Source organism: Dreissena polymorpha, chromosome 1, assembly GCF_020536995.1.
Source record: "Dreissena polymorpha isolate Duluth1 chromosome 1, UMN_Dpol_1.0, whole genome shotgun sequence".
NCBI lineage: Eukaryota > Metazoa > Mollusca > Bivalvia > Myida > Dreissenidae > Dreissena > Dreissena polymorpha.
The window spans coordinates 167,423,069-167,495,157 of NC_068355.1; the positions used below are offsets into that span (position 1 = coordinate 167,423,069).

The 72,089-nt window shown below is 35.2% G+C and overlaps 1 protein-coding gene and 2 pseudogenes across 1 annotated transcript; 1 reads left to right on the forward strand and 2 right to left on the reverse strand.

Moving 5' to 3' along the window:
* Positions 1-9,407: 9,407 nt before the first annotated feature.
* On the reverse strand, positions 9,408-9,626 carry LOC127865377 (small nucleolar RNA snR44; annotated as a pseudogene).
* Positions 9,598-9,708, forward strand: LOC127865376 (small nucleolar RNA snR44; annotated as a pseudogene).
* Positions 9,709-22,568: 12,860 nt separating this feature from the next.
* Positions 22,569-53,210, reverse strand: LOC127860070 (U6 snRNA-associated Sm-like protein LSm3). Its single transcript, XM_052397865.1, has 4 exons — positions 53,161-53,210; positions 35,015-35,125; positions 31,217-31,312; positions 22,569-23,033 (listed from the first exon to the last, which is right to left on the reverse strand). The coding sequence occupies exons 1-4, from the start codon at positions 53,179-53,181 to the stop codon at positions 22,950-22,952; spliced, it is 312 nt and encodes a 103-aa protein (XP_052253825.1). The 5' UTR covers positions 53,182-53,210; the 3' UTR covers positions 22,569-22,949.
* Positions 53,211-72,089: the final 18,879 nt, after the last annotated feature.

Consider the following 72,089-nt stretch of genomic DNA (forward strand, 5'->3'; position numbering starts at 1 on the left):
TGACCCTTGACGCAGACCATAATGTGGGTCATCTGTCAAAAAGTTGTAAGTGTAAAATCATTATGTATCTGACTTTTATATATATATATATATATATATATATATATATATATATATTTAAAAATAATATTAAAAATAGTTATTTTTGTTCAAAATTTGTGAAAATTTACCTGTTTATATCGCATTTTAACGATCGATAGCTACGGTCGTCTGGTTTGTAAACAAACGCATCGGTACACACAGATTGATGACGCGTACACGCTCGCGCATGCGCGATAAACGGAAAATAGAAAAAGGTTCGAAAGCTGGTGGGGTGCGAAAGCCGGTAACTGTACGATAAATCGCTCGATCGGGCTTACAAGCTTAAAAAAAGTGCATAGTTTTCACCCTTTTACATGGTACACTTATTTGCTAATTCACATAGTCTTCAAGTTCAGATAATTATGTTTTGGTAGACTTGGCGAAAGCTCTGAAAAAATAACTGACAGTTGGTCTGACAAGATCCAAAAATCTGTCAGACCGAGCATTTTTATATTATATATTAGAGGATGGGTAATGGGGTCATGGATAGTTGGGAGCGATCCTGTCATAAGAAATGTTCAGTTTCAATTTGAAGTTAACCGGTTAATAAATGAAGAAATTATGTTAAAACATAATTTTGGGTGTGTGTGGCCTATGTGAGCGGGGCAATTATTTCCAGTTTGGTCCTTTAGTAACAGTACAATGTACCCCAGCTTTGAATTTCATGCCCAACCGATTTTATGCATGGGCAAGGGCTACATTTCCCTCTCCGCTATGACATCAACATTCATTTTCCTTGTAATTGATTAAATGCATACAATGAATCAAAAAAATGTGATAAGGTATACCTTTTTCGCTTAAAATATGTAATGATGTATACTTTTTGATGATTTCAAATACCGGTATACGGGTTGGGTAACAGATATACCAGCCGCTCCACCCTATAGAAAAATCGGTTGAGTGACCCTCTTCAGATTTTTTTCCCACTTTTTGGGAAGATAGCCCATGGCTTTGGCATTGGGCATTTTATCTGCATTTTCATGAAATTGGGAAAATAAATTCATTAGCCTTTTTTCCACACGAAAAGTCCACTGATTAGGGAAATACTAAATTTGACATAACTCTTTATAATCATTCAAATTAAAAGAACAAAATCATATAATACTTTGTTAGATGTAATTGAAATAAAATTGAGATAAAATACGCATTAGACACTTCTTTAAAAAAAATAATTTAGGGGGGGGGGGAATTGGGAATTTTTTGCCACATTTTGGGAAAAAAGTATACTTTTTGGGATTGGGAACATAGCCGAATTTCGGCTAGAAATTGGGCCAAAAAACCCTGCTCTGAGCCTGGAAACCATCATTTTGCACAATATCTTTACCTTTAAATAATTATAATGTATGTTTTCGATTGTAGGAATGCAGAAGAACAAAGTGTTGCTAGGCCAGATGTCCAGAGTGGTGGAGTTGGCAGACCTAAGTACCTTGTTTCACGTGACCAGCTAGAGACACTGCTCGAGATGAATTTCTCAAACAAAGACATTGCTTCAATGATTGGCATCAGTGTGTCTAGTGTTAAAAGGAGATTGCAGTAAGTGCAAATTGATTATGTTGAAGTATTGATTGTTACTATTGTATACAGGCTTCCTGAAAAGGCCGGACCGCCGGTCTTGTCCGGCACAATTCTATACGGTCCGGCGCAGTTTCTAATATCGTCGGTCATTGTGACAGGCCAAAAAAATATGACTAAATACCGGAAAGTCTAATACTTGCCATAGGAACGAAAACACCTCATTAGAATCACTCTTTTCGTGAATTTCGAGTCTTTTCGTCATTAAGACCACTAACGAGTCACTAGTTCTTAATAGTGCTCTCCCTTTGTTGTTTAGTCCCGCATTCAAGCCGCGACTAGGTTAGCACGATAGGAAGCCGATGTGAGTTCAGCGTGCACCTAGGTCGCTTCCGTGGGAAAACTCTTGTTTGTCCGCAAGGGGGCCTTAAAGGAGCATGCCCACTCTTAATACAAATAGCGCATTATACGCTAAAAAGGCTATATGTGACGCCGACCCTTATTAAAACCCCGGGCCGAAATTAGATCAGTCCGAAATTTAGCCGACGGGAGGTCAGCAATCACTAGGTCGCTTCCGGGATATAACTCTTGGTTGTCTAAAAGGGGCTCTTAAAGTTGCATACAAACTCGTTGTGGAAATGGCTTGTCAATAGCTTGCTGAACAGGCTGTATATTTTATCCTATTCAATTTTTGTTAATGCTAAATAGGTTGAGCATTACTTATGATGCTATTTAGCCTAATAAGGCTTACTCTTATATATGTTTCAACCTATTTAATAAACTGCGTAAAAGGAGTATTAAAGCGAATAGGCTTCTTATAAGGCTAAATGATTATGTTTCAACCTATTGAATTAATTCCCTAAGTAGACTGAATAGGCTGCTCAATAGGCTTAAAGTGAATAATAGGATGTTTGTCTCCACCTATTTAATAAGAGTTCTTTAAAGCTAAATAAACTGAATAGGTTTTCTAAATAGCATAAATATGATGTATGTGTCAACCTATTCAATATAATTGTTAAATAGACTAAATTAGCAGAAACGGCTGCTTATAGGCTAAAGAGGCTAAAAAATTCTTGCAACATTGGCTTAATAGGCGGAAAATACTGCTAAATATGCTAATTAGAACGTATTTTCGGCATATGTACCCAACTTGCTAAATAGGCTAAATAGGCTGGAAAGGCTGCTTAATATGCTAAGTATGATGTATTTTTAAACCTATGTACTGAACTTGTTAAATATGCTAAAAAGGCTGAAAAGGGCCCTAAATAGTTTATATAGGCTGAATAGGATGCATGTTTTAACTTATTTACTAGACTTGTTAAATAAGCATATAGGCTTTATAGACTAAATATGATGCAAGTGTCAATCTTTGTACTTAACTTGCTAAATAAGCTCAAAATGCTGAAAAGGGCACTACATAGGCTAAGTAAGATGCATGTTTCAACTAACCGGTATGTACTAAACTTGTAAAATAGGCTATATAGACTGTAAAGGGTAAATAGGACGCCTGTGTCAACCTATGTACTATTTGTTGTAAGGACTAAATAGGCAGAAAATGGTGCTAAATAGGCTAAACAGGCTAAATAGGATGCATGTTTAACCCTATGTAATAGACTTGTAAAAGGGCTAAGTAGGCAGAAAAGACTGCTAAATATGCTAAATAGCCTATATAGGATGCATTTATAAACCTATGTAATAAACCTGTTAAATAGACTAAATAGGCTGCACAAGGTGCTAAATACCCTAGAAAGGCTAAATAGGATGCATGTGTCAACCTATGTACTAAACTTGATAAACGTGCTGAAGAGGGTGCTAAATAGGCTAAATAGGATGCATGTCTCAAACTATGTACATGACTTGTTAAATATGCTAAAAGGCTGAAGAGGGTGCTAAATAGGCTTAATTGGCCCAATATGATGTATGTTTTAGCATATGTACTAAATTTGCTAAATAGGTTTAAAAGGCTAAATAGGTTGCATGTCTCAACCTATGTACTTAACTTGTTAATTAGGGTAAATAGGCTAAAAAGTGTGTTTAATAGCCTAAATAGGCTAAATAGGATGAAAGTTTTAACCTATGTACTAAACTTGCTAATAAGGCTAAATAGGCTAACTTCACACACGTAAATTAGAGTAAGATAATTTACATTAAAAGATATATTTATTGTTCGCGATTATTCTATTATCATTTTTTTCGCTACACTTAACGTTGGTTTCGAGATTTGAATGTCGAATCGACAGGACATTTTGCATTTGACGTTCATTTTTTCAAGTTTGACGCTAAATGTTGCAAAATTTCCTTGGGCGTAATGTCGCATATATAACGTTTAGCGTCGCAACAAAGGTCGGGCCGATATATGTCATAACATCAACGGCCAATGCCCTTTCATCCTTTATAATAAGTTAATCTCAGTCAAACTTCCCAATGGCCGACTTATATCAGAATAGTGATCCACATGATACGCCCTTACTGGTCTAGTCGTACGTTCTGTGCAATTTAGATATATCGGTTTTAACCATTTAGACTTGAATCAGTTGAATTAATTATAGTCCCACACAAAGTATGGGTTTGTGGCTCAAGGATTGTATTTGTCTGTCCGTCTGTACGTATGTAAGTACGTCCAAACGTACATTCGTCAAACATTTTGTGTGTACGAAACTCCTCTTTAAAAGCTGCGTAAATGTCGTTGAAATCTTTATTATTGAATTATCTAAATGTGCAGGTGATTATGAAGCGAGAAACTTTGGCTTCAATCAGTTTTAACATTATTATGATCGTTTGTTTTTAACAAAAGAGAATATAATTACGATTTCCGCACTCTTGTGTACTCGAGTACTCTTTGATGGATTTTGATTTAAATAACTTTTATTGCTTAATAATGTACAGTTTGAATTAATATTACATTGTGTGCTTCGAAAATTGGACCCTTTGTCGATAGTTTTCCAATATCTATAATTACTAAGAGCTGTATCCTGCCATTTCCTACCACTAAAAATTTAGTCTAAAAGTGTTGACTTACACTCAAACTAAATAAAAATATATGTATTGCAAAACACAATCGGAAGCCGGGCAAATTGCATACAATAAACGTTTTATGTATAAACCACAATGATAGCAAATATTCGTTTTAAAGGATTGTCGACAATACATTTATTGAGATTACAAGATCAATAAAACGGACTTGTAAATTGCAATTTATTTGCAGAGAGGCGTAATTGCACTCATCACGGTAGTTTTAAAAATTAGTGAATTATTTATGTGTTAAATATTGTTTCCACATATAGCCGAATCTCGTGATTGCGAGAGAATTTGCTGAAATTTTGAATGTTTTATTTATAGAAAAAAGAACGCGGTAGTTGCACGACAACTTATGAATAATCGATAAGAATAGAAATACCAATAACAGTAGTCAAAGTAGTTTTAGTGTACATAGGTATAATTTGATAATAATTTAAATAATGGTTTCCAAAAAAATACTGGTTTTCTTTTTAATTATTTTGTAATGTATTTTCTGCTTAAATCAACCATTTCCCATCTGCTCTGTGTGCACGTTAAAGCCATATTATTTACGAAGATTTAAAGGGGCCTTTTCACAGATTTTGGCATTTTTTAACTTATTCATTAAAAGCTTTATATCGATAAATGTAAACATTGGATCGTAAAAGCTCCAGTAAAAAATCAAGAATAAAATTTAAAAAAGGAAAAGAACATTGCCCGGACCAGGTTTCGAACCAGTGACCCCTGGAGTCCTGCCAGAGTCCTGAAGTAAAAACGCTTTAGCCTACTGAGCTATTCCGCCGAGTACACATTTTTGATGTATTTTATACCTTATATAAGCAATCTTCGTAGTTTCACAAAATTTAACGACAAAAACAGAACTCTCCAAATTATTCAATCGTTTCGCGTTGCAACGCTTTATAATTTTTAGGTTTTAAAATCGTCAAAACATGCATATAATTGCTATATTAGACCATGGTTAATGTTCAGCATTACTGTTTCCTCACAAATATCATAACTAAAACGAAAATTTGCGAATCTGAAACAACTTTTTTCAATTTTGTCAATTTACCAAAGCGTGAAAAGATCCCTTTAATAAGACTTTATTTGAATTAATTTTAAACCACCATCATAATATTCTTCGCTTCAAATGTATACATCTTGTGTCCATTTAATATGAAGTTAGAGTAAAACGGGGGTTTAATGGTTAATTACACATTGGGTGTATTTGAGGTGTCAAAAACAGTTTTACGAATAAATCAAAAACGTTTTTATTATTCGTACTTAGAATATGATACTGAGCCAGAATTCCAACGTGTGCGATACTCTTTTGTTTGGTAAGCATATTACTATAAATTAGTTTTTGGATCTTTTGTGAACCAACATGAACATGTTTACCTAATATATGAAACTTTTGCTGGTTCCTTTTGTTGTCTTAATGTTCTCTGAGAAAACGTTTTTCCCGATCCGTACATGTTTGGTTTTGACAAAACCCATTTTTATTCCAGAAACGGGAAAAATACATACTCTAATAATAATATTTTTTATCAATTCATCTTATCCATCAATATATAATTGTTGTATCATAAACAAATTGTGTATGTAAATGTAACAAGAAAGACTGTCTGATGGGAGACAGAAAACAGTTAACCACATTAAATGTTGCTGATTTTGCATAAAGAAGGTCAAACTAACGTTTTAATTTAGGTCCACAGTTAATACATGAAATTTTTTATGCAAAAAGACCAACAAATTAAAGTCTTGTCCATCGTTAATTAGTAGTAGCAGACCAGGAATATCCAGTTCTTTTGTGATGGCATGATAGAAAAAAATTCGAGTAGTATGTCCAATTAAGCATCCTTTGATGAAACCAATACTGCCTTAACGTATAAGAGCATTCATGCACACACGCATACTGTTTGCAATAACATATGTGCGTACTTTATAATCGTTATGGAGAAGATTATTTGGTCTCCAATTTGTAATAAGTAAAGTCTTGATTTATCGCCCTCTGTGATACTTGCAATGCTTCATTGTGTTTAAATAATGGTTGAATTCCTACGTACAGAAGAACCATTAAAATATCTTTGAACAAACGATAGTCCCAATTCTATTGCGGAACATGAAAACAACTGCAGGCAGCAGGCAGTTAATGGAGGACATGCTTGCGATACAAGTTATATTAAATACAAGAACTTGAGCTATGATGTCGCATGGTGTTAGAAAATTAAAATTGTCAAACATTTAGAAAAATCACAATCTATGAATTCAATCAATTTAGAAAGGGGGTGTTAATGGAAGGATGTACTAACATTACAAACTCTTTTTGATTAGTTAAAAATGCACCATATTTATCTTGCAGTTTTAAGTAGTTTTTCTGGTATATCATTTCTAAAGTTAAAACATACTTCTCGCATCAAAAATTATTTACGTTTCTGATAACTGCAATATGTCTTTGGTTTTTCCGCATTTCTAATTTTAATTTCTGTCTTAAATTTTGTGCATGTTTAAACTTCGATGGTGTTCATGTACTTCTTAAACAGCTTCGCGCCTTAAAACTGGTACAAATCTTTCGACGAATCCTTTTCAAGTCTGAAAAACAACAGACGAATAACACATTTTAACAAAGCAAAAATATGAATATTGATATTAAAAACAGACAAGTTAATAGGAAGAAAATCTTAAGTCCCAAAAATAATGTTTGTTAAAAAAGAAAAAAGATAAAACTTCAACCGTATGGTTTATTTAATATGTTCAGTTTAAAATAAATACGTCAGAACAATGTCAATAATACCCTCAAAGGGAGTTAGACAAGATAGATTAGATAGATAGATCAGACAGACAGACAGAGACAGACAGACAGAGACAGACAGACAGAGACAGACAGACAGAAACAGACAGAGACAGACAGACAGAGACAGACAGAGACAGACAGACAGACAGAGACAGACAGACAGACAGAGACAGACAGACAGACAGACAGACAGACAGAGACAGACAGACACAGACAGACAGACACAGACAGACAAACAGACAGACAGAGACAGACAGACAGACAGACAGAGACAGACAGACAGACAGACAGAGACAGACAGACAGACAGACAGACAGACAGAGACAGACAGACAGACAGACAGACAGACAGAGACAGACAGACAGACAGAGACAGACAGACAGACAGAGACAGACATACAGACAGACAGAGACAGACAGACAGACAGACAGACAGACAAACAGAGACAGACAGACAGACAGACAGACTGACAGACAGACAGACAGACAGACAGAGACAGACAGACATACAGAGACAGACAGACAGACAGAAACAGACAGACAGAGACAGACAGACAGACAGAGACAGACAGAGACAGACAGACAGAGACAGACAGACAGAGCCAGACAGGCAGAGACAGACAGACAGAGACAGACAGACAGAGACAGTAAGACAGAGACAGACAGACAGAGACAGACAGACAGAGACAGACAGAAGACAGAGACAGACAGACAGAGACAGACAGACAGAGACAGACAGACAGACAGATAGAGACAGACAGACAAACAGAGACAGACAGACAGACAGAGACAGACAGACATACAGACAGAGACAGACAGACAGACAGAGACAGACAGACAGAGACAGACAGACAGACAGACAGAGACAGACAGACAGAGACAGACAGACAGAGCCAGACAGACAGACAGAGTCAGACAGACAGAGACAGTAAGACAGAGACAGACAGACAGAGACAGACAGACAGACAGAGACAGACAGACAGACAGAAAGAGACAGACATACAGAGACAGACAGACAGAGACAGACAGACAGAGACAGACAGACAAACAGAGACAGACATACAGACAGAGACAGACATACAGAGACAGACAGACAGAGACAGACATACAGAGACAGACAGACAGAGACAGACAGACAGACAGACAGACAGACAGATACAGACAGACACAGACAGACACAGACAGACAGAGACAGACAGACAAAGACAGACAGACAGAGACAGACATACAGACAGAGACAGACAGACATACAGAGACAGACAGACAGACAGAGACAGACAGACAGAGACAGACAGACAGACACAGACAGACAGACAGAGACAGACAGACAGACAGACAGAGACAGACAGACAGACAGAGACAGACAGTATTATAAATAATCGGCCCGAACCTGTAGTTCTTGAAGCAATCTCAACCCGTTCTCAGTGTAGTGTCCTAGATTAAACTACGTCTGATTTGCGACGTTTTTTTCCAACAAGTTATACAATCAAAAGTATAAGTGACAGGAAAGCGAGAGCATGTGACTCATGTGCCGAAAAGGAGAACTGTTGTGATGTCCCCGCGAATGTTATTCGAAAATGTTTCGCTGACAATCCAAACCCAGTGTGATACGTTGTAACTCCATGCGACTAGAAAGCGAGATGCGAAGTTATTGAGAAAATTCGCGACATATTTGAACCTATCTGGCTTTGCCGTTCGCAAATATGCAGCTTGCATTCGCAACCCAGTGTGACACCGCCCTATTTATATTTACTGTCTGCATCCTACCGGCCTGGCCCGAGCCATGACCGTTAATTTCCTATGGCCATCCCTGAGTAGGTCTGAGATAAACTGTAAAAGAAGAAATTCGTTACCAATGTCAGACATACTTTGTGGGCAATTACATTTATTTCGAGTACTTAATATATTCATTTTTAACTCTGGCTTTTTTGGCGGCAATGATTGATTGAATATTTTTAAAATCATGTTTTGTCCGAGAAAAATAGCGTCGCTCGAGATGACAACGATATTACATTACGCTCGTAAAACTTCTAAAGTAAAGCAATATTGTAAGGAGTGTTCTGATTGGTTGATATAAATAATACCGTATCGGACGGTTTAAACTGTCCCGGACAGTTTACTAAACTGTCCCGGACAGTTTAAACCGTCCCGGACGGTTTATGCGCACGAACGGTCCAAAACTTTCATAAACCGTCCCGGACAGTTTGTAAACTGTCCGGGACAGTTTAGTAAACTGTCCGGGACAGTTTACAAACCGTCCCGGACGGTTTATAAACTGTCCCGGACAGTTAAGAATAGTTTTTGACCAGTTCGTACACCATATTTTACTGCTATTGTCAAGTTTGATGGGGGTTATTATCTGATTAATGGCTCCTTTATGATATTGAGCAATACATTAAGTAACATGGGGACAAACTGTCAGGACGATCAATAATTATAATGATTATTAGGGCCGCTATTTTTTTTAATCAAAACCATGGGGCTGGCAAAAGCATTTAATTTCTCCACAAAACAAATAAAAACTTGTTTCAACAAAGTATGTGTGAGCGTTTCTGTTTAATAGTTTCATTGTTTTAAGGTCCTGGGATGGATATAATTTGATTAAGATACCAACAATTTCTGAAATAAAAAGAATAATTCACTCGATGTTTTATATTTCGGATATGTTTAAATTCAGACATTTAAAGATAGGGACATGTATGTGTTGGTTCGTTGTTGATAGTTTGTAAAAATATGTTTTATGTTCGTTCAGGCAACTAGAATGGTTGGTGGTAATTATCTGGGCCTTTCTGTCAGGAAATAGGCGTGCAAAAACATTCATTTAATTGAACCTGTAAATCATCCACCACTAACAGGAAACGTTTTAACAACAGAAGCTGATGTATATATCATGTCTAAATGACCATATATAACTGTTTAACAATTTGAAGTGAGATGATTTATTTTCTGATGTTTTATATTTCTTTTTCCCTTTCAAATGACGTACATTGGTGTGATTCTATGTTTAAATAATTAATTTTTTAACATTTAGGCAGCATGCTGTTTAATACATTGAAGTTAACATTATTATTTTGGTTATCTGTGTTGTTTATCAAGTTGAAAAAAAAATATTTATATACGAATAAAGCTAATTAAGACTTAAGAAGGTATGACTTTTGAAGGTACTAATTTTTTTTTTATGTAAATACATACTTTTTAAAGTGATAATATAGTCAATGACATTAGTGTAGTAAGGTTTCTTTAAATGATTGTTCTTATGAAATAAGGTTGGAATAACCGACAGTTTTCACGCCGCGAAAAAGTGGCGACAACTTTTTTTGGCCAGGGAAACCCCCGAATCCGCGCAATTACCTTTTATTTCTTATAAGTTTATAAGAAGAACTCCCGAAACGGTAAGTACTGGTGCTTCTTGTATTTATTTGCCCTTACTCTGAGAGTCGCTGTGCGTTGAAACAAGAGGGAACTCTAGTTTGGGTGAGGGTCACCAAAAGTAGAAAGTAGGGTTCCCTCCGGGTACCCAGTCAAAAAAGTTTGTGTCACGGCCTGTAATGTCAAGAAAAATAAATAAAACTTTCTTGTGACATTGACCGACATACGCACATCGGGACCGAATGTTATTTTTTCAGAAGCTGTGTGAAAATCATTTGTTAAATACTCACCGATTGGCTAATAGCGTGTGGTATTGGCTGCAATAGCCAATGAAAATCGCTGACGCTTTACAAGTCAAATTGGCACAACGAAACAACCCGTATTTTAAACAAATTTTGAACAACACTTTCGGCAATCTGCGCATTTTTTTATAATTTTGGATAAAATACTAGGTCGGCGGGTGAAATGTCAATAAAAAAAAACGAAAGTGACTTTTATTTTTATTTGTATTTGTCGAAAAATAGGGTCGGATTCTCCCGTAAAACAGATAATAAAAAAAATGCTGGCCTAAAGAGATCTTTTCACGGTTTGGTAAATTGACACAATTGAAAAAAGTTGTTTCAGAATCGCAAATTTTCGTTTAAGTTATGATATTTGTGAGGAAACAGTATTACTGAACATTTACCATAGTCCAATATAGCCATTATGTGTATCTTTTGACGATTTGAAAACCTAAAAATTATAAAGCGTTGCAACGCGAAACGATTGAATAATTTGGAGAGTTCTGTTGTTGTCGTTTAAATTTACGAAACTACGAAGATTGCTTATATAAGGTATAAAATACTTAAACCGTGTAATCCCGGCGGAATAGCCGAGAGGACTAATGCGTTTTTACTTCAGACTAACTCCAGGACTCCGGGGGTCACTGGTTCGAGCCCTGGTACCGGCTACTTTTTTTCCTTTTTTTAATTTTATTCTTGATTTTTTTACTGGAGCTTTTAAGATTCAATGTTAACATTTATCAATATAAAGCATTTAATGACAAACTTCAAAATATGCCAAAATCTGTGAAAAGGCCACTTTAAATGAAGTTCAAAGAGTACTTACTTTGCTTTCTACAAAGCACACCTCCTTATGGAATCAAAATCTTCACGAGTCCTCTTGTGCAGATTTGACATATATGGCCCTTTGACTATGTGTCGGAGACTTCGGAAAACTGGGATATAACCATGTCTCTTGCTATTACAGGGAGGCCGATGACGAAGAAAGTGAACATGATTGTGAAAAGGACGGTTACCCCTGAGATAACCGCGTTCCGTTATTGACTTCACCTGATAACTCCCCAACGATTCTGGCCGGTATTTTCTTCCCTCTAGGGAAGCTGTGAGGTATTCGCCGCTATCCGAATTGATCCCATGATGTAAAATCCCCACGCTAAAACGCTGCAGGTCAAACATATTTCCTGTACTATATGAAAAAAGTATTGGAAGAAAGGATGTCACGTTGTAGTCTTACAACCTGATCTCAAGTGGAGCGACCTTTCTGTCTGGAAAGGCTTTCAGATGTTATAAGGCTTCAGTGAGTGATCTTATCTTTCTGATCATCCTTTACTTCTAGTCATCGGGGGTTCGATCCCAACATTGGGAGTTTACTTTAGATCTCACCCAATTACACCAAGTACTGGTTTTACCCAAGAAACTAACACGAGAGCGTATCAGTTAGCCATTGTCTTCCGATGTAATAGAGCTAAAATAAATATGTTTCAACTTCAAGGAATCACTGCTGCCTGCTTTCATGCATTGTGAACTGAGCCAGACATTTAGGGTTACTGCCGTCATGCATTTGAAAATCACATATGATCATTGCCCGTTTATTATTAAAGTTATTGTAAATTGCTACATGGAGTTATGGTAGTATGAAAGGCGAATTGAGAGGCGAGACGTTGTTTCCGATTGAGACCCACTTAAAACATATCATCCTCTTTTATTGAGATGGTAACACAAAACCGTCCAATACTATTTGCATGCAGACGCAAAATTCTCAGGCAAAATATATAAAACCTCTTTCGGGTCACAAGATATGCTTGGGTGAATTTATGTGCATCCTTAATTTATTTAAGGATATAAAACATTCTATAAGATACACTGTTATAAGATTGTATGTGATGAAATGCAATTGTGTACATTATGACAGGGTAAGCTGTTTCGGGGGCTTTGCGGGGTCATTTTCTTCTTGACAAGTGCTTCATAGCCAGCTTATAGCCACAATGACCCAGGGAGATCCCGAGATTAAGAGACTGCTGGATCAAGCCCAGGAGTTGTAATCTGTACTACATAAGAGCGAAACGATGCTAGCAGATTCTATATGTTCTGATATATTGATCCTGCTCGAGACGGCTACTGATGAAAAGAAACATAAACTTGCCTAGACCTCAAAGACAAGCCAATTATTGCTGAATTATCAGCGTATGGTTAGCATGGCAATTATGTTGATCAAGGCGTATCGTACGGGGTGTTTGCTGATGCATTTGCAAGCAGTGTCCAAGTGTCTATCCGTTTTTGCTGAAGTTTGGAACGTCAATTAATTGCGATCTGCTAATAACTATCTACAGCAAATGCGAAATCTAGAGATAACGCACCCAGTCGTTTATCGAAAGGTCGTTGATGGTTTAAACGTTTTTGAATGGAGTAATCCGCCCTTGGCTGGGCTAAGCAGCGATATTGCCATTGAGCAAAAATTGATATGGTAACTAAAAAGCACAGGTGTTCTGACTCACGGCATTGGGATGACCGAGGAATGCAAAACTATTGGACCCTATATTCACCTGTAACATCCGAGTTCAACAGGTCTGATCTTGACTACAAGTCCACAGCCAAGAGTCTCATCTTAGGCGCACATCAAAAGAGATGCTTCTGATATCGAGAACATGCAGTCAAACATTACAACCTGCTAACCCTACACAGCTTATCACATTCTGTGAAACAATGTCAATGGGATATGTCGATGGGAAGGTTCATGCATTTGAGACGGTTGATAACAAGATCATAAGAGATAAAAAGGAAATTCGGCTTTTGGTTTTAAATTCAATTGAAAAGACATAAGCCAAAACCCCTGGAAATAGCCTCGCTGCTAAGATTGCTTCTCACCATTTTATTGATCCTGCCTTTCTGTTCGAACGTTTCCTGGTAGTGTCAACATATGCAGGACTTTCTCTTGAAAAAAAATACGGTATGCAACGTCCAGCCCATTTTGAAGCCAAGAACATGTTTCGTAAAGCAGCCTCAGATCGCTCAGACAATTAGAGATCACGATGCAGACGCATCAAGTGGGGCTGTGATACACTGAAACAGATTGTTACGGGCTTGATGGTGGCTCTTTGCTCCATGAATAAACGGCGACACCTATAACGCACTAGCTAAGTCTCATGCAGATTTCACTGTAAGGCATTACTGACAAGCGACTGTGTTTGACGGTATCGAAAACCATCCTTCTATGAAAAACAACACACATTATCTAAGAGAAACGAGGAAAAAACCTGAATCCTACTGTAAGTTTCACAAAAGAAACGTACTGCTAATTTAAATGAGAGGACTTTTTGCCTCGTGACAAAACATGACAGGCATGACTGCTCTGATCAGCATAGCTCTTTCTAAAAAGAGATGTAATAGCGTTCTGTCAACAGAAAAACATACGTTGATATTGTTAAAGCAACAGTGGGACGACCCCCGTGATAGCACCACAGCATTGGTGGGCGATAATACAGATTTGCTCACCTTGCTCCTGCATTACTACGAAAGTGACAAACTGACCATCTACTTCCGCCCTGTCGTAAACAAACAGTTAAAGAAAGGAACACAACGTATATACTATTGACCTTTTGAAAGAATTCGCAGGAGACGAAGTATACAATTAGGATAGGAAAAAGTCTGTCTTTTAAACATAAATAAAACCGGTTCCTTTCCACCTTCCAAACAAGTCTCCAGAGGAAATATCAAATCTTGCCAACAGCTTGGTGGTTGATCTGTTTGGTGGAAAGCCCAATGACTCTTTAGAATCAATGCGCTATAACATTTCGCAAAGAATGTGGCTACTGCCGAAACATTCGTCACTACTGAGTGACTTCCACCGATATGGTATGCAACGGTATTCAAAAGCCAACGCGTATACTATAAAACCATGGCATGGAAGGGGATGGCAAATCAAATTAAACCGAAAGAATGGGTATGGAAACAGGACAACGACCAGCTCATTCCATTTTGACCCAAACAATGCTGCACCTGAAGAACTATTAAAAAACACCCATCGAACTGTGCCGTATGATGTAAATCCACTCGATGAAACTGCAGTCGCCACAATAGGTCAGTACTGAGGAGAAAGAGGACATCCACAACGCTCTGAAAAAATGCTATGGACTAAGGTGATTGTGTACCAGTTGATAGTGACCAGCTGAATATATGATATTTTAAATTACCTTCTACCCTGGCAGTATCAGTTAAAATACATTGTGTAATAACTGTTGTGGGGTCAAAGTTTATATTGATCCGACTAACACAGTATTCTAAAAATATAACACACAAAACAGTATATGTAACCGTTAACTTCTGCCAAATTTACGAAAAACAGTTTGGATACTTTCTTTTGTTACACAAACAGTACGTCCTGTTAGATTGTTTACTTTTGAAAGCATGAACAACAGTTACAAGGACTACACAGAATTAACAAAACATTAGTTAACAAACATTGATTACCTTTACAGATAACATTGGTAGACAACTGTGAAATATAACATGTATAAGTTTATGTGCCTTAACATATTATTACCTATCTGTAACTCACTAAAACCCTTTTTAACAAATTGACTGTACACTGTATATAAATAACGCATGTGTTTACAACAAAGCATTTCGTGTGCAACACTTGAATTAACTTGGCATGTGATGGGTTTTGTTGTTTGTTTGATTAAAATGCAAATATGTAAACTGATCTATTTTATTTAAAAAAAATGTATTTAACCCGTAAATCGGTAACACATATGCGTAACGCTTGAAGGTGGCTATTTTTCTCATCCCAAACCGGACTATTCTGATTAAATTGTAGCTCTTGTAAGACACCATTCAGCAAAAGCTTTAAAGCGATAAGCAAATCGTAACTGTTAATACAGGCACATATCTAATCATTTTACTCTTTTTAGTTCCATCTAAATTTAAATTCAAAGAATTATAAATGTGTTGCCTAAGCGCACACCTCCCGATGGCGTCTAAACCTTCGTGAGCCCTGTTCTTTATGCATGACATAACGGACCATGGTGAACATGTGCCGGAGTCAGCAGCACAATGGGATATAACCATTTTGGAGTCTTTGATTATTTCTGAGAGGCCATTGACGAGAAAGGAGAACATGACTGGGTATATTACGGACCTCTATCCTTGCCGCGTTCCGTTTCTACTTCATCTGACAGCTCCCCCATGGCCAGGGTAGCTTTATTAAGTTGCCAAAAGTTCCGTTTAAATCGTAAGCCGTGTGAGATGACCAAAATAATGTTTTTGGCATTGATTCTGAGCAGGAAGTGTGTCATGTTGTTGCCTAGCAAGCTGATCTAAATGCAGCGCCCTTTCCTAGAGCCAGACTGGAATATGTTTAAGATGTTATTAGTTTTCATTGAGTGCTGTTTTTACTTTCGGTTATAAACTTTCTGATTATAGATTATAGAACTTAGTCTGCATGTGAAAAGTGAGACTTATTGAACGGTCTGGTTTTTGGTCATTTTAATTTTTATTAGGTTTGAAATGAGGTTCCGTGGCGTAGTGGATATGGAGTCCTCCTAACGAATCGAGGGTCACGTGTTCGATACATGCTGGGGGCGTTCTTTATCTAGATCTCGCTAAATGAAACAAAGTACTGGTTCTACCCAAGATATTGACTCAAAAACCTATCAAAAAAACTTAGTCGTTGTAATCAAGCTAAAATAAATAAGATGTTTAACTAAATGGATACACAGTGACCTGCTTCCATTCAGTGGGAACCTTGCCTTAAATGTAAACGTGATTGAACAAGTATAGTCAGATATTGGGTTGTGACCGTCATGCGTTTAAAAATCGAATAGTATTGCCCGTGGGGGGCGATGTGAGATCAAAAGGAAAATTGAGATGCTTGACGGTGTCACAGTTGAGGCAATGTTTGTGTTCACTGAATCAAGTAGCGTTTTTAGTAATTCGATGCATGTGTGATATTTAAATCACCGGAGACGGATTGAAAATGTTCAACTAAAAATAGCGCCTTTTCCACATAGGCTTGAAACAATTTCGCGATTATACTTGCGTATAGGATTGAAACAATTTTCCTTAAATTCTGTGAATTTGAAAAGTCCCTACAGTATTTTTCTTAGTCACATAATTATTTCAAATGTTGAGTGCTTGCTTCCCAAATTATCCGTTTTTATAAAATTTCAAGGGACATATGGTTGAGCAGTTTGCGCTAGGCAGTTTTTTGTTGTTTAAGGTCTTTTTTACATTCCTTTACCTTTTAAGAGCACGCCTCACTCCACCAAGGCACCTGTTTTCTGACTTTTGTCTTATCCGAGCAGTCAAATATACCGCACTGTGCTTATGCGCGGTATGCCTGTTTGTTATATTAGTACACAGTTCCACTAACATGCAAAGGCCATTGCGTGGAAATCTTATTCGATTCTTATACGAGTTGACTTATATGACTAACACCATGATGCTTGACGCTGGTTTCCATCTTAAATACAACTTTTCAACAACAATAATATGCCTTTTTCTGTAGATTCATTTTGGCATCCTAAAAAACTGACGGATTGCAACGCCAAACTGTTCTCAATCTTGGAAACGATAGTGTATGACTTTCTGAGAATATATTTGGTTAGACCAACAGCAAATATACGGCAGTAATTCTCGTTGTGGACATTATTGTATACAAGAATGAACCCTTATTTTTTCACTTACTCGTTTTGAAAAACAGTTCTTATCGACGGTACGCGTCATGCGACTGCTTTATAATTTATCTGGGAAAGCCCCGAATTAAAGCGGGTTTGCACGATTATGTGTTAAAAAGTAATATATTGATAAAAATATGTTACAATAACACAAAGTAGGCAATAAAAAGTAAACATTGAAGACGAATTTCATAAAATGCAGCAAAGACAAATTAACGCCCCCAGCCGATTGTGACGAAGATATTTCGTACATATTTTCCTATAATAACAGAAGCATTAGTCTTTTTATTAGGATCGGAGTTAGTGTTTGTGTGTTGTATGAATATATCGTTACAGGAAATTAAAATGATCCGTAAAACAAAATTTAGATTCACATCGTACATGCATGATATACATAATGGCGAATTCGACCGTACATACATTTTCGGTATCACAATTAAATATCTGGCTTAATTCGCATTTTTCGACACATGTTCTTCGTAACTTTTATTTTAATTTATATTAAAATATATGTATAATAAGTTTTGTTTACAAATTTTATATAAATTAATTAATATTTGACAAAATCGTGCATACCCGCTTTAAGCAACCGAACAGTGGATAAACACAGAATGAACGCACGAATGATCTCCTGCAATGTAAAGAAGCTGGTCATAGGAATGTGTCAGTCATCAACCGGAGATGTACATGCGGATGGATACCAATTACGAAATACAGGCAAAATTACTTAATTACATCATTATAAAGAAGTGATAAAACATGAATCAATAACTGATCCATGCATCATGAGAAACGAATCAGTAACTGATCAATGATTACTATGAAATGTATCATCTATTTTGAGATGGCCACAAGAATGGTTTCAACACTATTGGCATTTAGACGCAAACTTCTCTGGCAAAGTACACTGTGATCGACTTCAGGTGACGGTGAATCGAACATTAGTTAAGACGGTTTTGCACTAGTTGCAATAATTCAACTCTCAGCTTTATAACCCAATGGGTTGCTGAGAGTTGCAATGCGCTCTCTCTTGTCCATGGGTGCAAAATATTATCAACAATGCAAGGGTTAAGGAACACTGAAACTGCAAGAACTTATTAAAGTTTACCTGTCTAAACCACAAACTCATCTAAAAAGCAAGAAATAATTGTTTTTATTGACTTAGTTTTTCGTTCGTACGCTGTATCCGCCATATTGGAAAATTGACCCAATATTGGAAAGGTCGCAGTACACCATTATGTTGCACGTAGGGTTATGTGATGGAGCCTATTAAAGTCGATAACGATGTGGTATTCAATACAGAATACACTGTTTCAAATTTAAACATAAAAATGTCAGTGAGAAAAGTGTGTTGAAACATCGTCGTGTTTTCATAGGGTGCATGCAAAGGATAACATCCGTAGGTTGCCATTCAGGTAAATTTGACATGTTTATGAAGTTTATTATTTTCCTCAATTTGTTTCGAACGACGTCTATTTAGTGAAGCGCACGGATTCCGTGCGCTGAACTGCACCCATGTTTATGAAGGGGTGCATATGGACTCCCAGAGACGCCATAGCAAAAAATATCAAAGGCTCTGGGATTCCGTTTATTTGGACTAGTTTTGCACGTACAATAAAAATAGGTTATTACATCATACGAGTTGATTAAACATTCAGAGCATAACAAACTATATAACATTCTGGGTTTTATTCATTATATATGTGGAAAACCTGTTCATGAATTGTATTTGAACTGCTTATATAAACTGTTATATTTAATTGTAATCTAAACGGTATGCAGCAGTCTTTAAATCCATTGCTGAAGGATACGTAGCATTCCCTAAATTGAAAAATTTGCCTTAAAGCATGTTTAAGTCGACGTTCTCAACAATAGCAAATTTGTCTACCATACATTGATTTTAACTGAATGAAATCATACTTGCATAACTATGCACTATTAAAAAGTTGAACTTAAAACGACACATCAAGTGTAAAAAAATGTAATTATTGGTTTATTACTGGACAATTTACTTCTTTTGACACATCCCATTAAACACAAGCTAGATTTTGACCATTGTACATTTCCATTGATATGTTGAGAGATTCCCGTCAGTAAAAATGTTAAAACTATACTAGATATGATTAAAAATCAAAGTGCTGACAGTACTGATGTGACGATGCTTTTGAAGAGGATGGATATAAAAGCATCAATTTAAGTTTATCTACATCACCAAAATTGTGTATGTGGGTACGAAGATTTTGGGTACGAAACACAAATGGGTACGAAAATTGTGGGTACACAAATTATGCCAAACAAATTGGTTAAACAAAATTTGGGTAGGAAAAAAAATTGGGTACGAAACAAAAATTGGGTACGAAAAAAAATTTGGGTACGAAAAAAAATTTGGGTACGAAAACAAATTGGGTACGAAAAAAAATTAGGGGTACGGGGGAGTAGTAACTGTGGGGAACTTGACCCATTCAGCGAAACTGGGAGGCGGGTTACATTCTCGATCAAATATAACAAGAAATATATTTAAAAAGATATTCGACGTGTATTTTCTGTACCACTTATCTAAAAAAACATTCAGTTACAGTTGTGTATTATAACATTACGTTTCAGCAGATATATTAAAAACTTGACATGATCTTTAATTACACCATGCTCTTTAATTTCACATGTATATCACACCAACTTTATATTTCGTTGTTTTCTTTCCCAAGTTAATGGAGTCATGTGCACGTACGTGATTTCACATATTTTTCTCTTTTGATTATTTTTTTATATTCTAATTCAATAAGCATGGGCATGTTTGTTCGTTAAGTACGGCAATAATTTCATGATAATTCCCGAAAGTAGGTATGAGCACATAGTCGTAAGAGTACTTGAATACGTGAGTACGCATATGAACACATGGTAAGGTTGACTAAATCTCCGCGATATGACCTAATATGTGTTTAAAACAGCAAACAATATCCAACAAAGGAATGAATTATCAAACATAGTATGTGCATTGATGTGGCTCTGTAATTTCTGTTTGAAAAGTTTATTAAATATGCAAAATGAGAAAGCACGCATAAGAGCGAGTTTCATAGATATTATACGGCTATTATGCTGTTTATATACCATACTCGGTTTGAACTAATTCGTTTTCTTTACACTCATGATCGCGTTAAACGTTAATTATACACGTTTTCATTCGCAATTTATTTACAGAATCACTACAAATGTCAAATACAATACAGACCATGCATAGTTGTTTCATTGATCTATAAGCATATATTGGATTGAATATAACTGATTTAAAATTAATGTTTTCAAACTATTATTAAATCTTTTTCCCAAAAAATGCTGTGCTATTTATAGCTGAGCTTCTTTTACCTTTATCAATGATAATCAGCGAGGTATGCCGATTAGAAAAATGGAGCTATCTCGATTGGACTGGCTCGGTGTTTTACATAGGTCGCCATTGTGTAGAATTTTTTCATGGTATGATAACTTAGACGAGCTGCTTCGCAGCATCGTCAAAAAGGCACGAGTGCAACAGTTTTGTCACTGGACATAGGTGTTGTTTGACAGATATGATGTGAATTTAAAACACGGAAAGAACACACCTAATCTATGATACTGTTGCTAAACAGAAGGTCTTTCCACAGTAGTGAAATTGAAATTCAAGCGAGCTCTAAAATCGGTGCATACAATAATGTTGTTTTGAAAATAATTAATCATATACCGACGCAATATAACTATTAAATAGAACTTACAGTCACAAACGCATCTACAATCAGCTTTGGGCTCGAAATGAACATATATTTCCACCAAGTCCATATGAGTTATACCTACATGTTTTCACTATAACATTGCCCTTAAAGGCACATACATGGTTTGGTTTAAGCTACAATTGACATTTTATTGATGGAAAAGTTACGTGTTTCAATTTGTGTTTAAATCCAATATACACCACACAGTTATTGACACGACATGAACGCGTACTTTGACTGTAGACATATAAGGCATAGGCGCAAAACACGCCTCCTTTCATCATTACCTGTTTATCAAGCTTATTGGTTTTGAATTTCATAATGCAATGCAAACGATAGGGGCCGGGCACGAATAAGTAATTTCAATATCAGTATATCCATATATGAAATATACTAGAAGTACGGGTATACACCGTGGCCTTGATCTTTAAGCCAGTAACATAATTCTTGCAGATGGCATATTTTGATCATTTGTGCCATTTAATGTTGAAATCCATTAATTCTTATCAAAATCATTGACTGGGCCAGTTTATGTATTTTGAATAAAGCCAGATAAGAAATATACAAGTGACCACCATGGTCTTGACGCCTGCATCGTGGTTGTTGAGGTTCTTACAGGCAATATTCTGTTTCATCATTCTCACCATTTTAACACGTTATTTGATTATCTATACATCTTGGCTAAAGTAACATTACAGAAATTTGGTTAAGATGTTTTCTTCCTAAATTTGAACTTGAATTTTGAGCTATGTCCGTATTTACTTTATCTGAATTGCATCAAACGCCTAAGGCTTATTGAAACATTCTTTAATCCGTTTCCTGGTTTAAACCATTTTTTGAATCTTTTGCGGGAGATCTAAATTCGCACGTTATGGAACTAACCAATGATCACCCGGTTGATATGCGGAGACTATATACACTACGCCAGCTGTGAGCTAGCACTTGTTTCTTGAGTGTAAAACTTTGTATCATCAAGCCCATCTTCTTTTTTATTTAGTTATTTTGAAATCCATCCCTGCTGAACAAAGATAAGTATCACCACAAACACATTTTCCGCTGCCTACCTGTTCCCATAATGCGGTCAATCATCTTCAATAAGGAAAACGGAAGATTTGAACTATTTAAACATCTTTATTGGTTGAATTCAGTTCTATTAACATTTGCGACTATAGGCATACACAATGCTTACCGACTGGCACAAAAAAATATTTCATAACAAATTTGCTTAAACCATGTTTTCAATATCTTGTACTGGTAACACTTAAGAGTTAAGACCCTTTAAAAGTATGAAGAAGTTGAAACCCTTTCAAATGTTCAATAGACGCTGAATTATTTTAGTCTGCAGGAGTTGACCGCCATTAAAGAAATGTAACTTCCCTTTGAGAGGCTCTTCATGAGTTAGATCTTTTTTTCAAACTAACATAGAAGTTCTATATTTGAATGTTATAATGATTTTTGATGGTGATAACAAATGAAAAGCAAAATGCATGAGAAGACAATTATGTGCCGGTCCTCATGGGAGGAGACACCAGTATCACACCGTCTCCACGCACAAACAGCATGGGGATGTTTCTCTTTGTAGACTGTAATGGAAGACAAAACAACGTGATTAACATATTGTATAATTTAAGAAATCAAACGATTTTTATATCTCTTAAACAAGAGGGCAGCAGGTCCTATAGCTCTCACCTGAAAGCCAAAGGAAAAATATAACAGATGCAGGCAGTATTTCCCTCCAAAAAGGAAATCGCTCCACCATGAATTTGAACAAATAACTATTATTTTGGAAACCAGCTAATTTATCATAAAAACAAAATGTTGAATGTTCTTTGAGCGGTTACACAATGAGTAGGTCAAATTTGTGACTTCTATGGTATACCTAGGTTTAAATGCACCCAAATGCGGAACTTGTCAAGCAAGTAACATAATGAGTGGGTGAAACATGTGACTTCTAGGGTATGGACATGGTATTAATGCACCTGACGGATGAAAATATTCTCACATTTACACAATGAGTTGGTACAACATGTGACTTGTAGGATATGCAAATGGTTTACATGCACCCACATGAGGCACACTTGTTCTGCTCAAGGTGGCCACGTTTTGTCAATGGAAAAGAACAATATCTAAATGGGAAAAGTAATAATTGGATCCATTGTTTTGAGCAAGTTAAATTAAGACTGCCCAAACAAATGTGACTTCTAGAGTATTCACAAACATTTCCTTAATTTACAGTGACCTTGTTTCTGTACCCACAAGTTGTGCAAGAGGAAATAATTTTTGCCTTAAGAGTATTCAGAAGCTTTTTCTTTTAGTTAACATAATACAATTTTTGACCCCACGAGACCAAATGATTGGCTGACATGTTATTGGGACAAAAGTGGTACAAAGTTTCATGAAGGAATGGTATTTGATTCAGCCAAAAGAATGTTCACACGCTTTTTTTTGTTTTGATTTTATGAACTAGTTGTTGACCCCACATGACCAAGTTTCAAACTCAACCAAGAAATATCTTTGGGACTAAAGTTCTCAATAAGTTTATGAGGGCGATACATTAACGTTGCCTTCAGAATGTCCTTTTTTTTTAGATTGATCTTAGATTGACCATTGGTGCTTCATGTTATTAAGTTTTAAAACAAGATTTCATTGGAACAAATGTTCCAACCAGTTACAATAAATGTGGTCTATAGAGTATTCCCACTGTAAAAAAACGATCACAAATGCTCATCATGAGCATGTTGTGCTTTAATCAGAAAATATAAGGCATTCATTTCCAAGCAAGAGCTTCACTCCCCTTCACCCAAAAAGTGAATTTATTAAATTTAATAAAATATTATCATTTCTGTAACAAACAATATAAAGAAGTGAAACTCCAGCTGCTGGAGTAGTATTGAATGATTATTATAAACAATAAGTAGGTCCTTTATTTAAGGCAAGTGGCCGATTGCCAAAACAGTACAAAACAGGACAATACAGCACAATACAAAACAACATAAACACAAACAAGGGCTGTTTGTAAAACATGCATGCCCCCCATATGGGCTGTCCGTTGTAGTGGCAGCCATTGTGTGAATACGTTTTTTGTAACTGTGACCTTGACCTTTCACCTAGTGACCTGAAAATCATTAGGGGTCATCTGCGGGTCACGATCAATGTACCTATGAAGTTTCATGATCCTAGGCGTATGCGTTCTTGAGTTATCATCCGAAAACCATTTTACTATTTCGGGTCACCGTGACCTTGACCTTTGACCTAGTGACCTCTAAATCAATAGGGGTCATCTGCAAGTCACGATCAATCTACCCATGAAGTTTCATGATCCTAGGCATATGCGTTCTTGAGTTATCATCCGGAAACCACTTTACTATTTCGGGTCACCGTGACCTTGACCTTTGACCTAGTGACCTCAAAATCAATAGGGGTCATCTGCAAGTCATGATCAATCTACCCATGAAGTTTCATGATCCTAGGCGTATGCGTTCTTGAGTAATCATTCAAAAACCATTTTACTATTTCAGGTCACCGTGACCTTGACCTTTGACCTAGTGACCTCAAAATCAATAGGGGTCATCTGCGAGTCATGATCAATGTACCTATGAAGTTTCATGATCATAGGCCCAAGCGTTCTTGAGTTATTGTCTGACAACCACCTGGTGGACGGACCGACAGACCGACCGACAGACCGACATGAGCAAAGCAATATACCCCCTCTTCTTCGAAGGGGGGCATAATAAGAATAAAGCATTGGGGGTTTAAACCGGTTTTGGAGCGCTCGATCTCACACTTGGCCCAGCAATATTCATAATACATGTACGTGTAAATAAAATTTAACCTCATAGCATTGTAACTAAAATTAAATAATGATAAAAGGGAATTAAAAAGCATTCAATTTAATAACCATTTAATTACTCAATGGTATTGAAGATACCAGAGCAACAGAGTTACAACTTTTTGAGGAACGATGGAATGAAACCATGAACAAGTGTCAACTACATTCCTTCTTTATAGATAAAGATTTAAGAATGTAGCATCATGAAGTTTATATTTCAGATCATCATCCCACAAATACAGCTTATTTGAAATACTCAACCAAATCATATTTAATTGTCTTGAAAATTGCTCTGCACTCACTCTATATTAAACTTAAGATAGTGAGATGTCATTATCAAATATATTTTGAAGGTGTGTAGCATGATCATTTTCATTTAATTGCTATGCTGTTTTTATCATACCTCTTTAAACTAGGTATACATCAAATTTGGATTTTTTAAGGTTGTGTATATAACATTCCTAGACATTTTGCTTCGAGGGTACTCTAGATTTATGTTTTAAGCTTATTGCATGCTGTTCTTTATTATTTTGTTACGTATGAGTCATTACGCAGTTGTCCAAAGTGCAAAACCACTTATGTTATAGAAACTTCATCCCCATCAGATGCAGCTGGAGCTTTACATACTCAACATTTAAAGCTGAACAGATTGTACATGGAAAGATTTACATACTTAACACTTAATGCTAGACATCATTTTCATTAAACGATTTGCACACATAACATTTAATGCTATACATTTTTCCTATTGAATGATGTACATACATAACAGTCAATGCTATACATTCTTTTCACTGAATAATGTACAAACATAACATTCAATGCTATACATCCTTTTCACTGAATGATTTACAAACATAACATTCAATGCTATACATCCTTCCCACTGAATGATGTACATACATAACATTTAATGCTATACATCCTTCCCACTGAATGATGTACATACATAACATTCAATGTTATACATCCTTCACATTGAATGATGTACATACATAACATTCAATGCTATACATCCTTCCCACTGAATAATTAACATACATAACATTCAATGCTATACATCCTTCCCACTTAATGATTTACATACATAACATTCAATGCTATACATCCTTCCCACTGAATGATTTACAAACATAACATTCAATGCTATACATCCTTCCCACTCAATGATGCACATACATGTACATAAAATCCAAAGCTATACATCCTTCACATTAAATGATGTACATACATAACATTCAATGCTATACATCCTTCTCACTGAATGATGTACATACATAACATTCATTTCTTAACATTATTCCCACTGAATTATGTACATACATAACACTGAATGCTATACATCCTTAACATTGAATGCTATACATCCTTCCCATTGAATGATTTACATACATAACATTTAATGCTATACATCCTTCCCACGGAACGATGTACATACATAACATTCATTGCTATGCATCCTTCACATTGAATGATGTACATACATAGCATTCAATGCTATACATCCTTCCCACTAAATGATATATCAACATAACATTAAATTCTATACTTCCTTTAAAGGGATCTTTTCACGCTTTGGTAAATTGACAAAATTGATAAAAGTTGTTTCAGATTCGTAAGTTTTCGTTTTAGTTATGATATTTGTGAGGAAACAGTAATACTGAACATTAACCATGCTCTAATATAGCAATTATATGCATCTTTTGAAGATTTTAAAACCAAAAAATTATAAAGCGTTGCAACGCAAAACGATTGAATAATTTGGAGAGTTCTGTTTTTGTCGTTAAATTTTGTGAAACTACGAAGATTGCTTATATAAGGTATAAAATACATCAAAAATGTGTACTCGGCGGAATAGCTCAGTAGGCTAAAGCGTTTTTACTTCAGGACTCTGGCAGGACTCCAGGGGTCACTGGTTCGAAACCTGCTCCAGGCAATGTTCTTTTCCTTTTTTTAATTTTTTTCTTGATTTTTTACTGGAGCTTTTATGATCCAATTTTTACATTTATCAATATAAAGCATTTCATGAATAAGTAAAAAAAATGCCAAAATCTGTGAAAAGGCCCCTTTAAATTGAATGATTCAATAAATTACATGCAATGCTATGCAATATTCCCACTGAGTGATGTACATACATAACATTCAATGCTATACATCCTTCCCACTAAATGATGTGCTTACATAACATTCAATGCTATACATAATTCACATTGAATAATATACATTCAATACATTAAATGATTAAATGATTTACATACTCATGATTCAGTGATATTCATTATTCAAATTGAATGATTTTCATTTTTAACATTCAATGCTTCTTTAACTTTTATAGCTATACATTCATGTTCATATTAAATGATTAACAAACTCAACATTTAGTGCTATGTATTATTTACATTGAATTATTTACACACTCAACTGTGTATCCTATTTATCCTACAGTTACATGATTTTATAGAACACAAAACGACCCATAAAGAAAAGATAAGGTTTTCTCCATGGATATTTTTAGATCAGGTTTATCCCACAGTTATTTTTAGAACATGTACATGGGGACTACTTTTTTGGCCTTTCACCCCTGGTTGCGTCATTCAGGTAATTGGGTACGCAGTTGTTTACTGAGTTAACGAATGTGTGTGTTTATGATGGATTATTTAGAGGATAATACACGGCTTTGCCGGGCCGGGCAGTGATTATCGGCCCGCAGAGAGCATAACAGCCCTAGGCCCGTTTGCGACCTGGGGCCGATTATCACTGCCCGGCCCGGCACAGCCGTGTATTAACGTCTATAATATATCTATCTTACTTTTATACTTAATTATATATGGGCACAGGTTTTGAGTCACACTATCATACTATTTTGGTCCTTCACTAATTGATAAAGAACCAGCTTTCCGTTCTTTTATTTTCATTCAATTGATTACGCAATTTATGACGTATCTCATGTGACGTTTTTCAATGACGAAACTAGCTAGACGCTTTGGATTTAAGGACAACAATTTTAAGATCTAATGATTCCAAAATATTACGAATGTGAATAACAGTGTTGGGATATAAATCTGGAATGAAACTGGTGAGACTGCATTTTCGATTTATTAAAATGTCAAATATACTCGACTAACGTGATGTTTTGTTGAACAATTGATGGATCAAATTTAAGAAAAGTGTCAGTGAATTGTTCTTTAACTTTTTGAAGGAAATAGATGTTGAATTAAAAGGGTAATTTCTTTGTTGAATAAGTCGTTCCTTTGTCAGTCGATCAAAGAATGTCTATCTTATTCTAAAAAGCTGCTTACATCAAGTGCTTTAAAATGGAAAAGATGGATGGCGATGAAGAAATGTGTCCAGAATTTTAACTCGTCGTGGAATTAAATTAAACTTTATGAAAATAAGCATGGTTATTACACAACTTCGGTGAGTAGAACAATAACCAGTTTTATTTTCTAAGTCAGTAAGTAAAACATGTGTAAAAAGAGTTGTTTATAGACTAAAATTAACAATATCGGCAGATAAATGCTGAATCATGCTTCATGTAGGTGTCTACACATTTTGTAAATTTCAAAATGGCAGCCATTTTGGTTTTTGGTATTTTACAGTGGTGAAACAGGAATTGTAGTTTGAACACAGCCGGCTGTGTTCTACTTGAGTGTGTAACATTTGGAACGCTGATTAAATTTGAATCGAGGCGTATAGCCATATTTCGTCTCGTTACTCTTCTTTTGTGTCGAATTCTTAAGGACTATTTCAGGTTCCATAAACGAGAAAGATCACAGTTAATTTTACTACGCAATGTTACATGTAGATTCAGATAATTTAATGTGTTTTTGCTTTTATTTTATCAATTAAAGACTACTATTTTGATTCCATCAGGAATAAATAAAACAAGAAACCGTCGGAGACGGGTGATGCTCCCCAAAGTTTTTTTGGTCACAATATTGCACTATATATTCAGATAAAAGGAAACGTCTTGAGGGCACAGTAGTTGGGGGGGGGGGGGGGGGGACAATAATTTTTATAGAAAATTTCAAAGTGCCATAACTCTGTGAAACATCATCCGACCAGAACCCGCTGATAACATGCACATCCCCTCTTGGTAGTGATGCTTCCCATAAAGTTTCATTGAATTCCAATTCCAGTCATTAGTTGCTGAGAAATAGCCCGGACAAGAATTGCACTATATGTACAGTTAATGGAAATTTTCAAAGAGCCATAACTCTGTGAAAAATCATCCGACCAGAACCCGCTGATAATATGCACATCTCCTCTTCGTCGTGAAGCTTCCCATAAAGTTTCATTGAATTCCGGTCATTAGTTGCTGAGAAATAGCCCTGACAAAAATTGTGCACCGACGGACGGACAGACGAAGCGGCGACTATATGCTCCCCCCAAAATAAATTTTGGGGGAGCATAATTAGAAAAATATATTGTAGGATAAATAGAATACTATGTAAGTGTGATTGTGTACTTAAATTTATCCCACTCATCTCAGAAAGGCTTACTAGGCTCGGCAAGCCTCGCCATGTAAACCTTTCTTCACTCGTAAAATAAATTTAAGTACACAATCACACTAACATAGTATTCTCTATATATTCTATAAATTGAATGATTTACATACTTAATGCTCATTTTTTTTAGGTATTATAAATTTGATGCTAAAAAATATTTACATACACATATACACATTTGAATTATTAACACACTTTACCTTTGTTGCTATACATTCATAAAATTTAAAATTTACCAATTTTATTTTCAATAATTCATTTACTTTGTCTGTCCTGCCGTTTTTTGGTAAATTAATAAACAAGAAAGTTAACTCTGTAAGCAAAATTTAAACTAGCATTTATGAGTTATCTCTCTTTTCTAAAACTATTGTTACAAATGTATAACACATTTTTTATTGATTTTTAATTGAAATTTGATTGATATGTTTTATTACATATGCTTTAAACACATGATGTGTTTGAAATCCCTAAATTAGTTAACTAAATATATTATTCTACCAGTTTGTATACTTCAGTAAAATTTCATGTAAATTGATGAAAAAGATAATGACATTCTTTTAGATACATATTGCAAAAATGTATTTACAATCACAGGTGGAAGTAACGTACCCAGGATAGTAAAATAAATTTTTTTTTTTTTTTTTTTTTTTTTTAGGAGCCCAATATATTCAATATAATATATAAAATCATGTTTAATGAGAATTTTTTTTTTTCAAAGAGCCATGAAAAAAAATCCCCACCCTCTGATATTTGAATTCATCAATCCTAACGTAATATTATAAATACTATTTTTTCTTTGGTATTCTGAACAAATTCTGAATAAATCTTTATCGTGCCTCCTGCACTTATAAAACTCTTGAATGGCATTGCAGTTAGCATATCTTGATTATACAAAATGATGGTATACTTCGTACAACTGCTTCAGTCCTGTAGTTTTGTTTTCTTCATTAAATGTAAAAAAAGATGTGATAATACTTATCTTGATTATGCCAACAATGCAATTATACAAATTATGTTCAAAGGCAGATGATGTTTAAATATTTGAAAAAGGTGCAATCATACAGCAGTGTTTTTGTTTCACCATTCTGGGAATGAGGCCCGGTCCCTTTGAATTGGGAAAGATTGCATAGTATTGGCTTATATTGAGAAATTAGTGCTGTTAATTTTTTGCTAACAAATACATCAAACTGAAATTAAAAGAGTTTTAAATAGTATACAGAATAAGGTTCAAATTATAGAGCTGGATGGGAAATGAACTCAATTTTGAGATTAGTGAAACCTTTAATTGTAAATGGTGAAGTCCAATTTGGGAAAAATAAATACTCGTTTCCAAGTGTTGCCTGCATGAGGGCCACACATTTGAACAAAAACAATGTAAATATACTTGATTATTGAGGCAAGCATATATTATAAGAATGCCAGTATGCACCTTGTATATCTCCTCATATGTTTCTTCGTCAATCTCCACGGTTGTGACTGTCTCCTCCACATCTCCCATAATCATGTTCAAATGCTGGTCATAGGCCTTTAAACATATAGAATATTATATGAGCATTGTTCAGGGAAAACTGGGCTTAATGTATGTGCACAAAATGTCTTCCCAGATTAGCTAGTGCAGTTCGCATAAGCTTATAAGGGACGCCACTTTCTGCTTTTATGATTTTTTGTTTTAAGGTCTAAACAAAAATCAAGTCTAGGCACACTGTGTTGTCACTGATAATCCTTTGCACACTGCACAAGCTAATCTGGGACACCACCCTATATATCAGTTTTCAGAGACATATGCTCATATTATAGTATACACATTATTTATGTGAGCCAAGACATTATTTAAACTATTCGAGCTATTTAGAAAATTTAGCAAAGAAGACAGCTACTCGTCAAACTTTTAAAACATCAAATCAGACTGGTACACATAAAATTTAAAACTCAGCTGAGATATAACGAGAAAAAGAGTGTTCACAATATTACACTATAGCCATATAAGCAACAAGAGATGTGTTCGTCAGAAAGACAATGCCCCCTACTGGGCCGCTTTGAAATAAAATTTCTATTTATCATTTTTGCAGGTATAGCAGGGCTCAACATTAACAGTTGTCCTTTTGCCCCTGGCAAGTAAAAGTTGGGTCCGGGCAAGTCATTTATGATCTAGTTGTCCACCCGGGCAAGTGCAAAAAAGAACAAAGCATTTAATTTAGACTTTAATTGCTGTAATCATTTTGTTAAATGTGCAAAAATAAAAAAAGGTTTCGTGGTGTATCATTTTGATCTTCATTTAAAAATATGAGGTTAACAGTTAATGTGATATGTCATGTTTGGGCAAATGGCTTTACGTTCAGGGCAAGTAGATTTTCTAAGTACTTGGATTTTAGGTTAATGTTGAGCCCTGTATAGAAATCATCTCCCTTTAAAGCTTATTACTTCCCTTGGATTTTGTCCAATGCAACCAGCAGGGGGGGGGGGGGTATGTAGAAAGTAAACAAGAAATATCTTTAAAAAAGATATACGGCGTAAATAGTTTAATGAATGAGATCAAGGATAGCGAATGTCTTTTTCTGTGCATCACACGCAGTACGGGATGTTACGGGGAGTTTTCGCGGCTTATTTTACATTATAACATATTTCTGGTCATAAACCTATAGATACAAAACAGAAAACCAAAAGAAGAATGGAAGTGAAATTTAAACATATGAGTCAACCGGCCACACGAGAACAAACCTGTTTTAGTGGTCTGTCGGGCATTGCTATTTGATTCGATTATTAACAGTATCGAGAATCATCGTGCTCATGCTTAAAGTGATATAATGGGCATTTTGCACTGTTGAATTGAGCTGAAAAGAATTAACAGGTCAAAATAGTTAGTTAAAATGTGGTTACTGATCAATTATCTGCAACTCACCTTGCTACCAGTTGTTTATAAAAATATATTTTATATTCGATATTCTTACGTGACCCACCCAGTCCTGTAAGCCGAAATGATCCGTAAAACAATATTGTGTCTTTGTGTCGTATGAACAAATCTGCACTAAAACTAAATTTAGGTTCAACTCGTAAACGCATGATCAGTTGTCAAACGAAAGTACGGTTAATATTCAAATGCATTATTTTTCTCTTTCTGGTATATTGTTTTAGTATGTTGATGCTGCATTAATTACTATAAGTGTATATGAAGTAGAAACATCAAAAATAATCAACGGTTGCGATAGACACCTATAAACTGTTACATGCTCATAATATCACTTTAGTACATTAGGCAATATGGTGGAATAATTATTGTTAAATTTATTAAAAATAATATTTATCATTGTATTGTTGAAAACACATTAAGAATCTATTATTGACATACCATAATTATATTGCTGAATATCTTCTTTTAACATATTTCTGGTCTAAAGAAAATTCCAGGTCACCTAGTTCACGGATAGCGTCTTTATTATATAACGATTATTTTACTGACCGCGAACTCCGGTGATGACCTGTATATAAACTCTGAATGTCCGCGACTTGACCCGAAACCTCGCGGGTTGAAATGCAATTCTTTAAAGTGAGGCCTCGCTTCCACTGCTCTTTATACATTTACATGTTAACATGTTGACAGGAATATGGAAGTAAGTACTAAATATGAGAACATAGCCTTTTAAGTATAAACGCTTTTGTGCTGGTAATACTCTGAAAATAAAAGGTGTACGCACAAACTGTATTGATGTCGAGAATTGAGTGTAAAACTGTTCTATCTATTAAGCCTTTTCATTAGAGATAAAATTGTTTCATACAGTAAAACAGTGTTACAAAGACGCGGATATGTTTCCAATGTTCTGGTGGTATACTCAAATCAGCCAATGGAATAAATGAAGTGTATTCATTCGTACCTAGCCGCGGGAAATTTTATTTGAATTTTATTGGACACTTACAAAGGTCAAGTCAGGGTGAAAAGCTGGCTTATGCAGCTTACGCCGAAAAATGACCAAGTCAGACATCACTGACTGACAACCAAGGCCTGTGGTTTATCAAAGAGATCTTAGCCAGAGTTCATCATGTATCTATGGACATAAGTCAACAGGTATGTAATGAACCCTACCATTCACAAATTAGTACAGGAAAGAAATGATAATTATATCATTAAAAAAAAAACTTAGACAAATCAATCATTTGAGTTATAAATAATAAAAATAAAAAATCTGTACAGTAACTGTGAAAAGAACTTAAATTCTTGGTAAGGAAATATATAATCTGAGATTTATAACTATATCAATTACTTCCCTTGAAAAAAAAAATAATTTGGCAGGTCGATAATTATGTCCATTTAAAGCTTATTACTTCCCTTGGATTTTTTTTCCACCCGGTGACCTAGTTTTTGACCTGGCATGACCCATATTCAAACTTGACCGAGCAATTGTCTAGATACAACTTCTGACCAAGTTTCGTAAAGATCGGATGAAACCTATTCGAATAAGGGAGCGGACAGAAAAGTGTAACAGACTGACTGACAGACTGACAGTGCGAAAACTATATACCCCCTTTTCTTCGAAAGGGGGCATACAAATACCCCTCTCCCTGGCAGCCATGTTTTCAACAGACTGGAACAACTTTCGAATTCAGCTGAGATATCTTTCAGCACAAATGTTTTGAACAAGTTTATTAAAGGAAGATACAGTTAAAAATGTCATCCTGGAGTGTTAACAGGCATTTCCTTGAATTTGACAAAGTGCCTTTTTCAAACTGGGAGATTTCATTGGGACAAATGTTGTATTTCATTTAGATTGGAAATAAGTATGACACCTAGAGTCTTAAAAGGTTTCACATAAGGAAAACTGCCCCGCCCCTTGAGGCAATGTTTTTCAACTACAAACCATTTTAGCACATAGGCCAGATAACATTTGAACAAATGTTCTGTTAAAGTTTAAAGAAGACAGGACCATACAAGTGTCAACAAGCTTTTCCTTTAATTCCATCTCGTGATCTATTTCTTTACGTCACATGATCTAGTTTCAAACTTTGGGGCAAAAAGTTCATTTATTTTGGAAATTATTAAATAGATACAATTTGAAAAATACTTTGAATTATAATTACATGTATATACTTTGTTTGATGTTATTGAGACAAAATTGAGATATAATAATCATTAGTAGTATTTTTTCAAATTTGGATTTACACTTCGATCTGGGCAAGGGTTTAATAGACCCATATATAAGGCTGAACAAAGCCTGATTCTTTTTATCAAACGTACATGCAGCCGTCCCCTGAGCTCCCTGTCGTTGCGCATCTTCACATAGATCCTCTCATCCAGACTGAGACGTATCAGATCCAGGGGCTCCTCCACAATCTGAGCTGGCACTTGCTGAAATGTAATCAAATAACATGAAAATATGCTGGCACTTGCTAAAATGTAATCAAATAACATGATTATATGCTGGCACTTGATAAAATATAGCCATATAACATGATTATATGCTGGCACTTGCTGAAATGTAACCATATAACATGCTCATATGCTGGCACTTGCTGAAATGTAACCATAAAACATGAGTACATGCTGGTACTTGCTGAAGCGTTACCATATAGCATGATTATAAGCTGGCACTTGATGATATGTAACCATATATCATGATTATATGCTGGCACTTGCTGAAATGTTACCATATAACATGATTATATGCTGGCACTTGCTGAAATGTTACCATATAACATGATTATATGGTGGCACTTGATGATATGTAACCATATATCATGATTATATGCTGGCACTTGATGATATGTAACCATATATCATGATTATATGCTGGCACTTGATGAAATGTTACCATATAACATGATTATATGCTGGCACTTGCTGAAATGTTACCATATAACATGATTATATGGTGGCACTTGATGATATGTAACCATATATCATGATTATATGCTGGCACTTGATGATATGTAACCATATACCATGATTATATGCTGGCACTTGATGATATGTAACCATATATCATGATTATATGCTGGCACTTGATGATACAATGTATGTAACCATATATCATGATTATATGCTGGCACTTGATGATATGTAACCATATATCATGATAAAAATCTGGTACTTGCTGAAATCTTACCCCATAACATGATTATATGCTGGCACTTGCTTAAATGTAACCTTATAACATGAATATATGCTGGCACTTGCTTAAATATAACCTTATAACATGATTATATGCTGGCACTTAATGATATGTAACCATATACCATGATTATATGCTGGAACTTGCTGACGTGAAACCATATAACATGATTACATGTATATGCTGGCTATATGCTTGCAGCAGTTTTTTTCTTTTTTTATAAAGAACCGGAAAACGGCACTTTCCCAATTACGAAAAAACTACAAATTTCCAAATTGCTGTCCAAAACAATCCCAATTTAAGGTAAAAAAAAAAAAAAAAAAGGTTTTTTTTTTGGGGGGGAAAATGCAACATTTTGTTAATTTCCCTATGCAGCTCTATGGTTTAGACCTAGGTAAATATAATAATGACAGATTGAATACACTTAGTTATCAATTTTAAAGTATTTGGGAGCATAAAATCAAATACACCAATTTCCCAATTTGAGGGTTTCACGACTCGATTTTCCCCAATTTTCAGGCTTTCACAACTCAATTTTTCCCGATTGGACCGGTACGGGTACTTTTCCCAATTGGACAAAAAAAATCGCTGGCTTGCACTTAATGTAACTATATAACATGATTATATGCTGGCACTTGCTGAAATGTAACCATATACAATGATTGTATGCTGGCACTTGCTGAAATGTAACCATATAACATGATTGTATGCTGGCACATGCTGAAATGTAACCATATAACATGATTATATTGTGCTTAAGTCAATCATGTTCTTTTCTTACAGAAATTTATTGATATTAATTTGTGTTATGATTAATATTTATTGTTATTATTATGGCGATGCAGTCAATGATTGGCTCCAATTTTCAAGAAAGTTAATTCAGCGATGACAACTTCTTTGTTTTGACCAAGTGAAACCCCTGTCAATGGTGTTCTCCTCAAAAAAGAGTTACCGGTAATAAGACCAATGTCAAAATACGCATTGTATTCATAATAATTTTTATATAGTACTACTATTATTTTGGGAACCCTTTTATCACATTTACTATTATAATTATGAACAACATTCTGAGAATATTGGGCTTCATTTATGTCTGTAAAGTAATGTGCCAGTCCGCTAAGGCTAATTAGGGAAAACAAATCCCAAATGATTTTTATTTAACGCCGCATAAAAACTCAAAATCAACAGTAATTCGTAAACTATTTCATAAAATAAATTTAACCCCCAAAAAAATCAGTGTTCCTTCTTGCAATAGCAAAAATTTCAACACTAGATGTGGTCTGGTAAAGAGATTTGAAATGAAACAAAATCCTTGCTTTAATTTTTTTGTGGGACATAATATACCATTTTAATTTTCCATGCCAATATACAAATATTAATGAACAAACACAGGAACCACAAGCCAGTGTACTCTAAATTAACAATAAAGAAGGATCGGATTTCATAAACACAGTTATGTATTGCCCCACATACACTTTTTTTTTGCACACTCTCTTTTATTTTATTCTTCTTGCTGAATCACTAAAAGAAGGGCTTTCTCAATTAAGCTCCACTTATTAATAATAACATAATAATAATTCATGAGAACTACGTCGTGCTTCCGACGCTGCCCGAAGCCAATCTCACGTTTGCTAGTCAATGTTCCGATATCGTTGCAAGAAATTAAAATAAAAACAAAAATTTTGTATTTCGTTGAATCTATTTCACCAGACCACATCTAGATTTGTTATTTTGGATATTTCTATAAGGAATACTGATTTGTTATGGGTTAACTATATTTGACTGAGGAAATAGTTTCAGAAATGTTCGTTGATTTTGGAGTCTTTATGGAGCTTTGAAGGAAGTCTCTTCTAAGCATAACTCAAGTCAAGGCCAAGGTTGCCAACCCAGATTTAAATAGCATGTGCAGAGCACAAAGACTATTCTAGGATATATTTGAAGCACATGAATTGTCTGGTTACACTGGAGACCCAGCAGCTCATATACAGGATGAATGCATTGATTCTGTAATTGCCCACGGAGAAAATGTGTCCAATAAGGAGGCTATGATGGCCTAGAGTTCACTGAAATCCGTTGTTGAAGACTAAAACTCTTGATCTTGTTCTTGACCCCACTTGATCCAGTTTCAAACATGGCCTTCATATTGTCAAGCTGACCATTCTTACCATATTTAAATCAAGACATAAATGAGGCCTCTATAGTAGTTAAACTCTTTTATCCTGTCACATGCCTTTAAATCAGCCCGATAACCAGGTTACCTAATATCCCAAAAGTTATTAGGCTAGATGACAACGTGACCTTGAATATCCGTCAGTTGCTCTCCGTGCATGCGCACGCCTGTACTATTTTCTATTAATAAAATATACTTGTTTTCAATTAAAAAAAAACAAAAAAATACATGTAAAGCACGTTTTGTTTAAACATTATTATTTTAACAGCATTATTTCGCCTTTGTGCATTGAATTAATAACGATTGACTCGATTTCTGTGTTGTTTAACAAGATGAAAGCTAGCCTAAGCGTTTTGCATGACGTGACGTAACAATGTTTATGTTCGCGCGTGTTTTTTCCCATATTAAATATTTAAACACAAAATACTTGAAAACTTGATATTTTAGAAACATTTCAACGAATGTGACAGGATAAATAGAATAATAGGTTGATGACGTGGATGCAGAATGGTTATCTGGCTCGTGGGAGGATTCCTTTGACTTGCTGGATAACCATTCTCCATCCACGTCACCAACCTATTATTCTCTATATACCTAGTGATTTAGCTTCTGGAGGCACCTGACCCCAAGTTCAAACTTCGACTACATATGCTTAAAATGCATGTTTACATTCTGATCAAGTTTCATAACGTTTTAGTCATAAAATGTTTCCCAAAGAGAAGATTTTTTTTAAATATTTGACCTGGTGACCTAGTGTCAAGACTGGTGACTAATATTCAAACTTCATGGGCTAGATATTGTCAAGATAAACATTCTAACTAAGTTTAATTCGGATTAAGTCATACATGTGGAATCTAGAGTGGTAACAAGGTTTTCCTAAGATTTGACCTAGCAGTGCTTTTTCTCATCATTTAGGGAATATGACCTAAACCAATTATTAACCAGGTTTTCCAAAGGAAAAAACTGGTTATTAGATTGGCGAATGTCGGCGGGCGGGCGGGTGGTCGGTCTGGCGGGCGGGCTGAACAAGCTTGTCCAGGCCATAACTTTGTCGTGAATTGTGAGATTTAAAAATCAGTTCACACATTTGTTCACCATCATTAGACGGTGTGTCGCGCGAAAGAATTACGTCGATATCTCCAAGTTCAAGGTAACACTTTGAGTTCAAAGGTAAAAAATGGCCATAAATGAGCTTGTCTGGGCCATAACTATGTCATTCATAGTGCGAGATTTTAAAATAATTTGGCATATTTGTTCACCATAATTGGACAGTGTGTCACACAGAAGAATTACGTCAATATCTCCAAGGTCAAGGTAGCCACGACTAAAAATAGATTAATTTATATACAAAGGGGGTTAATTATAAACAATCAGTTCAGTTTGAGTTGTCTCCCTTTATCAGACTTTTTTTTTCTAATTGAAAACCAGGTTTTGGGACAATTTTGTCTCTTGTATTGGGCATTATAGCGTTAATTTAGTTTAAATTGGGGAAAAAAACAGATATGTGTCCATAGGGAACAGATGCCCGAATATTCCACTTTTGTCTCAAAACACAACATACATGAAAAAAGTAATTGATAGGTAATCATGCAGGTAGACTCGCACACCAAAAATCAGGTCAATATCTGCAAGCGTTGAGAAAAAGTCCCAAAAACTGCTGTTTTAAGAATATTTCAAAGTCCAAGGCCCGCAACTTCTCCAAAAATAAATGGACCGAAACAAAACTCACACATGTTCTGTTAGTCCTGCAGATGCAGTCACATCAAAAATCAGGTATTAAAATGTCTGAAAGCGGTCTGGAAAACTGTTTTTCAATAAAAAAAATCAACTCACAGGGCCTGTTACTTCCCCAATATCCAATGTGACAAAATGAAACTCTATCTTGATCTGTATGTAATTCAGGTAGACTCACACACATAAATCAGTTAAATATCTGAAAGGAATAAAACTTCGGAAAAAGGATTCTGAATTAACGACTGCGTCTGCTATATGCCACCCTACAGAGGCATAATTTTTCTTAATCTTGGCGGGACAGTCCTGCTTTTGGGGTGTTTAAATCCCTGTGTCCCAATGTGACACAATTTGTCCAGACATTCGTAAACAAGAGGCCCATGAGGGCCTGAATCGCTCTACTGCTATAAACACTGTGCAAGTTTGGAAATAATAAGATGGAAACTGTGTACTTAATCGCGCAAACAAGGAGAATTTTCTCAAATTCAAGGGGAGATTATTGTGTACTTATTTCTCCGATACTGCTTATCTTCAATAGGGTTCAAGTCCTCATTGATATAAAGATACTGTGCAAATTTGGAAATAATTGGATAAAAACTGTGAAATTAAATGCGTAAACAATCAGGATTTCAAAATTTTCTCATTGTGCTGTTACACTTTTGTTATTTATGAAGTTGGGCTAGAGCTAGGTGCGGAGGGCGCATGGTTTGGTAGGGGTTTGGTACGGTCTATACCGGGTTTTAGCTTTTAGCATTGTAGAAGTTGTTCCCCTTAGATAATTTTTCACCACTTGAAAGTCATATACGTTTAGGCAGCATTTTGCACAATGCAGTGATTTTCACCCCAAAAAGGTCCTCTTTATGCCCCCACAGTGTAAGTTTGGGTTTTATATGATGTTATTATATGATTACTTTGCATTATGAAAGTCACAATCCTGTATTTTCTGTGTAAGGTTAATTTTTTGTTGTGTTCTAATGGTTGTGATGTCACGTTAAATTTTACAATTTGTTTAAGAGAGTGATTATTCCTGTGTATGTAAATCTATCTGTTATGCAGATACTATGCTATTATATAATGAATAGGACAGTACATTTTTGCTGTTTATGAATAGGACAGTACATTATTGCTGTTTATAGGTCTTAGGCCAAGGCATATATTTTGCCTGGGTTCATGGTTTGTCTATGCATGTATATAATACCGGTCCGTCAGGGAAATTAGGTTCTTTCAGGTCCGTCCGGTAAATTAGATTCTTTCAGTTTATATGAAATTCAGCTAGGACACATGTTTTCTGAGTTTAAGGATTAATAGATTAAGGCATTTCACATTCTGATTTGTTTATCAGGCATACATGTATGATATTCATATTATAATCATTGATCATGTATGAATTCTGTATGGTGGACTTATTAGTGTTATTTGTATACTTTAAGTCTTTTACCTTGGCTCTCCGGGGCGACATAATGAATAAAAGGAAAAACAAGCATTAAGGCTTTGTCATTATACTCATATTCAAGGGGAAGTCATTTTGGACTTATTGCTTTGATATTGATCTTTTTTAAAAAGTGTTTGAGTCCTCATTGATACAAAGACACTGTGCAAGTTTGCCAAGAATTGGATGAAAATTATGGACTTTATCACATAAAAAAACTGAATTTTCATTTTTTTCTCAAATTCAAGGGAAGATAATTCTGATCTTTTTACTCTGATGTTACCCATTTTCAATAGGGTTCAAATCCTCATTAATATAAAGACACTGAACAAGTTTGAAAAGAATCGGATGAAAACTGTGGACTTTATCGCGTAAAGAAGAAAAAGTCTTATGCACGGACGGACGACGGAAACCACGCCATGACATAAGCTCTTCAGGCCTTCGGCCAGTAGAGCGGTTTGACTCATCATTCAGATAAAGAAACTGTGCAAGTTGGGAAATGATTGGATGAAAACAGTGGACTTTATTGCGTAAACAAGCCTTTTTCAGAGCTCCAGATAAGGTTTTGTGAAATTCTTAACGTTACTACTAGATTTTCTAAAAGAATTCTTAACTCTAAAATTTTATTCTTAATGTTACTACTAAGTTTTGAAAAATAATTCTTAACATTCTTAATTCTAAATGATCTAAACATAATTAAAAATGTTTTTTTTCATGCAAAATGCAAAAAATCAAGTGAACATACTTGCAACTTTATTTGCGCGAGTTCAACATTTTCTATTCAGTAGTATACAATAGTTTCAATAATTTCAACAAGGTACATGTATTCCATTTAATAACCTTGAACTTTTCATGTCATTTCAATTTTTGCCGTAATAAAGATTATCTACATACAACATTGTATAAGATCTTTTCTATAATGTCTTTCTTTACATTCAACTAAGGCTCACTTTGCGTACAACATGTTAAAAGCGTGTTTTTGTGCAAGTTTTGCAGTTTTTTAGGACGTCCTCCTGGCGCAGCCATTTCTTGTTGACAGACTGTACTAGCCGCTTTTATTGGAAAATGCGCTTCGTTTAACATACCCGATAATCATTCTATATAAGTACCGAAAAGATCTTAATACGTGAAAAGAACTCAATAAAAATCGATACGAACCGATGTTAAAATAATATTCGTAACTTGATTTTGTAATTCTTAATGGTGCGACCAGATTTTAAAATAAATAAGTAACAGACTTGAAAATTATTGTTAATTACGAAAATACGACCCTTATCTGGGGATCTGCTTATTTCACAATTTTCTCAAATTCAAGGGGAGATAAATCTGGACTTTTTACCCTGATGTAATCCATTTTCAATAGGGTTTGAGTCCTCATTAATATGAAGACACTGAACAAGTTTGAAAAGAATCGGATGAAAACTGTGGACTTTATCGCGTAAACAAGAAAAAGTCTAACGCATGCACAGACGGACGACGGAAACCATGCCATGACATAAGCTCTTCAGGCCTTGGGCCAGTAGAGCTAAAAACGACATATGTTCTATAAGGTAACAATAAAATTTGCTATTCAAGCTCCCTCTGGCTTAAATTACCAGCGCTAATCCTTGCTTGCCCCTTTTTAACAAACCATATCTACTAGTCGAGTGATTCAGTGTTGTTTTTGACACCTTTATACCAGCCATCTATCAGCAAATTATTGGCTTTATTGGGCATTCACACCGTATTTTTATGATAGGGGTCACTAATTGCTAGCGATATATGCATCGTAAAGAATTAAACGCAGACTGCTTTTTTATTTCATGGCCCAAATCAAGTCCAAAGATACCCAGTGTTTTTTTCACCATTTTGGGAATAGGGCCAGGTCCCTTTGGATTGGAAAAATTTGCGTTGTTTTGAGTAAAATTGGGAAATTAGTGTTGTTGCTGTTTTGCTAAACAAGAGCACCGCAAAACGGGTGCCACGCTCGGCTGCGGGTGCAGTTTTGAATAAATAAAAGCTTGTCAGATTATTTTTTTTTTAACGTCACAGTGACTTTGACCTTTGACCTAGTGACCCAAAAATGGGTGTGGCATGTAGAACTAATCAAGGGTCAGCTACATAAGAAGTTTCAAAGATGTACTTTGAAGCACTTTGATTTTAGAGCCAATGTTGTAAAAAACCTTGACAAAATGTTAAGGTTTTAGCACGACGCGGATGACAAGACGATGGACACGACGAGCTGGCTATTTTTTCCATTGGAAATGGGTCCGATTAATGGACTCGATTTTGAATAAAAAAAAACACACTGATACAACATGACGCTAAAAAAAACTGTCAAAACACTAGTTTTGTAAATCAAACAAACTGAGCGCTTACTGATAAACATTGATGTTTCACATAAATTAACAAAAATCCTTTTGTCTGATTTTCAGAAAATAATGTGTACACATTGCATCAATCTAAATTTAGAGTAAATTGATGATTGGTTGAATAAAAACAGTGCTCGATGCGCGCACATCGCGCTGAACGATTACACATGCCTCTGTCCCAAATTGAATCATATAGAGGCATGCCCGCCATTTCACTTTATGGATTAATCCGCATAGTGCACATGTGTGTTTACTACGGAAAATCGAGAATGTCTGTGTTCATGAAATTCTTAAACACATTTATCCTCAATATTTGCTAGAAAGTATGAGATTTTGTAAGTAAAATACTAATTACTGACTACAGTAAAGGTGGCATGATTGATCGTTTTAGGTGTCCCGCTTTTTGGCCAATGTCCCGAAATTTTTAATGGAATGTCCCCGATTGTGACCTGATAATTTCTGGCATGTATAATAATGTGTATTATACCACCCAAGGTTAAATAATCCAGTCTAAACACTTATTTTGTATATCAAACAAATTGAATGCTGATCATTACACATAGATGTTTCACATAAATTAGTTTCTTTTTCAACTGATTTTCTGAAAAAAGTTTGAACATATTGCATCAATCTGAATTGAGAGTGAGGATTGGTTTAACAAGAAAAGTACTTGAAGGGCCCACATCGCATTACACATGTTAATTTGGAATACCCTGTGCCGATTGGATGTCAAAATGATGCATACCCCATATTTCACTTCATGGAATCACGTGCATGCACATAGTGCCCTTGTTCATTTACATCCGGAAAATCAGGAACATTAGTGTTAACTAGAGCTTTGTCACAGACGTGACGAATACCCCCACATGCCACATTGACACATAATATTTTGCATGTCATCTTCAAAAAACAAACAGCGGACACCATGCTCAATTTTTAAAACGCACTAAGTGACCCCTTGACCTAGTTTTTGACCCAGAAAAGCCCATGTTTTAACTTGGCCTTAAGATCATCTCCATAAAACTTTTGACCAAGTTTGGTGAAGATGGATGTAATCTACTTGAATAAGAGAGCGGAAACCATGCTGAATGTTTAAAAACGCACTAAGTAACCCCGTGACCTAGTTTTAGGCCTGGAATGGCCCATGTTCAAACTTGTCCTAGAGATCATTTAGATAAAACTTGTGACCAAGTTTGGTGAGGATTGGATGAAAACTACTTGAATTAGAGAGCGGACAACATGGTGAGGTTTAAAACGCACTTAGATACCCCGTGACCTATTTTTTGACCCAGCATGACCCATATTCAAACTTGACCTAGACATCATCTAGATACAACTTCTGACCAAGTTTGGTGAAGATTGGATGAAAACTACTTGAATTAGAGAGCGTAAAACATTGTGATGTTTAAAACGCACTAAGTGACCCCGTGACCTTGTTTTTGACCCGGAATGCGAATCTGAAGTAACTGTGATTGACGCATTTGTCAACTGGCTTTTTGTAGAATAACCTGGCAACCTGGCACTTAATTGCTCATATATTTTCTGGTGGTTCAGGTTTGCTCTCTCTTTCACATGGATATATGGGATACATTTCTGCTAATTTTTTACTTATACTTTATGTATATATTTATAATTGTGATTTGATTGAAATCCGTGTGTGAAATTAATTTCTTCTTATTTCAGGATCCGAAAGAGGCTGGCTCAGATGACGAGGAAGCAAACCTGGATGAGGATGAAATTAATAAGAGATTTGTATTGTATTCTAAAGATTGAATAAATGAATGCTTTTTTGGATGTTTTATGTTATGTTTATCTGCATTTTTAACAAAAATGTTTGGGCTGGTAAAATCTGACTCTGGCATGTTCAAATTCCCATAGTACTAGCCCGACTTGCTTGTAGATTTAAATCTGAATTTCAATGACTGCTTAAGATTATCTAGATACAACTTCTGACCAAGTTTGGTGAAGATCGGATGAAAACTACTTGAATTAGAGAACGGACAACATGCTGAATGTTTAAAACGCACTAAGTGACCCTGGACCTAGTTTTTGACCCGGCAAGGCCCATGTTCGAACTTGGCCTAGACATCATGTAGATACAACTTCTGACCAAGTTTGGTGAAGATCGGATGAAAACTACTTGAATTAGAGAGCGGACACTTAATACGGACCGACAGACAGACGGACCGACCGACAAGTTCACTCCCATATACCCCCCTAAACTTCCTTTGTGGGGGTATAATGAAGTTCTTAAACACATTTATCATTGATATTGGCCTGAAATATGGAATTTTTGTAGATAATACACTGATAACATTTTGGAAATGGGGCCAGGTCCCTTTGGGTTGGGAAATAACACATACTTCAGGGCTTTTTTTTGGCCCGATTTTATACCCTAAATTCGGCTATATTCCCAATTGCAAAAAGTATACTTTTTTCCCAAAATTTGTTAAAAAATTCCCGTTGGGAAAAAAAACGCTAATGACATCGGATGTTTTGCTTTTTAACAAAGCATGGTCTGATCAGGACTCATATGGGTTTTAGACTATACCTCGATTTGGATAACGTGGGCATTATTCATGTACACAATATTCTCCTTGTTGTTCAGGCGCTTATTATATTTGCGATCAAATTCAAGCGTTTTGTGATTCGGTTGAATGGAAAACAAAGATGTCTCCTAATTCAAAATATTATGTAAACAAGGGCTGTTTGTAAAACATGCATGCCCCCCATATGGGCTCTACGTTGTAGTGACAGCCATTGTGTGAATATGTTTTTTGTCACTGTGACCTTGACTTTTGACCTAGTGACCTGAAAATCGAAAGGGGTCATCTGCGAGTCATGATCAATGTACCTATGAAGTTTCATGATCCTAAGCATAAGCGTTCTTGAGTTATCATCCGGAAACCATGTTACTATTTCGGGTCACCATGACCTTGACCTTTGACCTAGTGACCTCAAAATCAATAGGGGTCATCTGCGAGTCATGATCAATTTACCTATGAAGTTTCATGATCCTAGGCAAAAGCGTTCTTGAGTTATCATCTGGAAACCATTTTACTATTTCGGGTCATCATGACCTTGACCTTTGACCTAGTGACCTGAAAATCAATAGGGGTCATCTGCGAGTCATGATCAATGTACCTATGATGTTTCATGATCGTAGCCACAAGCGTTCTCGAGTTATCATCCGGAAACCATTTTACTATTTCGGGTCACTGTGACCTTGACCTTTGATATAGTGACCTGCATGAAAATCAATTGGGGTCAACTGCGAGTCATGATCAATCTACCTATCAAGTTTCATGATCCTAGGAATAAGCGTTATTGAGTCATCATCCCGAAACCATTTTACTATTTCGGATCACCGTGACCTTGACCTTTGACCTAGTGACCTGAAAATCAATAGGGGTCATCTGCTAGTCATTATCAATCTACCTATCAAGTTTCATGATCCTAGGCATAAGCGTTCTTGAGTTATCATCCGGAAACCATTTTACTATTTCGGGTCACCATGACCTTGGCCTTTGACTTAGTGACCTGAAAATCAATAGGGGTCATCTGCCAGTCATTATCAATCTACCTATGAAGTTTCATGATTCTAGGCATAAGCGTTCTTGAGTTATCATCCGGAAACTATTTTACTATTTCGGGTCACCGTGACCTTGACCTTTGACCTAGTGACCTGAAAATCAATAGGGGTCATCTGCCAGTCATTATTAATCTACCTATGAAGTTTCATGATTCTAGGCATAAGCGTTCTTGAGTTATCATCCCGAAAACATTTTACTATTTCGGGTCACCGTGACCTTGACCTTTGACCTAGTGACCTCAAAATCAATAGGGGTCATCTGCGAGTCCTGATCAATCTACCTATCAAGTTTCATGATCCTAGGCATAAGCGTTCTTGAGTTATCATCCGGAAACCATTTTACTATTTCGGATCACCGTGACCTTGACCTTTGACCTAGTGACCTCAAAATCAATAGGGGTCATCTGCGAGTCCTGATCAATCTACCTATCAAGTTTCATGATCCTAGGCATAAGCGTTCTTGAGTTATCATCCGGAAACCATTTTACTATTTCGGGTCACCGTGACCTTGACCTTTGACCTAGTGACCTCAAAATCAATATGGGTCATCTGCGAGTCATGATCAATGGTCCTATGAAGTTTTATGATCCTAGGCCCAAGTGTTCTTGAGTTATCAACCGGAAACCACCTGCTGGACCGACCGACCGACAGATATAAGAGCAATATACCCCCTCTTCTTCGAAGGGGGGCATAAAAAGATTCCTAAGCAAAAACCTGGGGGCAAAACGAAAACTGTTGATTTTTTTAAGCAAGCTTCATAAAAAAAACATCGTCAAGAAGTACAAATCTTCCCAATTGAAACTCCTGCCATTGTTGATGATTATCATTGATAGTAATTTAATAACAAGTGACTCTTTTGCATGATCGTCATCGTTGATTTCCAAAAGCAAAGTGCTGACTGATATTCAACATGTTCATAGCAGTAGTTCTTCAGAAGACGATGAAGTGCCTCCTAATAAAATGGTGCCTGATGAGAATAAAGACTTTATGTGAGCTTATTATGTGAAAAATTGTTGATCATGTTGGTGTTTGTCAAATTGTGGTGTTTGTGAATAAATATGCTGAACTCATTCATGTAGTTTGAAATCCCAATTTATTTTCCAAATTTCTTGAAAATGCTTATAAAATTCCCAATTTCAAAGCCATGGGCTGTCTTCCCAAAAAGCTGAAAAAAAGCCCTGGACTATACCTCGATTTGGATAACGTCGGCATTATTCGTGTGCAGGTTACTGTGAAACCATTATTATTTGTCAGACATTAATTTTCGTCTTTTTCGTCCTTCGACCGATGGACGAATTCAAGATCCTTACGAACAATCATGTCCCATATTTGAAACAAATAAGACTGAATTACCGTAGGCATGAGGCATTTAAATACAGCGTAATCCACGCATATACACAGGGCTCGAAATTAACACGCGCACACTCGCAAAATGCCATTAAAAAAAGATTGCAAGGTAACTTAAAAGCTACTAGTATTTTTTGTAAGTAAAGAAATAGTAAAAAAAAATGAGTTATATTGCTAAATGCCTTCGACAGCATGAAGGCTAAACTGTAGATCAATTTTTTGAACGTCCGAATACCCATATGCGGAAGCGCGCACCTTGTTTGTAGACTGGTATACTTATAGTACAGATACCTGGATGGTATTGATACAAAGAACATGAAACAGTTGACTATTCACACTCAAGTTAAATCCGGTTTTGACACAAAGGGGTGTACATTATACAGTGTACTGACAACTGACATTTCCTGTAAAACGCGAATGCAATAAGGCTGTATCGAATGCATCAACTTAGTTAAGGTAGAATAGTGTTGATTAGCGCTAATTGTTAACAACTTTATTACCCATTGTGTGTATTGTGTTTTTCAGGGGTGTTGCAGATTATACAGCCAACAAGCGGCGAATCCGGATCAAAGACAAAACTATTAAAAATACAAGGGACAGTTACTATCACCTGAAATAACAGACTTGTTAATTGGCATATGCCAAACAAGACCCACCTCCTGCAAGTGACTACCAAGTGTCACCCCTCTTTCCCCAGCACGAATGTTTCGCAACCACGTATTACATGTATTACAAACGTAACAAACAAATCGGACGCTTTTTTTTTACCAAAACCAGAAATGGATGAATTTAAGTGCTGACGAAATAGTCATTTTTTTTAAAAGGACGAAATTTCGTGCTGACGATAATAAATGGTTTCACAGTATTAGCGGTGTTGTTCAGGCGCTTATTATATTTGCGATGAAATTCAAGCATTTTGTTATTTGGCTGAATGGAAAACAAAGATGTCCCGTAATTCCAGTTTTGACGTGAAAAAGATTCCTAAGCAAAAACCTGGCTGCAAAACGAAAACTGTTGATTTTTTTAAGCAAGCATCATTAAAAAAACAAACATTGTCAAAAAGTACAAGTCTTCCCATTGAAACTCCTTCCATTGTTAATGATAGTAATGTAATAACAAGTGACTCTTTTGCATACATGCCATACATCCTGGATTGTCCCGGAAATGAAGAAGGTGTCCCGCAGTCCCGGAAATCTATTAAATGTCCCGGATTTTACAAAATCCATATATACAGTACACTCCACGCGTTTTCCCCAAAAAACGCGCTCCCACCGCGGGTTTTTTTTCTGCTAGTGAGTGTTCACGCGGTGTTGAGAGAGCGAGGTGAACTCGATAAAACGCTCGGCGTTACGCCGCGTTCGCTCATTCCCGCAGCGTGTATTACTTTAGCCTAGTCGGTAAATGCAGACAATTTCCGTTCTTATCAGTGACCGCCGCGCAACGCAGCGTTAGCAGTGTGCTACTGGGCATGCCAAAAAAAAAACAACATTGTTATAAAAAATTGTTTAAATACTGTAGTACATGTATAAAAAAGATAATTGTATAGAAAATTTATATGTATAAAAATTATGTTTTTTCATTCACAGGTACGTCTACAATATGAATGAATATAAGACATTTGACAAATTAATATTTAAATCATTACACATATAAGACAAGAATAAATGTTCCGTAAAATTTCCAAATGAGAATAATAATAAGTAATCCGAAACACACTACGATTTTTAATGTTAACACGACGTTTACAAATGCTTCCAATACACAGTCATCATGTATATTTCCCGACAAAAGCGCGCGAAAATTATGCTGCAATGTACAAGGTATACTCCTGCAAAGCGTGCGTGTATTGATTTGTTTGATACAAACTTTATAGCGCAGAGAACATTCAATTTTGTTGATTTCGGTTAAAAATGTCTTTGGTATTTTTTAACAAAATTATATCGCGAATAAGTTGATATTTCCTCCAAAATAATTTCAAATCATACACGCCGAATCTTTATCGTTACGATATTTTAGTAGAGTAATTATTTTAACAGTAATTGTACTGTAAACTGATTAAAGAAGACATCTGGACGGAACTGGATTTTAAGTGTTTGACGTTATGAAAACACGCAAAGCTTGTCTACTGACCTATTGTGTAGACTGCTGTCTGCGGTGTTTTGACAAAAGGCATTAACATGTGTGAATGTCACTCTGCCGTTTTGGTCCATAATTACTGGTCAAAATTGTTTTAAATGTCGACGCAACGAAAATACAACTGTGAATATTAAATGCAACTATCAACTCAATAGTTACCACCTTCTTTTAGCAATCAATGGAATAACATAACTTCAAAGAGAAAAAAATGCATTAGCGAGCAGAGAATTGACTTTGTTCCGACAATTAAAACCATTCCTTATGCATTCGTTGAACGTGTTTACTTGAGTAAGTTATGCCTTTAGACAGGAAGCGGCTTTTCTTTGATTACGTCAAACTGTCAATTCACACAGATTTGCGAGATTTTTAGGGTCCTTGGTCATTTGTTTACATGTTCAGTATAAAAAATCACCTGCTAACATGAAAACTTTGGATTAAATTATCAAAATAAAAACAATGTTGCAAACTGTGTTTATATTAATTGGTAAGTATTAGTTAAAAGACGACGTTTTGTTTGTCGTAAATCAACGAGTTTTCTACACAACAACAACTACTTCTACAACCACGTCGGGATCGATCTATCTTGTTTTTTTTTTTAATTGTAAATATTAAACTACATGTACATTTATGTACTTGTAATAAATGTAATTTTATTTGAAAATCAGGAAGTCAAACAAAATTAAATTGATCGTTATCTCGTAAAATGCGGAGTTTCCCCCGCGTTGCCAACGCCGAGGGCCGCCGCGTCGGCTTATCAGTTTTGCCGATCGTTAACCGCCGCGTCCAAAATCATGCAAACGCCGCTTCTGGCGGGATTTTCTTAATCTCCCTCCAGGTCAATCACCGCGGAGTATGGAGGGAAATTGGGGAAAACACGTGGAGTGTACTGTACATGTACCTTACCTTAGGCTTAAATGCACCTTGAATCTGTGTTCCCACTAATCCGCAGCGTCTCTATGGCAATGCCTACCCGAGTAGGTGACCACCCTACGTGTCAAAATTGATCAATTAACAGGGGTCCTGTTATCATATCGATTGTCTCACTTTCGCAGTCAAACCGAAAAGGCGGCATTGTTTAATGTGGTTGTTCATTGGCTTTAATATACTAAGTAATGATTTCCCTCCGCGTAAGGGCAAATGAGTTGTTCACACATCTGAAGTCCAAGATTGTTGAGTAAAAAAATAAAAGGATACGTTCGCACATTTAATCGACAAAGAAGTTGAGTACAAATTAAGCATATAAAATTGTCATCCTCACTTGCTTTATTTCTGTCTTGTTCTAAACCGCCAGTAATTATCACAATAAAAATAATAAGTGACTTTGAATAGCGTTCGCAATTGTAAGCACCATTGTGACTTGCCGTTATTGCACTAGATTTTCGGACGCTCTTACTTTTCGGACACCCTAAATGTATCCCAGAAAATTATTCTTTTAACTTAGTTTTTCTTCCTGCAGATGACGTGACATGTACACAATAGCAATTTGGTGCTCTTTTTTAACACGAAAAACACGTGGCTTGTATCTAGTAACGGAATTAAGTAGTAATGTTTAATTTGATGTTAATAGATCTAGTGTATTTCGGATACCGTAGGCTTTCGAACTTAGCAATTTAGGATATGAACAATGCGTACCAAAAATGAATATATGTCTATCTATATATATAGCTGTATATATGCATGTCCCGGAAAATTGGCAAATGTCCCGGAAAATTGAGCTCAATGTGTCCCGGAATTGGTCTGAAAATATATGGCATGTATGCTCTTTTGCATCATCATCGTGGATTTCGAAAGCAAAGTGCTGACTGATGTTAAACATGTTGACAGCAGTGGTTCTTCGTCAGAAGAAAAAGCGCCTCCTAATAAAATGATGCCTGATGTTCCGAAGACTTTGTGTGAGCTTTTTATGTGGAAAACTGTTGATCATAATGGTGTTTGTGATTAAGGATGCTGAACTCAATCATGTAGTTTTAAATCCCAATTTATTTTCCCAATTTCTTGAAAATGCTGATAAAATTCCCTATTTCACAGCCATGGGCTATCTCCTAAAAAGCTGAAAAAAGCCCTGTAATCATGGTAGATTCTAGCATAAGTCATGATAAGAGCAGTGCAAATCGCATCAGGTTATTTACACGTGTTCAGTGGGATTACCCTGTTCTGATTTGTTGTTTATTATGATTTTTTTTTAAGTACAGTGATCAAATGTTTAAGTTAAGTTGGTCTTATGCATATTGCAATGGAGTACTCTCCCTTTCCAGTGTAACGTCTTGATTAGAGGCAAACATGCGCGTAGTAGATGTTATTGAGGGTGTGTATGGACATTGCAATAATGTTTTATACAGCTGATATGAAAAGTAAGTCACGAAAATATGTTGCATTTCATTTCGCACAAAAACACAACAATAACAACAGCCAACGAAATTTGCATTGTATTATTAAGATGAAAACTTAATTTTTAAATTCGTAATTAAATATTATCACAATAAGAAATTTAATTTTATCAATACAAAATTTATTACCGGCTCTGTTTCGTCCGCCATTGTTACGGTGAAGTTCCACTATAATCATTTGGGTAATTCTACACTATTAATGTGATAATAGGTGCCTCCTAATTTACGGGCAAACGCTTATTTGATAACCATGTAAGGTAATACACATTTTGACATTATTGTGTACAAAACATTTTTTTTTTCAATACAAAAATAATGCTTCTCAACAATTAAATCTTAGATTTTGCTGGATGAAGCGTTTTACACCTGCCAAGCTTTTAGATCTAATATTTTATAATTGGGTGCTTATTTAGCCTGTAGATTTCAAAGATAATTCAGTGGCTGCGGCGTAGTGGATATGGTGTCCGCCTAGCGACTCGGAGGTCTCAGTATTGATCCATTAAGTGGAAGCGTTCTTTACAGGGACCTATACACAAATATGTCCCTGTTCTTTAGAAACTCGTTCTACACAAGAAACAGATTGTTTTATAATATCTAAATTCAACTAAAGTTTTTGATTCTTGCATAGCCTGATTTAACATAGGTTATCAAAATAATGTAATGTGTCATGATAATAAATGTATAATGATGTAGAACTGAGGGACAGCATACTTGTTTTGCAATTGAAATAGTTCATACATATAGGCAGTTCTCATGCTAGGCCTAAATGGAAGGGCGCCCTGACCTACCCTTCGGAGGCCCCGCCCTGTCTTACCTGCCCTTCCCTTTTAAAAAAGAATAACGATTGTTTTGGAGACATATTTTAATTTATTAATCTCGTATTACATTGATATGTATTTATTTCTCATTGTATAATTCTATTTACATGGTTAAATAAAAATGGAAATAATATATTCTAATACTTATTAATAATATACAAATGAATATCCAACAGGGAGCTTCCGGATACGAACGCGCGCTCGAAAGTGCCCTTTTGAGAAAATACTGCGCGCTTGAAAGTGCCCTTTTGACAAAATAGCACACTTGCCCTTTTCAAATCCTAGCTGGAGCACTGATAGGTATCCCACAGGATTTTGTTTCGCAAACTGTCGTCACACAAAAACTAGCAATTTTAAAGCAATTCATAAATGACTGCATGCAATAAGTTTGTAACTGTGTATGAAAGATTTGAATTCAAACAACAATGTCATATAAGCCATATGTTTTATTTATAAATTCTAATAACACATGGAACAAACAAAGACATATCAGTAATCATATGAGCTTATTTATATGTCATTCATTGTCTTTCTAGGCTTAGCCACTAGCAAAAGCATGTAAAAATGTTTATATAATATATTATTATTCAGTATATATATATATATATATATATATATATATATATATATATATATATATATATATATATATATATATATATATATATATATATATATATATATATATATATATATATACACTTCACATAATTTATTTTAACGTTAAAGAATAGTATCACACTACATAATACTACATCACTGTCATTAACTTACAAGAATTTTTACGTATACACATGTGCTTGCAAAGTGATAATGTATTTTGAAAAAATGTGGAATTCATGAATTATGTATTATAAACAATACAGCGCATGTATGAAAAAACAAGCACAATACAGCCTAGTGTGCAGTTTGTTCAATACAATATAGTAAAATGGTATTACCTTTAAAATAACGAACAATGCTGCTTTTGTACTAGCGTATTATATATTTATCATGGAACTACAAGTAACAGCCAAATTATGTGTTTCACAATAAACAGGAAATCATATTAATGTTGCTACCGTACACTTTTATACTAAAAATGATCACAACACAGTGGTCTAGGTACTACGTGCTTTTACACTGTACTTGTCGCAAGTTTTTTATTACTAGTTTAGCATTTATTTGCAGGCACTGGTCGACATACAGACTAAATTTTCCTGGGAACAATCGTTTTTTGTCCTCAAATTGTTAATTTAACAACCCGTTGAGTTTGATTTGGACACATATTTTTATCAAACAGGAATTTTATTTAGCCTTTTTTTTTTGCTGAAAAAAGTCTCATCACTGTGGAAAATGTTTAGTTTTCCGTCATATTTGATATACCTTCTTCATAATAAATTGTGAATGGAACCGTTTTTAGTGACTCAAGTGAAATATTTTGTTTTAAAATGTTACAAAAACTCGACACCTGTATTGAAAACAAATATTTACTACATATGAAATGTTTGAATATTTGATGATAGATTGTGCAATACCGGTATTTTCAATTATGTGGGAAGCAGACATCAGATGATATAAACGAACTACCTCTTTCCCTACCCCACACCCACTCAACTGAGCCTTGTTAGTGCTGGTCTCCTGGAGTGATGTTTCCCCGCAAGATGGCACTGAGAAATTACTGCAAGGAAAAAATAAGGCGTGTACCCTGCTCTGAACATGAGTTATCAGACAAAACTACTATAAATGAATATATAGGGTATAAGGGGCCTCACACGGTAGCCATAATAGAATAACAACAACTTGGTTCGAGGGCTGCTCAAAATGACGAAAGCAGCGGAATAAAAATCCAGTCAAGGACCAGCCATGGTCACCCTTCAATTTGATGCATTTCGGTCGGTTCGCAAATTTGTGTTACTGCTTGCATTATGACCGAAAGCCGTAGCTGGGGTTAATATTTGGATACGAAGTTTCGTCAAGTTATCATTGAATGCGTGTACATAGGTCCACAAATGCATATCATATCCGTGTATATGCATCTTGAATGAGTAAAATACCTTTCTTCAACCTGAACTGAGCCTCATATTTCTGGTGTCCCTTGAATGATGTGGGCCAGCAAGGTGACATTGAGAAACTCCTAGGTGGTCATCATTTGCAGAAATAATATCATATAAATATTCAAATTGAACATAAAGCAACGTTCAGGGCTTCCGACAGTGGCATAAAGGGAACATAATACATGTTTAATTCGCGATCTTGATTACATACGCATTCGATATACTAGTATATGACGTGAACACGCGATCGTTATTACGTGCGCCCACGATAGCTATGAAGTGCGAAGTCGAAAGCCATAACGACCCCATGGTAAAGCTATTGCGCGCACTCGATAGCTGATCAATCAAAATACTAATAAGATCAGCCATTATAAGCATCTTAAAATGTATAGTGAAGTGTTTTTGTGTTTCATTCTAAACATCCTAAAATGTATAGTGAATTGTGTGTGTGTGAAGTGCATGAATTGAAATTGTACAAGGTTATAAGTATTAATTATTCATTCGATAGTTGTATACGTAAAAGATATATTTTAAGAATGAATTATCAAGATTTCTGTCATTTACATATTTGCTTAGTAAATTGTACGCATTTACATACTAATGTTTGCCGTCATTATAATTGATTAGTTGTTAATGTTACACAGGTTTCGATATGACGCAATATGTTCATGCGTTTATGAAAATACAATACAATGGGAATAACATAAACTAATCTAGAATATCGTTTAATTTGAATTGAAAGAGGTCAAGCAGAAGCGTAATCACAAACTAGTTATAGCGGTTAAACTAATACAGAAAACATATATATCGTGTGAATATACAAAATGTTGTATATTCCGATTTCTAGGAAATTACATGTTTAGTATCGGGCCACTTCAAGATGCATCAAAAAATGAAAATTACTTAATTTTCATCAGAAAGTCCTGGAAAAGTGCATTAATCTGCATATCTTGATAATGTATTTTCTGTTGTGTAATATATGTATTTGTTAGCATGATATGACTCAGTAAAACTAGCTAATTAATAATATAATTATACGAGTGTTTGCATGCTCTTCACCTACTGCTTAAAGTTAAAGTTTCATGCTTACACGCATCAATGCTCTCTGTTTTTTTAACGTTTGATCTTTTCTTACTCATTAATAATTATAAGCACCCCATTAATAATTATTAGCACCCGTTTTGTGTCAATACCAAAGCCGATCTAATTGACATTTTGTAAAGTACAACGAAGCCAGACAGAGTATAGTGAATATTTGTTACTAGTTTGTGAAGTAAGAGAGTATGAACACAGTATTGCCAGGTAATAGACAACTAGGCACACCGGTGTTAAAATGAAACACAACCGTTAAGATTCGGATAATATTGTCCAACAAGGATCTATTATAATAAACTTGGGTGATACTCACATTGAGCCGGTGTGTCGTACTCAAGATCGATAAGCATATATCCAAGATCAATACGGCGATTTAGGTTCGACTTTTTATCCAGAGCAAAATCTTGCCATACATGATTTAATACATGCATTCATTAGAGTGAAGACAGAAAAACATGACTTAATTGATAAAACCGTGTCTGAATTGTGAACCCAACCTTCATTGAATAAATACACGAGACAAACCATCTATAGAATAAAACTGAAAATACACATATTTCCGACCTTTCCTGTCTAGATAATGTATGCAGTATTCATAAGGTTAACGAGAATAACGAGATCCAAGAGATAAGTTATACATTCCTAAACACAACTTTTTATTCAAAGAACCATGATTGGTATACATAAAAAGATAATTTATGATTATTTTTTTTCTTGAAAACGTTGCCTTTGCAAACTTTGCCTTTGCAATGAAATATAAACCAAGCAGATTTCCAAGAATGGTAATTCTCTATAAACACTCACGTTTAATGTTAAAGTAGCAATGGTTACATTAACGGTAAGTCGTTAGTTTTATTTATACCGGGTGTTGGACGCGTGGCCAATTCACTGAAACACTATCAATATGTCATAAAACAACATTTCATCACTTTGAGAAAAAAATCTGATATAACATATATAAACATAGTGTCGGTGTCGTTTGGTTGGTTCCTAATAGGGCGAAGGTACCAATGTTGTAAATCACACTGTGCTTTCCCTACTAGGGCACACAAGTATTGGTGATGTGGAATTGTCGTAGGGTCGTTTGTTTGATTGTTGCTCGGGATGCCCTTCCATGATTTTCCTCAAATTAATGACGACAACTAATACTATTTGATGTGTATTGCTTACGACACAACGATGCAAACATCGTTTCTTTTTTTGTATTAGTGTTAATAAAACTTAAACCGAATTTATTTATTACTGAATTTCATACATACGCATTTTTAGATACTCTACTGTCGTTCATATCTTTGTGTTTTAATACAATGTATTTAAACATAAGTGTAGTATTTAATTTTAGTGTTGTTATTTTTAAATATAATTAATACGCCTTTTAAATGAAATACCTTGAATACCATTATATATTTTTTTGTAAACGTCATCACACAAACAACCAAGTGAGTGGTTTATGATGTTAATATTAACAATTTTAATCCACCGTAAAAAGTGCAAATAGAAACACGATTACTATTGGTTTAGCAGGTACATGTTTAAAGCTCCGGTTACCAACGAAATCTCCGTTAGGAGATCGTTCGAAATTGCCGCAGAAAACATACATCATTGAGAACTGTGTGGGATAAATACCTTAAATAACTATAGCTCTGAACTTCGCAAACGCTCAACGTACTATGTCATGCAAATATCTAGAGCAGGCTCCTTCGAAATAGCAACCATAGCTCACCGCAATCTCCCAACAAGCCAATCCTATAAAGCTATCTTGTAGCTCTGCAAAGCATCGCACAAGCCCGCTAGGGAAGTACCAGATAATAACAGTCATCGTAAAATTCACATACCACTCATTGCCGCTGTAGTCGATTATTTCTATCAGACCTACGGTATTTTAGTTAATAATATCAGCATGGATGTGGGCATCCAATCGTCGAGAATACTACGGTTATTATTATTGGATGTTATAGTATGAATCGTTGTTCGGCAAACGAAAAAATGATTGTTTAAAGGATCAATAATTATTTGAATACATATTGAATACATATTTATATACACCAATTGATATTAATTGTAAATGAAAGTTGAAGGGAAATATAGCGGTAATAAGACTTAAGTATACTTATGTTAAATGTGTCACGACTATATGGCATAGCAATAGAAAATTACTACATGTATATGTTACAATAAATCTATCAAACAACTATAGAGTAGGACGGTGTTCAATTCAACGAGAATTATCAAATCTATATGGGCTAGGATACGCAATGATTATTCATGAAATAAAACAACGGTTTACTGTTTAAAACAATAACTAAATTGGTCCTGTTCTGGTTTCTAAAGACGTATGACGTATGTAATGTCTTCATCAATTGCCACCTGCTTACATTGGAGTGTCATTGGCAGTCAATGGATCTAGAAGGCACTCCCGCTGGGATACAAAATTAGCCATGCATAATATATGTTGTAATTCTAACGAATGACTTGCATTATTTATAGATCCGTACATCTTCGATGTTTTTCATTATTTTAAGTTTCACTTCGTTTGTTAAGCGAATTTGCAACTATGTTTCTTGCTTATCTTTAAGAAGACATTATGAAACAAATTGATTTACGGATGTTTTATTAGGTTCTGTAAAGTCACTGAAATAACATGTTTTATTATCTCGACGCGTTTTTTATGTCTATTTATTCATTTAATGCCGAATTATAACGGGTTAACCCCCCTTTTTGGAGCTAAACTTCCTTTCAAGCACATTTTGGGACCTGACTTCCAAATGATAAACAGCTCTTTCCTATGTTAGAAGGTTTTATGCGAAATAACTTTCGTGAATGAATTTCGCATTGGTGCGAATGTTTTGGGAAACATTTTCACTTGAGGAAATCAAGAGTTATCTTTTTTTATTAATTGTTAAATTATTAATTTTATTATTGCTTATTTATCACGCACTTAACGCTAACATTTAATGTGTGTTCTATAAGACATTCGACGGTATTATTAACACAGTGTAATTCTTACCTGTTTATTTTAACACATATGAACTTACTTATGTTTGAATATGCATCAAACGGAATACTATGCCTACTAAACGGAATACTATGCTTTCTATTTCCAGATATCAAGACGCCAGTTATATATGTCGAGGATGCCAAGATTAAAAATGACGGCGTAACGAAGTGTGTACCGCTCTAGAAAGCGAAAGGTACATGAAAACCCACCAATCAAACAACAAAGATTACGTTGAAGTACCACGCCAAACAATCACATGTACTAGCAATATAAGTGTTATGAAAAACAGAAAAGAGTAAAGCCGTTTCGATACTACCGGGTAATTTAAGTTTGCTGTAACCAAATACTGCCATTGTTGCGATTCGGATTATATGAAGCAATTTGGAATACCTGACACCTGCTTAGAAGATGCATATCGGTGGATGTTTTTTTAAAGAAAACTTAAACATTAATTGTTTATGTAATTCAATGACATTTGACACGTTTTACCATAACGATACTGATTCATGTATGTGACTTTGATGTGACACATTTTGGACGACCTTCTCTTAAACCAGTTCTGAGTTGGTCACTGTATTATAATCGCAAAAAGTGAATTTGTAGTGGATAGAAAGATTTGTGCAAATGCAATACACCAAATGATTGCAGTAGAAGTGATCAATATATACATGTATTTTGTTCTCTTTTATACATATTTGAAAACATATTATTTAAGACTGTTGTATTGAGGGAATAAAGTATTGGTTCACTAAGAAAGATTATTTCGTTTGTTCCTAACATTGCCTTCTAATCGTAAGTAAAGTTAATATGTCAAATGCATAACGAATTCATTCCAACCCAAATCATTTTTTATCATGTATGTAAGTGCTGAATAGAATTGAAAATGTATGCAGAGACATCGTTGGAAGAAATGACGTGACACAGATGGTTTATTTTCATAAAAAAGTGAGAAACTAGCATCATGACATATACGGAACAAAACGTGTAGTTACGTAGCACTCATAGCAATTGTATGTCAGACCTGTCTATGTAGAAATAATAAAATTAATCAAACAAAAAAAAAACCACATAAAACATCAGCTTAACATTTTTTTGTTTGGTTCGTTTGTTTTATTTACTGTTTTAGTCCGGCTCTGTTGAAGGACTCTCTCTTGCATATTCTACATTTAAACTCATGTGGTCCACAAATGGGGAATGGTATCCCGGTCCTCCGCTATATTTTAATTCCTAATTACGTAATTTTATACTGCAACGAAAGATGCACTTATTATCGTCCTTTAACCTTCATCATCTGAAAAGACAGTTAAAGAATGGTTAAAGAAAATTTCATATCAGAATAAGGTCGACACGTCATACAATACATTTAATTAATTAAAATATTACTGAAAGGGCTGATAAACATTTAATTATCTCGTTCATCAGCTACCCCACAACCCATCTTCTTAAAAATCGGTGAATTGAGTCAGTTGGTCGGCAGGTTTCGTGTACAGCATTTTTATAATTCTACAGTAAAATGATTAAGAAAACACTTATTTTGCTCCACATAAAATGCTATAAAACTATAATATTGAAGTACACATATAAACTTTATTATAGATGGGTAGGTATTTCGTGTCAATCTTTTTCACATATGAAAGAGTTGTTGGTCATTTGGAAGTCATGTAAATTTAGATTAAGCAAAATAAAACACTAGGTATTTGTCAAGATTCAAATATATACGAGAGGTAAGAGCGTAATCGTGCGCAGCGAGACTTGCTCATATAGAATTGAACCTCTTATTGATTTCTTTCGAAATAATTTATTGTCTCCGAACTAATATGCAATACGCCCGGTGTTTTTTCAATATGCGGATTAATGCTCCGTCTTAGATCCCTAATTAATGAACGCCTCAATATTTTCAAAAATTAACACCGGATTAATGTTCACTAGGGCTGCAACGAATCCAAAAAAATGTTCGGATCCGAATCCGAATCCAAATATGGTTTCTTACAGTTTTTCGGATCCGGATCCCTCATATAAGAGAAAATTAGAAGTTTCTGTCTAAATTAAAGAAATCAATGGTGTTAGAAGTATAATTTGACTAAAAGACATTAAACATTTATTAACAAAAATACATAACAAAGTCCTCGTTTAACATTGAAGCAATGCCAAAATAAAACGAAACCTTAACAATTTTTCATTTAATAGTTTGTTTGTTAACATATGCTTTTCACTGTTCATACAGTTTGATGTTTGTTTTCACAAAAAATAGCATTTCAACATTGTCCAGGTCCAGGCTAGTCCATACAGACGGGCTCCCTGAACCTTTGATAATTTTTGCTATGGCGGCTCTGGGAGTCCATATGCACTCCTTCATACACATGGGTGCAGTTCAGCGCACGGAATCCGTGCGCTTCACTAAACATAGTTACAGACGTCGTTCGAGACAAATTTAGGAAAAATAATGAATAAACTTCATAACCATGTTAAATTTACCTGAATGATAACCTACGGATGTTATCATTTGCATGCATCCGATAAAAATACGACGATGTTTCAACACACTTTTCTCGCTGGCATTGTTATGTTTAAATTTGAAACAGTGTATTCTGAATCGAATACCACATCGTTATCGACTTGTTGGTTCTTACACATAACGCGACATACAAAATATTGGTGTAATGCGACCTGACCTATATTGGGTCAATTTTCCAATATGGCGGATACAGCGTACAAAACAAAACCTTAGTCAATCCAAATAAATTATTTCTTGCTTTAATGGTACCATTTGGATGAGTTTGTGGTTTAGATAGGTAAATTTTAATAAGCTCTTGCAGTTTCAGTGTTCATTAACCTTTGAATTGTTGATAACATGTTGAACCCATGGACAAGAGAGAGCGCATTGCAACTCTCAGCCTAAGCTGAGAGTTGAATTATTGCAACTAGGTCCAGGCAAGCCCTATGAGCACTGGCGAGATCTCTTGCTGTGCAAAAGATTCTCTCACTGGGCACTGATGTTCCTTGCATTACAAGATAGCATTTAAACTTAGTAGATGATGCTTTCATGACATTACAATTTACATGATGCAGGAACCCAATTGGACAGGTCGCGAAATTATGCAAAATTTTCCTGAATAACATTCCAGACACACTGGATCCACTACCGTTGTTTTTAATACATCTCAGAAAGACAATAAGGATTGAAAACTTACTAATTGCCATTATGAAATGCATTTGTTATGTGTAAATCCTCCGTGATTTCGAATTAGTTTTGCTTTGTCGAAAATGACACTCTTATACAATAAAAGCCGAACGATCTCGAATGATCTGCCATTTGACTGTCACACGTCAATAAATATCGACTATTATACGTTTCTTTTATCTTTTTAATGGAACCAGTCTGTATAAAAAATACTCGTGAAAACAGCGCTAGGTTACATACAACTATAAAAATAAATATTCGGAACCGAAATTTCCAGGGGTGGATCCGTACCCGCGAATCCGAAGTAGGATCCGATATCATCGGATATTTCGGGTACCCGTTGCAGCCCTAATGTTCACCGACATTTTTTCATACAGCTTTGATATAAATATTATAGAACTGAACAAAAAATACATTAAGCCCTGTTTACTCGGCACACGCACTGATATACCATAAAAAAACGCTATACCAATTCCAGTACTTGTGCACTTAATAGTTTGTAAACAATGACGGTTGAAATCCGTATGTGGGGATTTTTCAGGTAATCAAGAGCAACGTCAACGTTCATGAAGCCTTTCATTCATAAATGTATATATGCGTCGTGTCAAAACCAGCATCACCTGATGTAAAATCTATTTTTGACCTGCATATTATCCGCTGCTGTGTGCATACGGCAATTAGTTTAAAATGGATTCCGAACCGGGAAGTCGATAACATAACATCAGAACATAACATCCCTTCCAAAAAGGGCGCTATGCTGCTTAATAGTACATGTATATTGCAAAAAAGTGAAGCTCCCCACGTATAATGTCGCAGTTTATAACAATACAAGTTATGTTTCATCTTTTGTAATGTAGCTTGAGGTTTCGTATCTTTGAAAAGTATGAAAGAGGTATACATTTAAATAGAGGAAACGTTCTTTAAAACATTCATATCAATGGTAAATTCATTCACGACAGAAAGTTCGTGTATTACCTTCTTACATGGGTATGAGCTGTGTTGGTCATTTGGAAGTCATGTCCCTAAATGTGCTTAAAAGGAAGTCAGTTCCCAAAAGAGGGGTTAAACCAATTGTTTGTGGCAATAAATTAGTTATAAGAGATAAAACGGCGTCGGGAAAATGAAATAATCATGGTTTTAGTTATATGTTACCGTACTCGTGCATCAATACTGTTTATTGTAAGAGAAAATTATATTTTTACATCACATTTCTCGAACGTCACGTAAGGAGACAACAGATTTGTGGACTGTTTTCCTTCAATAACTTTTTTATCCCGACGTCTACGTTCTTGAAACAAAAAAACCGAGGGAAGCACAAACACCGGAGAGCCGAAAGGGCGTATTCATTTAAAATAATTACAAGATAACTATTGATGCAAAGCATCAAAGGGCGTCTGGAATTTCAGTGTAAAAGGCACTCAGTGAAGTTACATGGAACGATTTTTTTCTACTGTAAATATTAATATATTGGCCGATTATTTTAAACAAAATAGAAAAAGATACTGGTATAACCATTATCTATGATTTTGTGTTATAACCCCCAAATAACCATTATCTATGATGGTGTGTCATAACCCCAAAATAACCATTATCTATGATTTTGTGTTGTAACACCCAACTATTTCATAGTTCATTTTATTAACATTGGTTTCCTTTTTTTACTGGCATCCGTATGCAGTTTTCATTAATGGAACAGAACTGTGTAGGTTTAAAAAAATCTGCTTCATCTTGTAAGCCTAATTATATATTTTTCTCAACTTCAAGGGGAGATGATTCTGAACTTATTATTACGTTGCGCATTTACGATAGGGGTTGAGTACTCATTGATATGAAAACACTGTAAAAGTTTTAATGTGTTTACGAACCCCCCCCCCCCTCACACATATATTTCATGGGCATAATAAAAACAAAAAAATGGTTACAATAAAACAGCATGTTTATTTAAACTAAAATGTCTACATCAAAACAAAAAGTTAACATAGAACACAACTAAAATAATGAATGATTCTACTGGGGCTCGAACCTTGGGCCTCTCACATGTGAAGCGAGCGTGTAACCACTACACTACGGAACCGCCTGAAAAATCACCTTCTAACTAAGTTATTAATAAGTGGCTGTAGTGTAACGGTTATCAATAAAGCAATAAACCGTGTAATCGCTGTCGTCTTGTAAAATTGAAGAAAATACGCATTAATCAAAACTCGAACAGTAAAAGTCTGCGCTATTGTTAGAAAAACCACAAAATAAATATATTTTGATTATGTTTTGTTTTTATACAAAACAAGAAAGTTTCAACGGTTCGCGTATTTGCCCAGTCCCTGTGATCTTTTATTATTGCCCAGTCCCTGTGATCAGTTATTAATTAAAAGAATTAGCTTTGCATTATTGGCAATAAATGTTGTAGAAAATGCAATAGGCACAAATGCAGTACTTATTTACACTAGTTTACACAAAAAATCACAACTATGCAAGATAATCTGACAACAAAAATATATACATTGATCCGTAAAAAAACTTCTCCTCCCATAAGCGAAAAAAAACGTATTACATACTAGTCGCCGCACTTCAGTGCGACGCCAATAAGAAGATGATTGATATAATGCATCGTTTAAAACTCATTCGCGTGAAAGTAATGATCTATCCTTTACCCAGAATTGCGATATGACACAGGAGAATACGCCCGAAGATGATGTGTTTGTGGTTGGATGAGGTATTACTACCCGCCATGTTTCTTGATTTGCGCATTAACTACAACTTAATCAAGATAAACAGTATTTAAAACACAAAAGCACAAGAAGAAATGTATTTAAATAAAGTATTTAGAGCTCAAATACGTCTTGACTTTATTGATCTTTGAGTCACATGTGGTCGCTTTAATTGTAGTCACATAGCTTTGTAAATCTGACTTAAGGTTGAAGTCCTTTGTCACCAACATGGATTTGGAACCTTAGGCATACCGGCAACACTGTTCTGCAAAACCCAAGAGAAAAGGTCTGATGATCATACGAATCATTGAAGAGCCATTTTGATTTGGCTTAAACTAATATGATATATGTACTTAAATATGTACCAATCGGTTTGCGACTCTTTTAACGAGCTATCACGGATAATGTTATAAACATAACATAAACTTACAAAATCGAGTAAGATAAGACGATTGTGTTCGCGGTAATTTCATTAAAAAAAAATCATGTTTAAAGTATTAAAATGACAATTTTTCGAAAGTTGGAGTACATAACTGATATTTTCTGCACCTTGTTATCTTCAGCAAACAATAGGTATCTCATATTCTTTTGATATATCTGAAGTTTTTAATATTAAACTTGGTAGTATGTACTTGTTTGATCGTTATCGACATTGCTACTCTAGACGGCTTAAACATAAATCATTGTTTGATACATATGTTGAATATTTTATATATTTATTGATTGATTGATCGCCTATCCGACTGGCCGACCGCTCAACCGACCGACCGATTGACTTACTCAGTGACTGACTGACTGATTGACTCAAAGAATGACTTACTCAATGACTGACTTAAAAAGCAGCGACTGATTGACTCAATGACTGACTCAATGACCTACTGACTGACCCATTGATTGACTGACTGACTGACTCAATGACTGACTCACTGTCTCACCGACTCACTGACTCACAACTGATGAACGATCGTACGACTATGTTTATCGTTGTGAATATGAATCGAGATCACGTTGCGAGATAAATTTCGCAATGTCGTATCGTCTTTTCGCATTTTCGACCTTTTTATATACAAGGGACTATCACGCAAAAAGCAATGTGAGGGAAAGAGATTTATTTGCGTAATCACAATATCAATTTCGTGAGTTTGCATCGTAATCTTGTAACGTCGTATCGCAATTTTGCCCCTTCATATCGTGTTCTCTTGCAAGTAGTGGCCCTGTCGGTACACCTTACTATGTCGTCTGTGTCAGCATGAAATCATTTGTTAAAGGGGCCGTCCAACAGATTTTGGCATGTATTGAAGCTTGTCATTAAATGCTTTAAATGCTTTATATTGATAAATTTAAACATTTGAACTAAAAATCTCCAGAAAAAAAACACAAGAATACAATTTAAAAAAGGAAAAAAAGTAACCCTCAACAGGGCTCGAACCACTGACCCCTGGATGCCTGGAGTAAAAAACCAACCGCCTAGACTACTCGACCATCCACGCTCATGTTGAGAGCGATGGTATTTTTGTCCCATATAAGCAATCCTTGTATTTTCTCATAATCTCGTTTCGCGTCGAAACGACGCTTTATCTGTTGGACGGCACCTTTAAGGTGAACGATGTCTTACTATTTCAATAGATATAAAGCATTGTCTAGTGATGAATTTATTAAATTCATGTGCTCTTAGTTTACCACAAATAAAGACAAATATAGAACAAACATACGCAATTGTATAGCACATATTCTTACATTTAAGTGTTACCTTTTTAATATACGCATATTTCCATAAAGTGTACATAAGTAAATATACAATCTATATATTATTTTTACAATATACATTTTGGTAATTTGCATGAAATATGAGATTGTATCATATAAATATGACTTTATTTAATATACACATACACATACACTACCTAACTTTGGAAATATTTAAATATACAACTTTTGACACGCCATCAACGTAGTGTAACACCATATTCTTACGCGTTTTGGAAAATGTTAGCAACGTATTGAGAGTCGATCATACGTTTTCGCTTGGTTAAAACTATTGAAGTATATTTTGTTTGTTGCAATTATTGTTTTAATCTAATTCTCATGAGTACCAAATACGTTCGTATATTCAGAAAAAAACATTAACACGATTCTTAATTTGGCTCCGCGTTTGACTTAGTGAATGGAAAGACTAGTACTGCGTGTTCATTCACGATTCCTTCACACAAATCAACTACATCTTACGGTTCATAGCCAATACTCGAAGACAGATTAAACACATCTTATGTGCTTATGTGACGAGAAGTGGGATATTAAATATTCATAGCGAATCCTCCGAGGCCGATACCGTAGTCACAAGAAAGTAGTTCGTTGGATGTAAGGTGGTTATTAGCAACGGAATTATCCCAGCGGAACTGTAAATTTCACATCGGGAGGCAGCGCAATAGCTCTATTATTATTCACGACAAACACATGGGAATTCTGGAAAAACAACAACACGAATCCTATAGTCAAAAGGAATTTAGATAAAATGTGAACATGGTCAATGATTACAAATATATAATACTGAACGTTACTTTTGTATTAGTCTTCAAATCATTCCTAAACCTCCATGTTAATGTTTAGTGCCGAGTAGCTTTCTTCTTTCAAGACGGACCATTTTAATATGAAACAATTAAAATGTTTATATGATGCAAAAGTATTACGGTTCTGGTAATGACCTCAGATCAATTGTTTTTTTAAGTTGAATGACGTGTTATCACAATAGCATAGTTATGCGTGTTTAAACTTTTGTTATTTGTGAATGAAAAACATCAAATGATTAAAATGATTATCTACACCACACACAATAATTTGGTGAATATAAAAATGTGTAAATAAGTATCATATTTAATTCCATCATTTATACACGAACAATATAATTAATTTGAAGAAAAAGGCATATACTTTTAATAGTCATATTAAAGACTGTACGTTACACAACGAAGTGTCAAGCGTTCAAACAGCAAATTGTTGTGGTCTATGGAGATTACTCAAAACGATGTTATTCCGAAACAGAAAGGGAACACATGGGAAAATAAATTGTAAATTAAAAAAACAACAACATTTAGAGTCTAATCAAGAAATGAAAAAACATTATTTAACACCAAACACATGTGCTACCAACATACTTCACCATTAGCAAACGCTTTATTCAAGTTCATTACAAAATATTTAATTTTATAGAAATTGTAATCATAATAATTTAATACAACATGTATTATTATCAAAGCTGTTAAACAAGTGCAAGCATGGAGAATCAAACATCAATTCAATTTACAAATTACCATCAACAGTAAGTTTGCGAGCTCAATATCCAATAGCGCGTTGAGATTTTGACCGTTGTGAATTGGACTGTCCCGCTTCTTAAAGCTAACATAACTATTTGTTTCCTAAAGTACAATTCTGGTAATGAGTAATATTATTCCTAAACATGATACTATCTAGAATAAATGTATGAAATATGATAATAGAACTTTAACCGTTATAGTATAAGTATGCAAACAGCATAGGTGAACATTAAACCATGGTTGTAAATTTACTTTCTCTCAAATATGAATATGTACGCTTAACTACTGGGCATTAAATGTTTCTTGGGATACTTACCACAATAAATCAAAATTTTAAGTGATCATAGCTTAACTGAACAAGCATAGAACGAAAGTATTTCACAGTCTTATTTAATTGAATTTGTGTCTACATATAAAACCCACTGAGAGGACAGATTGGTTCATGGCTTGCGTGTTACACTCTCGTTTTCTACTATATCGATCGCTTACTTCTTCTTTGTTCTAATGCTTTTTTATTTAAATCAAGAGACTACCGGTCTGCAAGTTCCTCACGAAAGTTATCGAACACGAGAAACATCGGTACAAAAATCCGCCCCATTAGTTCATCTCATCTTTTTCTGTCGCAGTGGTTGTATGGCCAATTAATGCAGCTATTTATCCCAAAGAGATTTCTATTATATTGAGTACTGTTTTCTTTTTTCCATACGTTTGTCTCGCTGTGTGTTTGTTTTCACCCACAAAGGGAATCTAGATCAGTTTGTAGTTTTAACCCATATATATGCCTAGCGTCTAGAAAAAAAGGCCTTGGTAAACAGCGTAGAACCAGATGAGATGCCGCATGATGCGGCGTCTCATCAGGGTATGCGCTGTTTGCTTAAATGAATTTCTGTAAGAAATATTCTAAATATAGACATAATTATACTATACATCCCTAATTTTAAAAATCAATTGATCCAATTTAGAAGGATGGGAGAGTCCGCTAGGCATAAATGGGTTAATTAATTGAACAGTGTTAATGCTTACACACGACGTCAAGATTACATGTAGCTTTTGATAGTGAGATAAGTAGATTATCCATGCAAGTATTGCAATTGAACTTTATGTTTTTCCATATTGGGTACACATTTATGTATGATGATATTATTACGGTTAAAGGAATCTTTTTATGGTTTGGTAAATTGAGAAAAGTTGTTTCAGATTCGCAAATTTTCGGTTTAGTTATGATATTTGTGAGGAAACAGTATAACTGGACATTTGCCATGGTCTAATATAGCCATTATATGCATCTTGTGACGATTTCAAAACATAAAAAGTATAAAGCGTTGCAACGCGAAACGATTGAATAATTTGGAAAGTTCTGTTGTTGTCGTTTAAATTTGTGAAACTACGAAGATTGCGTATATAAGGTATAAAATACGCATCTTATTTATGCTTGGCAGGATGGCTCTGTTGGCTAATGCGTTTTTTACTTCAGGAATCCGGGGGTCACTGGTTCGAGTCCTGCTGCGGGCTGCTTTTTTCCTTTTTTAAATTTTATTTTTGATTTTTAACTGGAGCTTTTAAAATTTAATGTTTACATTTATCAATATAAAGCATTTAATGAATAAATTCAAAACATGCCAAAATCTGTCAAATGGCCCCTTAAAAGCCGTTATTGCGTTTCCTTTATTCTACTGAATGTTTCTGCTCTTATAATCTTCAACTGTCTCTTTTACATTTGCCTTTCTATCAACTTTATACACATTTCATTATTTTCAATAAACATGCTAAATGAGAACAGCAACACGTGTTGTGTTGTCATTGATAACGCCAAATATTGGCTAATGCGTTTTTTACTTCAGGAATCCGGGGGTCACTGGTTCGAGTCCTGCTGCGGGCTGCTTTTTTCCTTTTTTAAATTTTATTTTTGATTTTTTACTGGAGCTTTTAAAATTTAATGTTTACATTTATCAATATAAAGCATTTAATGAATAAATTCAAAACATGCCAAAATCTGTCAAATGGCCCCTTTAAAGCCGTTATTGCGATTCCTTTATTCTACTGAATGTTTCTGCTCTTATAATCTTCAACTGTCTCTTTTACATTTGCCTTTCTGTCAACTTGATACACATTTCATTATTTTCAATAGAACATGTTAAACGAGAAAAGCAACACGTGTTGTGTTGTCATTGATAACGCCAAATATTGTTTTACTTGGGTAGCAATCTGTTACATGGGGCTTTTTGATGCTTCGCAGCAATGGCTATTGTGTGCATATATTTGAAAATATCGTGTTTTGTCTGTATAAATCGAAGTGGACGGGGATTTCGAAAATTTACTTAGGCATATTAGTCCATATTATACACGATGCTAATTAAAGACAGTCTGTTTAAGAATCAAACATGTAAATGCATGATAACCCAATACGATAAAGCCATTCGTTGAAACACCCATAAGCAAAAAATGGAATAAATGATGTAGCCAGCGTCTTACTCAATCGCATGTTCATTGCAGTTAAGTATTCACCAGTTTGGTTTGTTATGCGTTAACCGCAATAACACACTAACACTAGCTTTTCTGTTTATGGTGGTCAATTGGCATTCTAAAATGACACGCGGTTTGTTTTTAATACATTTTTATGAAGATATTTTTTTATATAGGTTTAATCAATTGCTTCGTTCAACCATGTCGTGAATATGCATCCGAATACATACACCGCAAAAATATATTCATTTACGAAAACACTATTATTTTTTAAAGTAAAGTAATATTTGTGTTAATGTGAATCTCTTTTGAAAAAGCGCCCTCGGTACCAATCACGACACCAATCAATCATCAAAGTGTAGCTCAGAAGTATCGGGTTCCCCAGGGATAAATTACGCTGCATCATACAAACGAGTAATTCAGGGTGTACATGGTGGCGTTTATACACATG

Excerpts from the sequence above, each read along its gene's own strand:
- LOC127860070 (XM_052397865.1), bottom strand. The coding sequence starts at position 53,181 with ATGGCGGACGAAACAGAGCCG. Across the intron at positions 35,126-53,160 it reads TGGCGGACGAAACAGAGCCG|CAAGTGCCAGCTCAGATTGT; the intron begins GTAATAAATTTT and ends ATTACATTTCAG. Across the intron at positions 23,034-31,216 it reads CATATGAGGAGATATACAAG|TCTACAAAGAGAAACATCCC; the intron begins GTGCATACTGGC and ends CTTCCATTACAG.